The sequence below is a fragment of the Agelaius tricolor genome, unplaced genomic scaffold (genome assembly GCF_023055355.1).
Source record: "Agelaius tricolor isolate 1412-34295 unplaced genomic scaffold, bAgeTri1.0.p SCAF_3, whole genome shotgun sequence".
NCBI classification, from domain to species: Eukaryota; Metazoa; Chordata; class Aves; order Passeriformes; family Icteridae; genus Agelaius; species Agelaius tricolor.
The window spans coordinates 29,281,910-29,353,998 of record NW_027269263.1 but is presented as its reverse complement, the minus strand read 5'-3'; the positions used below and the strand labels follow the sequence as shown (position 1 = coordinate 29,353,998).

At 39.2% G+C, this 72,089-nt stretch overlaps 3 protein-coding genes across 5 annotated transcripts; 1 reads left to right on the top strand and 2 right to left on the bottom strand.

The window, feature by feature from the left end:
- Positions 1-35,178: 35,178 nt before the first annotated feature.
- RECQL (RecQ like helicase) lies at positions 35,179-49,327 on the bottom strand. 3 transcript variants are annotated; one of them, XM_071423339.1, is made up of 15 exons: positions 49,306-49,327; positions 47,926-47,998; positions 46,660-46,857; positions 44,609-44,788; positions 43,977-44,083; positions 42,852-43,050; positions 41,122-41,288; positions 40,683-40,764; positions 39,486-39,634; positions 39,276-39,393; positions 38,525-38,663; positions 37,726-37,817; positions 37,222-37,441; positions 36,013-36,142; positions 35,179-35,445 (listed from the first exon to the last, which is right to left on the bottom strand). In XM_071423339.1, the coding sequence occupies exons 2-15, from the start codon at positions 47,939-47,941 to the stop codon at positions 35,257-35,259; spliced, it is 1,986 nt and encodes a 661-aa protein (XP_071279440.1). In that variant the 5' UTR covers positions 47,942-47,998; positions 49,306-49,327; the 3' UTR covers positions 35,179-35,256. The 3 variants fall into 3 exon arrangements, with proteins under 3 accessions (XP_071279440.1, XP_071279438.1, XP_071279439.1); XM_071423337.1 differs by having other exon boundaries at positions 49,244-49,326; XM_071423338.1 differs by lacking the exon at positions 49,306-49,327 and adding an exon at positions 48,961-49,233.
- Positions 49,328-52,164: 2,837 nt separating this feature from the next.
- On the top strand, positions 52,165-55,457 carry LOC139587645 (pyridine nucleotide-disulfide oxidoreductase domain-containing protein 1-like). Its single transcript, XM_071422040.1, has 3 exons — positions 52,165-52,281; positions 53,005-53,142; positions 53,486-55,457. Exons 1-3 carry the CDS (start codon positions 52,165-52,167, stop codon positions 53,594-53,596), a joined length of 366 nt encoding a protein of 121 aa, XP_071278141.1. The 3' UTR covers positions 53,597-55,457.
- Positions 55,458-55,503: 46 nt separating this feature from the next.
- Positions 55,504-64,729, bottom strand: LOC139587644 (ATP-dependent DNA helicase Q1-like; the record flags this gene model as incomplete). The annotated part of the gene is given in 13 exon segments (XM_071422039.1): positions 55,504-55,741; positions 55,937-56,066; positions 57,098-57,317; positions 57,603-57,694; positions 58,413-58,470; positions 59,091-59,148; positions 59,150-59,178; positions 59,817-59,934; positions 60,027-60,175; positions 61,221-61,302; positions 61,665-61,831; positions 63,455-63,653; positions 64,598-64,729. Coding segments are annotated over 13 exon segments (1,623 nt in total), but the record flags the coding sequence as incomplete, so codon positions are not given.
- Positions 64,730-72,089: the final 7,360 nt, after the last annotated feature.

Sequence of the window (72,089 nt, the reverse complement as noted above, 5' to 3'; positions counted from 1 at the left end):
ATTGATCCCAACAAGTAGTGGAAAAAATTTAATTTTTTTTTCTTCAACCCCCTTGTGAAAATATCTGACATGCTTCACTTAAGCAAAATTGCATGAGCTTGGATGTTTGCCTTTCCCAGTATGTCCAATGCAAATGAGGTGAGAAGAAGAGATGAAGGAATTCCCTGGTGTGATATATATTTTATGGCGGTATTGAATTTTTTTCTTAGCATTTAAAACCTTTTGCTTAGCTTGAATAGCTTCTTCTTGGGTTAGGGAAGAGAGAAGGGGCCTAGACACACTGTACACTGATACACAGATCCTTTTAGATAAAGAAAGTTCTGTACCATATAGACTATTATTTTATTATTTGCACTGTAGTAGAGCCCAGAGGTCCAGTCAAGGATCAGAGGCCCATTTTTCTAATGAATAAAAAGACAACCAAGATTGTTTCCAAAAGCAAATAAAGACTTTTCCAGTTGTTATTTGCAAAAGTCACCTTCTGTGTTTCCAAAATAATAAAATTCAACATTACTTTGGTACATATTACCTAGATCCAAGAGGTCAATAAGATTCAGGTTACTGGAAAAAAACCCTCTTTTGGCTTAGAACTAAATAGTTTCATACTTTGTAAATTCCCATTGATGCTGCCTTTAACTTACTACCTTTTTCTGATTTTTGCTATTTGTATTTGTGACAGTAGATAGAAGATATTAAGTGCAATTTATACCAGCATTTAGGGACGGTCTCTTCTCTTACTTGAATTCTTACAGAAACTCAATATCATTAGACAATGCAACAGTGAAAATATTCCAAAATTAAATAAACATATAGCAGTTTATATCCATTTGTCACTAGAGCTTCTCTGTGAGTAGTGCGTTAATCCATTTAAAAATTATAGCAGAGTATTTTCTAACTGAAACAGAACTACTTCTCAAAGCTGATTATAGAAGACTTCATAGTGCATTGTAAGAAACTGAATTAGTTCATCCATGTGGGATTATTCTTTGTGTTCTTTGGTGTTATAACAGGCTAAGGAAAAACTTTTTGGATGCAAATAGAGCAAAACCTTGCAAAACTGAGAAAAGCCATCAAGGTATGCCTCGAATTATAGTCTAGCTCCACAACCTCATTTTGCCTCAGTCAAAATCTATCTGGACTGACTTCTGTCTTGAATTTGACACTGACAGCCCCTAATTTGAGTTAGAGGTGGTTTTTAATAAGAAAATTAAACTTCCAGTATTCTTAATTTGCAGGAATTTTCTGCTGTACACAATTGTTTTTCAGAATTTATGTCTCCCCAGGGGAATGAAATAGAGAAATTCACATTCATCATATATATATGCTCCTAAGATCACCTAATAGTTATCTAAGACATTTCCCCACAAAATACATTACCTCAACAGTATTCTGCTTCTGAGGCACTGTCATTTAAACTTGACCTTGTTGCTGATTTATGTATTGTACTTGTAAACTGAGGAGAGAAAATGCTTCAAATATTAATCTTAGAGAACAAATGAACTTTTAAACATATGCCAAGCACTCTCCTATTTCTTTGGAAGCTTATACCACTTTTCTATACTGCACATATGGCTTAATTTCTTGCTAGTCCATGGCATGCTAGTAGAGTATCAATCTGATTACAGAACCCTTTGAACTATCATTGGTGAACATATTGGAATGTCTTCACATTTCTTCTTAGAGAGTGAATTAAATTGCTATTATAAAATCAATGTAATATTTTGCAAATCTTTTATTTATAATGCAGTCATCTCTGCACTACTTGTGGGTTTATTAGCATTTCATAAGGATCACAGAAGACATGTAACTTCAGCTATTCATTTTTTTGGAGGTCACTGCACCAGTACTCGATTTCCAGAGGAAAATTTAGAGCTGCTGAAAAGCTCCTGTGCTCATACATTCTTAAGTCAATGTAATACAGAATTGATTAACACATGAAAAATCAAGTCAAGGAAACAAAGACTGCATCAGAATACTCTGAAGCAGTTCTCTGTGGTGTTTTCCACAATTTATGAGAGTTCAGGCAGAAGTCAGGTATTTGTGAAAATGTTCATGAACTTTCAGATGTATGCCAAGACTTATGCTGCCATAAATGTATGCAAACATCTTTCCATTTGTACATTATTTTAAGTTATTGGTGATGCAATTCAGGCAGACACAACTACTCAGGTGACTTAGAAAACCTGCTGTACTAGAGAGCCCGTGAACAGCAAGTGGAGAGCTAATGTAAGCATTTATTAAGCATCAATTAGTCAATTTGCATCCATTTTGCATCTTGAAAATTGTAAGTTCATACCTTTCAGTGAATAGCAGGCATGATGCAAGGAATTGAGTTTATGTTTTGAGTATCTTGCAAATACATATAACAAGAAATGCTGCCCATAATACTTTCGTCAATTGATTCTGAGAGATTGTTTTCTAATAAATTATTATGTATTTTCAACATAGTAGTCACACAGGACTCTACTGGATATGGAATTTCGGTGGAACAAATTAATCTTGGCACGCTTATGCTTGATATGAAATTGATGCAAATAAATTAATCTGTTTCATTCTCAGTAGAAAATCACACTAAATTTATGATGCTCCCATATAAGTCTTGGAAATAAACACAACAAAATAAAATGTCTGTTTTGACTGTAATTTGTGTCTGACAACTTTCCTGCTGGTTGTGATTAAAGTATTTTCCCAGGGGACCTAACTCACCAGTTCCCTGAGCAGCCTGAAATCTGCTCTCCCCATGTCCAGGGTTGAAGTTTCACTGGCACTTTTCATCCTGTCAATAAAGATTTTAAACTTGATCTCTTTGTAGTCACTGTGGCCAAGACAGCCACCAATCTCCACTTTGGTCAGGAGATCCACTCTGTTGGCACAGCGGATCAAGCAGCAGATCAAGAAGGTCATCTTTCCAAGTCAGCTTCCTTACTACCTGTACCATGAAATTGTCATCCAGGTGCTTTAAGAATCTTCTGGGCCTTGGCCAGCTGTGTGGTGTTCCCAGTTAACACCTGGCAAGTTGAAGTCCCCCATAAGTACAAGGGTAGTTGATTTGGGCGTGCCCAATAGCTCCTCAAAGAGTAATTCACTGGCACCTAGGTAGCCTATTGTAGGCTCCCACAATGGCATTTGCATGATTTGTTTGTCCCTTAATCCTTACTCAGATGAATGTCATGGCATTTCCAACTGTAAACTCCCTATATTCCAGACCCTCCATTACATATAATGCCAGAGAATGTCGTGATGCAAGGGGAAGGTTCTACTACTCTAGCTGACCTCTCTATCCCAGAGGGACCTTTGCCCACTTCATCAGTTGATTTTACTTCTAGATCCAGGGCTGTATGCCTCTTGTAAAATATGGTAGTTCTATTTGTTACCTTCAAATTTATAGGAGAAGGAGACTGTCTCCTAGTATGCACAGTGACCAGACTGCAGACCTCATGCTGAACAGACCTTTCGCTAACCCCTTGACAGTGTTCTGAGGCCCCCTGCATCCCCACTTCTATGGAGGTTTGAGGCTTCTGAGACTTCAGCATCATCAATCTCTTACTCTGTGCATCCTGTTCACTTCCCCACATGGTTCCTTCACTGGTTGACACAGCTCATTGACAACAGCACACCTTCTGCAAAAGGAATGATTGCTGGCCCATTCTGCTAGAGGATCCTGTGATTCTGCGAAGCCTGAAGAAACAATGTGTTACTCATGAAGATGATGAAAGAATGGTGCTGTTTAAGATGGTCCTGGCACAGACCGTGTTCACCTTAGACTTATTGTTTATCAGAAATAGACATAAAAAAGGGATTGCAGAGGGACTCTAGGTCTAAATCTGCTACTAAAGCTGTAGAGGCTATTGTCTCTGCCACAAGAATGCAGCTGATACAAGAGTTAGTGGATGTTCTAGTCCAATACTCTTTTGTATTTTCGAAGTTCCCTGCTCTTGAATCCTGCACTGTAACTTTAGATGATAACTTCTCTTTGATTTCAAGATTTTCCAAGAGAAAATAACCATTACAAATTTCAGCAAACTCAAAGACTCTAAAGCATCTAGAATAGGAGCTATGAATTTGCCTTCAGGATGCTCCGTTTGCTAAATCTTATTGAATTAGAATCAAGAAAAAAAAATAGGGGGAAAAAAAGCTGTAGGGATGAATTGATTTTAAACTGTACTGTCAGCATGGCTTGTTTATAGGCCATTAGCAAGAAATTGCAACACGAAGAACATAGCTGATTTGGTTAACAATTAGCCTCACAAAGTTATCAACTTTCTGGCTTCATAACATGAAACTGAGCTCATTAAATGGACTCTCAATCAACAATTATTCATACTGTCAGTTGATGGTGTTAAACTATGGCAAGAGAGATTGAATAATTACCTCGTTTTAAAGGAAAAATAGAGAAAGAATTCTTTGTCTGTCTAATTTATAGCACAGCTAGACACAGAAAAGAAGCTGAACCAAGTGAATTGCTGAGATAAGGAAGTCATACAGGACCACAGCATCAAAAAGCACAGGAAAACTTTGCATACAGGAGGAAGAAAGAAGTTAATTTCCATGGGCTTGAAGTTACACTTAAATTTAGTTCTTAAATCTGCTAGCAACTTAGTTCATTAGATCCAGTGGGATTTTGCAACTGAATTTAGAGTTTCTTGGATCAGATCCTAGTTGCAGGTTTTCTTCTGTCTTTTCCATACTCTCAAAAGCAAACAGTAACATAGATACAAAATGTCAAATGGGCTTCCCCTTGACATTTTGTATCTATGTTACTGTTTGCTTACCTCAATCAGCCTCTAACAGAAGAGCTTGAAAATGTCTTTATCTGGTTGCTACATATATTTTCCTAACTGTTCAGCTTAAGCATTTATTTAGTTCTATTTTGTTAAATGGTTCTCAAGTACACCAATTCCCTTTGCTACTTCAGACCCATAGAATAGACAGATTACTGGTCTATATTCTCACCTTTCCAACTTCTAAAAAGGGTATGTGCTAAAAATAGTCTGAACATGCAGTTATAATTTATCATTACCAAATCTATCAAAAATTCAAGTGGCAACAACTTTAATCTTTAGTGAAACTTTTAAAGTAATGTTTTGCTAAGAGTTTTCTTTGAATACATTCCTTGCTACAGATATCTGATGAATGAATTAGAGCTTAAATAAGAAGACCTACTTGTTACCCTACACTATAGTGCTGTCCTGCCCTATGTAGGCAGCTCTAACAGATCTTTCCTGAGGAGTGTTGAGGCTTGGTGTCCGAGACTATTGCTCCTCGTCAACATCAAAGCTGGGATTCCAAGGCCCTATGTTGTCTCCAAACATCCTAGCAGCTGCTGCATTGTGCCAGGAGCATGGAGAAGCAAAATCTCTCTTGATAATTGTGGTGATGACATCCTATTGCTCCTGCCACTTTCTGTTTGCCTGAGCTTTATCTGATGGGCACAGTTCCAGGGTTTCAGCTCACACATCCATTCAGCCCTGCACTATGTGAGCTGTCTGTGACAGGCAGAGCCTGTGACAGTGGGAGAAATGAGGGGAAGAAAAAGGTGTCAGAATACTCTACCTAAGCAAAATGTCACATCACCATGGATCAGTGTCAGTGAAGTCACCAGGTTCATCACCTTTGGTGAACTTTGTCAGCCATATATGGACTGAGCAGCAGTGAATGTCATTTAGAGCAGACAAACAGTATTGTAACACTCAGGAGCATAAATAAATCAGAGCTGCAGATGCATATAGCACATACCTCCTCCAGTGAAAATCCCTCAGACTCACAATGTTATTGCAGAGAGTGAGGCTAGCAATCACTTGGGTAAATTCAGTAGACAAACATCAGTTCTCCTCCATGTGTATGATGCTTACCTCCTTTGAAACTGTCAGCCTGTTGGTTACATGAATATATTTTTCCCACTTCTGCATTAATTTCTCATAATTTATTTCTGTCATAACTATTCCTACTTTCAGTCAACTGTTCCATTCAGGTCCTGCTGTTACACTGTGAGTAGCCGTACTTAGAAAACTCATAGGAAATTCAACCTCACCAAAACTAAGGAAATTTGCATGTCTGCCATTAAAAGAGATTTTTTGCAGGCAAATTTGAAGGGCCTGTGGGACATGTTATGCCTTACAGACCCAACCACCATTCAGTGTGGATAAAGATAAGTCAGAATACAATGATATTTGATGGACTTGGACTAGGACAGCTATTGGAAACCACTTACAGAAACACCAGCCTGGCCTGTCACAGCCGCAGAAAAAGGGAGGCCACTTCCTTAGTTGCAATAAACACACTAATCAGTTTAAAACTCACAAGCATAAGGTAAAATCCCTTCTAGAAAAGAACAGGGTACAGGGAACATCTGTTAATTAACTGCCCCACAGATTTCATTAACAAGATCAGTGAACGCATTGTATCCAGGTGTGGAGTCAGATGTTTATTCTACAGAAGGTAGAGTTTTAGAGAAAATCCTGTATCTGTAAGCAGAGAAAGACAGAGGAGGAGAGGGACAAAGAGAAGCATGGGCAAGGGCAACACTAATTTCTATCAGTTTTACTGACTACCTAGTGAAATTTATGAATTTGCTAAGATTTTTGTTTTGCTTATTTTGTTACCTTTTCTTAATTAACTGTGTTAGCTTGATGAATGCAAGAGGCAAATTCCACACTATTTTTTTACAAATAGTCACTTTCCTCACAACTCAAAAGATAATTTAAATCCAGAATTAAATTAAGAAAGCCATAATTGGAGAAGGTCACCGATTCTGCAATAGATAACATATACTCTGCAATAATCAGAAATGTCTGCCTATTTGGGCTGGTGAACTTAGGTCAAGGAAACAGGAGCACATTTACTTATGATACATGGCACTTAAAACTACACAGAGAAATAAAAGCAAAGAGAATACCACTTATTTCAACAAAAGAAAAAATACAGAAAATTTACAATAGATTTACACTTATATTAGAACTGTTCTTCTGGCACTCATGGAGAAGACATAAAGATGCATTTTATTCACTACAGATTCATATGTGAAATATCCAGTGTTTAAAAAAAGAAAGATAATACTGACAGGTAAGACTTCTACATTATGGGAATCACAGAAAATGAAACTAAAGACTATTTCCAATCATTATTGCAGTATTCCTAGAGGAGTCAGTATCGTGATATTTGCCCAAGACATCTGTAATGAAGTAGATTGCCAGAAGTTGTACATAACCTGCAGGCAGCATTCACACAGTTTCCAGCTAATTATACCACCATTCCCTCCCACACTCTGTCCTGTAAGTTCAAAGCAATTAATGTAGTTGGGTAGAAAGAAGTGATTTGCAAAAGATTTGTTTCACTCTTTATATAGGGATAGAGCTGAAAAAAATTAATCTCCAGAAAAAAAGATTGACAGCAATTATGTGAAAATCTCAGGCAGCCAAAAAATTATAGGACTGATTTAGACAAAGAGTGCTCTATCATAGGTGAAAATATATTGTCAAGTTGCCTATACCACTATATAATGGTATAATGAGCTAGGAAAAAGGAGAAAATCTGAAATATATGAAAAAAGAAACATTCAGGTTCAAAATATTTAATAACTAGACATTAAAAATCTCTGAGGACCACTTTGAAGCTTTAATTAAGATTCTCATTAATCTTTAAACATGAGTCATTCTAAAACAATAAAAAATAATGAAAAAAAAACCCCACAACCATAGATCCAAGACAAAAACTTCTCCTGTCAGAAATCGATAGCCCAGTTCAAGAACTTTCCTTTACCCAGGGAGAGATCCCACATCCAAAATGCTAGTAGGTAACCCATCACAGATAAAACCCAACTGTCAGAAACAGAGCAGTGAAGGGCTCAATGCACTCAATCAATGAATTGTGGAGCCTCTGTAATTCTTCAAATCATTTGCCAAGTCCCCAGAAAGCATCTTGTAATCAGAACAGAAGAGAAAGTTGAATTCAGTGCCACAAGCCACAAAGGCCTCTTTTCATGACCAGGAGGGTACTGTCCTCTGGCAGCCAAGAAACGATTCCCTGTCACGCACACACACTACTATTAAATTAAAAAATGAAAGAAATCCCATGAATGTTTACTCATATAGGAGAGAGATAATCAATTTAAAGTTTGTCTTTAGTGGGCACAGATGCAGTGTTCTGTTATTGTCCTGTGACAACAATGTTATCTAGTCCACTGCAGTTTTGTGTAACATGTCTAAAACTTAGATGATGACCTCTGCCTCAGCTAAAGCCCATCTATCTGCAGAGGCCATATGCAGATGACAGATGGCAAGGTAAGGTGACATATCTGTATTTTAGGTAACTATAGTATAAAAAATATTCATACCAGCTGTTCTCCACAGTTGGCTAGCTCCACAGTTGGCTAGCTCCACAGTTACCTAGTGATCTGCAAAACCTAGTGATGGACATATCCTGTTCAGTTGTTTTAGCCAGAGGTTTTTTTCACTCCACTTATCCTTATGTCTAAACTCCATCAAGGTTCTCAGTAAACACAGGGACGCTTAAAATCCATCTATTTTTTCCCTGTGGTGAGTCATCTGATAAGAGTGCTAGCATACATACCATGTATGTACACATGCATACATATAAAATGCATGTATATGTATATGTACACGTATTTTATGGGTATTGAAGAATTAAACAATATGATATAATTTGAAAGAAAGATGAATGAACAGTGTATTATTCGTTGCTGCAGTAGAGTTTATATGTATTTGAAAATGCAGTGGTCTCAAAGGTTCTGCTATTGTGAAGAAAGGTTATGTAAGGAGGAATATTCTGTGTGGACCCGTTTGTGAAACAGAACTTAAATATAGACTGAAATCCTGTATTTGAAGGAAGACCAGAACAGAGCAGTTCAGCATACTCGTCACAATGAGGTAAACTTCTCAAAACTGAGTAATACATCAGATAGTGTCAACTAAAGGGAAATGAAAGTGCTCAGCAAAAATGAGTCCTTTTGTGTTTTGCATCACTGAAATAAACAAATGCTGGTTATCTAGACTACCTTTTTGTCCAGGATCTGCAACATACAAAGATGTTGGGGGATCTCAAAGCATGCCATTATTGTGTGTAAGCTGTGAACCTGGAATTCCTTTTCCTCAAAAGGATGGTGTGGGAAGTGGTGTTGACCCTTAGCTCTGCTCTGCCTGGTCTGGAACAAGGACAGTAGCACATCTCATTCCTTACAGATAGGAATTATCCCGCAAGTGACAATAATTACGTTGTATTTTTTACCACCAAAGGGCAACTGAGATTTTCTTCAATCTTACTTGTGTTCTAAAAAATTTCTACATTATTCCCTCTTAATAAAACCATGACTTGCTGTTTTTCTTCATATTCACTTTCCACAATTGGTAAAGGAATTATACAGGACATGGACTGAAAAGTCAGGGATTTTCACATTCTGAACAGAAACTGAAAATTCCATTAAGACATCCGTGACCTTGAGTAAGTTTCAGTTACCTTTATCTACTTTTAATCCACAAGATTATTGGCTATAATCAGGTTTCCGAGATACTGAGTTAAACACATAAAAAGTTAGCAGGAAGAATATAAATATAATTAATATAATATAATATAATATAATATAATATAATATAATATAATATTATAATATAAAATACCTGAAGCTAAAGAAGCCCATGAAAATTGCACCTTAAAAATTGAATGCAGATTATTGGAGAGAGCATAACACGTAATCAACATTCTAAACCTGCATATATTTTGACTCACAGTCACAGCAAATTCAAATACATTGCTGCTTTCTTGTTGAAAAAAATAACTTAGTGTGAAAAGAAATAAAAAAAGAAAGAAACTATACTTCTTCCTCAGTTTTCACAGGTGGAATTAATTATTTGAGTTTGTGTTTTGGATATACAAGTCTTTTTTATGTTTGATCAACAAAGCATGAAATTTGGCTTTAAACCCTGGAGTTTATTTTAATAATATTTGTCCAACTTCAGCTTTTTTAAAATATGCTATTCTTACTCCAAAGTCTTGAAACACAATCTTTCTTGAATGAAATTATCTAACCAGCTGAAGATTTTATTTCTGGTATTCATATTGATAAAATATATGAGAAAATGAATATCCAATAATATAAATATAAAATTCAGCTCATAAATATAACAATATTCTAATCATATTCTTGAGAGCCTTTTAACATATAACAAGAAGAGATAAGTAAATAATTGCAAAGTTTTCTGAGGATTACAGTGGGTCAGGTGTCAATCTTGACGGATTTCTGCAGAACACACAAAAATGTAAATAAAGAGATTTCCTTTCTCGGTTGCTTTAACAAATATAAGGCTTTTCTTTTCCTACAACAAACATTAATATGTTTCTTTAGCATTTGGAACAGGACTTCAAGTCTGGACATGGTTTATGTGGCAGAAATAGGGGAGAGGTACAAGTGTATGATAGCTAAAACATCATATGCAAGTACTCTGATGTTTTTCTCTATTTTCTCTGAAACTATAAAGTGAATAAATACATAGTTTAAATTTTTTACAAGAGTAATCATGTTATGAAATAAAGCAGTGATAGTTCTTGCCATTGATCAAGACTTACTGCACTTTTTATAGAAATCTCCAGAATTTACTTTGTTTGACTCGGTGACAAACAAGTGCAGAGTCACCAACTGATAGTCCTGTAAGTCCCATGTATTAGGTGCCAGAGAAAATATTTTTTAGGAATATTTTTGTCAGTAGCTCTAGTTGTTTTTGAGAATTCAAATAGGTTCCTATGCAACCAATTAAACTGAGAAGGAACAGCTCGGTTGGTCTCCCACCTTATATCGTATTCTGCTCAAAATGAACATCTTTTAATTTTTGCACATTATGAGAGAGAAACAAAAACAAAATGATATATTACTTAGATAAGTTCCATTTTTGCTTCCCTTTGGTCTGCAGCTGGGCAGTTCTTAAGCTCCCTGATACTCTGGTTCTGCTGCAGTTAGATGTTCTCTTTTGATTCAGGAAGACACATGCTTGGTTGAAATTATTCATGCATTGCAGAGTTTCCATTCAGACTATATATTTTTGTAACTCTGTATTTTTATATATACACTGCAGCCCTACCAAATAGCAGCCTGATACTATGTTTTTCAAGTATTGCAACATACACAGAGGCCATAAAATTGTCTCCTTCCATGAGAAAACTATCACTCTGTGATTCATTGCAAAATCAGAAGGGAAGGATTAACATGTGGGAATACAGGAAGAGTGCAACCCACAGCCTTTTCAGATCCCATCATAAAATTTACTTCTGAGGGATGTTATACGTCAGAGAATTTAGTATACTATATATTATATATATATAAAAAATATATATATATAAAAGTGACACTTGAAAGAAGAAATCAGATGTTAAACCATAAAATAGGTCTGAAAATATTTGTGCTTATGGATCACCATTTTATAAAGGAAAGGGATGTACAGAGAACTTGGTACATCGTGTTATCTTCCTTGCTCAGCACCAGATTCTTAAAGAAGCAGTAAGCTGCATTCATTTTCCCCATTTCAGACATCTGAAAATCATACAGCTGAGGTGAATATCTCTTTTAATCTTTAGTGGAGAGAGAAATTTTAAGATTAATTGCTTCCCTTTAGTGTCTGCATCTCATTAATAATAATAGAGGAATCAGAAAAGGAATTATTTAGATTTATACTTTCAGACAATTAAGTTACTGCTAGTGTATCCCACAGAGTGACAATTTAGGGCTCTGCTTTGCCAGGCTGACAATCAGCTGATCAAGGGCACTTATCAGCATTAGACTTAACATTTATTTCTTCTTACATACCAGTTTTACTAACCAGCAGAGGAAAAGATAACCATACTTTCATTCCCATCTGAATAGTCCTTAAATGAATAGCATTATTCCAAAGGGAATGTAAACCTTAAAAGACATGTTATTATTGCAAAATATCAAACCCAGAACATGCAACTGGATTTTTAAATGTACTGCAAGCACCTTGTAATGCCTAATCTATTTCTTGACAAGACTAGCTACAGACTAAAGTAATACAAGCATATTGAACAGGAAATAGGTGATCTGAAATAATTTCCCAGCAAATCAAATCAATATAAATTTCCCTTGTAAATTAAAGTGATATTGTGATGTCAGGTCCAATGAAAACAGAAGAGAAAGTGGAAGAGAAAGAAGGGTGAAAAGAAGAATAAGGACTTGTGGGAAAGCTGAGCTCTTCCTGCTACTTAAAATTCACACTTCTGTTTGCCTTTACTACTATCTTGCAATACACATTGAAAACCATTGCAATAGTATGTTATTGAATAAAGCCATTTCTTGTTAAATAAAGGGTAAACACAGATTATGCCTACAGTTTTAGTTGGTGAGAGAACTGGTGTTTTCTGAATAATTATTACAAAAACCCTTGGAATTGTTTTTTCTGGGGGGAAAAAACTATGACTATGCATTCACTAAAGGTAATCAGTTTATTAGGATCATTGAAAATCTTAGAGGAAAGGAACAAATTAATTCTTTCCTTGGATTCCATGTCAGAGTAGAATCCTCAAAATTATTTGGAACACTCTAATTTCTATTTAAACAAATATTCTAAATGAAGCTTTAACAAAATCAGCAGGATGAAGCACTAATAAACTTGGGAAAATTATTTGAATACGCAGATTATTAAATTCTGAGGCATTACATCTGTCAGCTGGATCCAATTTGATCCTAGAAACATCCTTCTAGGTCTGTGAAATTTCAATTTGATCTGTGATCTTGGGTTTTTTTTCAAGTTTGCTTAGCACGTTTGCATGACCACAACTTCCTTCCCTTTTTTCATGACTATAAAATAGTGAGACCACTTCCATTTCATTCTTCAACAGCTATCTACATTATTTCACATTAAAAAAGACCATTAATTTTGAAAAGTTACATCCTGCTTAGGATATAAATTAAAGACTGCAAAGACTGTAAAGTTCATTTTCATGTCATTCTAGTGCAGATCAAGTCAGCAATTCTCAAGACTACAGAAAATATTGATTCTGCAACCCAAAACATTTTCAAAGAAAATTAGCATCTTTAGGGATGACATACAAACTTCTCCAAAAGTAACATTATTGTCCTGAGTGGGAATGAAATAATGTATTTGTACATTACAATGTACAAATGTACAAACATTTAAAGTTTGTGAAAAGTTTTGAGATCAAGCCTTGCAAAATATAGGAAATTCCTTCCAATGACATGCATGTCTAACTTTTGCTGTAGACACAATAGTTTGCAGTAACTAGCCATTTTCTAAGAGAACTGACTGCTTCTCTGTTATTGAAAATGGTGGTACTTTTGAACTCTCAATAACTCATGAATATAATATTTTTGTCATACATATGTGAGAGAGTAGCCTTTCCTTCTACCTGCATACATGCCTGAATTTTGTAAGTCACTTATTTTTCTCAAAAATTATTAATCAAACTAATTTGAAAACATGCCTGAGAAGTTTTATTCTTAATTATATATATTATGGATATACTTGGTTTTATAACAATTTAGGATGGGAAATTTTATGTCAGATTTTTTCCTATATCTTAACTACTTTGGCTCTTTGACCTTATATCAGATATTTCTCACTGAAATCCTTTAATTGTACTAAAGAACCCCAGGCACCCCAGTACAAGGCTGGGGGCCGACCTGCAGGAAAACTGCTTTGCAGAGAAGGACCTGGAGGTCTTGGTGGACAACAAGTGTCCTTGAGCCAGCAGTCTATGCCTTCAAGGACTCTGTTAAGGCAAATCACAGTCAACAAATGTTTCTAAAGGACTTTTAAATGAAGACTACCTAGTGAGGTGGGTGGCTTAGCTATCAAGGCTTGATTGTTCCTAAATTCCAAACAGGCACCTATATAACTAAAATGTAATTTTCCTTCCTGAGAAATTAAGGGGTTCTCCATACCTCTGATATAGTCAAAATGTTTCTTTTATGACAATAAACCTTGGTGTTCTTCTCTTAGGGCTGGGTTATACCTGGACTGCAGGACACCTCTGCAGTACCTCCAGCCCCACCTGCAGCCTGCCTGCACGTTAAGATAAGAGCTGGATGGCAGCCATGAAAGGAGGGAGCTGCACTGTGGAAACCAGGGTCATACAAAGCTGAGACAAAACACTCATAGGTATTTCCAAGGTGATTTAAGAAATAGCTTAAATATTCATGGCATGTGATTGTAGTAATGGGCTCTACATCCACAGAAAGGAAAAGTAACCCAAGGGTATTGAAGATGTGACAAAAAATTTACAAACAAAAATTACAACAAGGAATTAAAAATTACAACTATAGGTTTTCCTAAGGTGACAAAGCATATTTGGGGTTTTTATTTACTTATTAAAAAATATTGATAATGAGGAATTTCTGATTCTTACAGAATACATTTAGAAAGATGACTTAAATTAGCTACAAAAAAGCCTCTTACAGATGCAGTTCTGAACATAGAAAATAAACCTTTACCTAAACAAGTTCTGACATTTTCCAACTCTACTATAATAAATTCAGTAAGGGAAAGCATATACTTTCTTAAGAAAACATAAGCCCATTGTTATTTCTTAATCATACCTGACATCCTCCCCACCAAGATATATTTTTCTACTACAGTGCAAATATCCCATCCAACAGAGATCAATTTTTGCCAAGTTAATTGCATGATGGGTAGAAAAATAAAAATATACATTTTTGAATAATAAGCCAGGCATATGCAAAAAGAATGCAATTTTTGTCTTTAAAATTAGCATTGGCTAACTTGAGTATTTTCTCCCTCAATGTACGTCACCATTCCCATTTTTTTTCCAAACATGGACTCTTTTTCTGTCTTGTTACTTCAATATATTTAATTATAAGTAATTTTCATGTGGTGAACTGAACTATTATTGCTCAAGCTTTTAAATATCACTTTGAGTTGCATTTCAGTGCGTAGGAACTTGGACAAAAACTCAGATTCTATTTTGTGCTAAAACATACCACAACTTCATGGATCAGACTGACTTGTTCAAAGATCATATTTTATTCTCACAAAATCATGGAAGGTGCAGCAAAAAGGACCAAAACTTGCCAAAATTATTCCTGTTGAAATCCCAAAATCAGGGAAGAGACAGGAAGCAAAGAGACAGGAGAAGAGATGGAAGAAATGAAATGCTAAAAAAAAAAGAGAAACTTCTGACAGCAGGTGAAAATAATAAAAGCCAATGGGATAACACGAAGTGCAGGAAAACGGACTGATGCTTGCCAAATCAATCCTCATGGAAATCATAAGATTTTATTCTCTTTCCTGAAAGAAAAAATTGAATTTATTCTAAATCTATTTTAGATTATCTACATGCAGATCACTTTTTTCCACCCTCTCTTTATATTAATTTAATTTTCCACTTTAACTTAATGGAAAAGGAAACTTTTGCACATAATGGCACAGTCAACCTCTGCTGGAAGGTTACCTTGTACTGCTCTATTCCCCAAATACTCATTTACCATGTCAAGTTTTCTGCCAGCTAAAGTAAATATACTCCAATTTATTTGTACTTGACAGTATGCTTCACACTGATAGACAGCTAGTTAAGAAGCATAAAAGTGTTGTGAACAAAAAGTTGAGAACTGTGGAAGGGGCTAACAGCAGGCCTGTTAGCTAAAGGAGCGAGAAGAAGCTGAGAAGTAAGAAGAAGCTGATAAGGAGCTCTCTCCAAGGCTGTAACCAAGGAGACCAAGAGAAGAAAGATAAAAGAACTTTGCAGCTGGACGAAGCATTTTTAGAAAGTTAGTTAAGTCACTATAACTTCTCACCAATAGTATTATGTTGATTTATTGTGGCCAATAGTAAAGATAGAAGAAGCATAAACAATTGGAAAGTGTATAAAAGTCAGCCATGTTCAATAATAAAATGTTGCCAACTGAGACTGCTTGTGGCCTCTGCTTTATGTCGTGACCGCCTCGACAGCGACAGAGAACGCTTTTTCTATTGGTCAGGGTGTTAAAAATGATACATCCATAAATAAATAACAATTTTGCCTTTTAGTTTAGTAAGCTGACGTGGTTTATAACTCATTTGATTTGCAATATAAATTTCCAGATTACAGGAACAAGTCTTAAATATCTAAAAAGATTGCTGTGATTGCAGAAAGGCTTCAGGAAGACAGAAAGAATATAAATTTTTCCTCTCCCTGTGAAACATGGAGGACTGGAAAGGCTTGAAACAAAACAACCAAATGTCAAGCTTTCAGGTTCTGACTTCTTATGTTACATTCCAGAGTTAAAAACATCCCACAAACCAACAAACAAAAAACATGCCCTGTTAAAGGAAACCTTAAATCATGTCTTAATTTTTTTTTCCCTTTATATGCATAAAGAGCTTTGTCTGGAAACTGTTAAAGATCTTCCATAACTATTCACATATTTTATCCAATATATTTACTTGGATCCAAGATGAAGAGGATTCATTTTTTAAAAGTTGAATATGGGGCTTTATTGTAAATCAGACTATTTATTTGATACTTGGAAATATTTTTCATGTTGGTATGATTATCTGTATGTGTTGTGGTGGCATATTTATCTCTACTGCCTTATAAAACACTTATTTGATATAAGCTTCAAATATATAATATATTATGAATATTCTTTCTACTACAATAGAACTGTGTAATTTTATCTTGCAGAAGAAATCTTTGTTATTAGAGGCATGACTTTTTTTATAGTACCAAAATTATTTTGAATTCATCACTGTTGAACCATGCAATTTATAATTATCTCCCTAATTAATTGCAAAAGCAATTAGATTGAATAGAATTGAATTTATCCCTCTGTATATAAAAAAAACCAGGCAAGTTTGAATTACTTATTTATTTGGGAGAAGAAAACAGCTGGGAAGTATATAAAGCAACATGAAATCCTTTTACTTATTGGCTCTCTTGGTGGAGTCTGCCATTTTAGAATATATTTATCAGGTATTGGTATATGTGCTGATCCTATAAACACTGATCTGAATAAAGAATTCCATATCCTGGCTGATAAGGGTAAAAGTTGAGATAGGGCAAACAAGAAAACCAACAATTCTAGAGACTCATAACCAGAAAGATGTACTTGTGTGATTCAGTTATACTGAAGTTATACTAGTTATACTAGTGTGATTCAGCTTACAACTTTTATAAAGTATCTAAAAGGTATGCTAACATAGAAAAGTATGTGGGTTGATTTATAAGAGCAGCTCAAGTGATGTTTCTTAGTATAGCACTAAGGACAACATAGAAATAAATTCAGGATAGTCTGAAAATGTACAAATATACAGCTGAAGAAGGTCAGTAGACGCAAACAGAGATGTGGGCCATTTCCCTGCTCGACGGTGAAGGCAGGCATTTTACGTTTGTCCATAAAATGAGGACAAATGGGTAAAAAAAGTTTGCTATGATAGAAAGACAGAAATGTAACATCTCCCATACCACTTCTGCAAAGCAATCAGTCCACTGGAGAGAGTCAATGCATAGAAGTTCATGGTGTAGATATAAATTTCTTCTATCATGTGCAAGAAGAAAGAGGTATCTCAGCACAAATATCAAACATCCACAAAACTCAAAAAGGGCTCTCCTATAAGCAGCACAGACTTAAATTATTTGGAGAAGATGGAGAGAATGGTGAACCATCAATCCAGGTTTTTGAAATAGCACCTTCAGACAGATCCTAGAACTTCTGGAAGTTCTCCATTATAGGAGATGAATTTAAGTACTTCTCTAAGTAATAGTTGGGTCATTACCGACTCATCTGGAAAGTGGGGATGGAGGTCCCTCCTCTTACAGTATGTGGAAGTGCATCTAACTCAGTTTTTTAAGTAACAGAAGAGTTGGCCCAGAGGCCTACCAGCTTCATCCATCTCCAACCCAGCTAAACCATAAAGGCAGATATCCACATAAGAACTTCCCCCTACTTCTCAAATATGGAATTCATATGAAAGCAGGAGGCAGTGAAACTTTGGTGCCTTGTTTCCTTTTCTGCAGCAGAGTCTTCCTCCCTTTTGTTATTCTTCAAGCTGGAGCACGAGAAGACTTTGAACAAATTTGGAAGTGGGGCCAGACCATAAAAAGGGTAAACAACTCTTTATTCTTCCCCTGCTTGGTCAGCCAGTGTTTGTCTTGATGTCATGTCTGGCAGATGCAAGAAAAGCCAGCAGCTTGGCAATGGAGATACTAAGGACCAATTCAAGATGTTTTCTGATAGTATCCTGGACTTTATTAAGCTAGATATCCATTACCAGTGAGAACTTGAAGCATATTTCAGGAAATGCTTGGAGCACTAGGAGTGTTCCAGGAAAATGTTAGCTGAGATGCCATTACCTAACCTGGACCCAGACTGACCATGACTGCCAACAAGCTGAGCTATGATGTGAAGCTCCAAAGGATCACACTATAGATTTTTGGCAGTTAAACTTTGCTTTCAAAAAAAATTGGACTGTTTTGTTAAACTTAATTTGTAAGAAGTACTGGTTCTATTCCCTTGGGAGTAGGTTAGCAATTTACGCTGGAATCCACCACAGGAGGTATCATTTACCTACCTAACTAAAGAGGTCTGTAAAGTGCAGGGGGTTACAGTGTTTCCTTCTTCCCTAAGCCATTCAGAACCTTAACACTTATGGGAAGACTTTAGACCACACTGATGTAAAGTTCAAAATAGGTAACTTGACAGCTTTGGGGGTAGGGGATAGGAAGGTATTTTTTTTCCATTCAAGAAGTGTGGGGCAGAAGTCTTGGCTTTTGTGGCTGAGAAACATGTTTGCATTATCAAAAACCTGCAGTCATTCATATAAATGTCTATTAATATAAAATTCTATCCCTAGGTTATATCTCCTTTCAGTCTAACTCAGACTTCTTTGGGCTATCAGATGCATCTCACTAGAGGAAGCAGAAATTTCAAAACAGTAATCCAGTCTCCAGAGATGCACAGACCTCATAAACATTCTTCAACCTGGCTGCAGACAGGCAATCCAAACGTGGAACAGGGTCTTCCAGAGAATGTCAATATGACAGGGCGGGATCATGGCACAACAGATGCTCTAATAATTACTAAGACAGTTTTGTTTAGTCAATATCACACCAGGAAGAGTTTAAGGGAATGCTTTGAAAGAGGCATGAACATTTCTAAATATTTTTTTTCCTTTTCATATAAGAAAATGTCATGGCAAATCTGCAAATGATCTTCAACCTTGCTTAGGAAGCAAAAACTGAAGCATGTAATTGACTATTTCAGCCATCCCCTAGTAGTTTAACTCTTCTTTAATTACACCAGCTGGTTTACTTCAAAAATTCCTAACCTGGGGTTAAGCCCAAAATAAATCATCATGTATGAAAATCAAAGGTTTAAAAGTATGACTAGAACAGATGGGACTGAAGGCATCATGGTTTGAAAACAGCCAAAGAGTTATTCGTTTAATAAAAATGAGCACTGAATAACACTCAGAAAATTTTACAAGAACTTCAATGAACAGAATTAAGGATATTATTGCGAGTCAACTAAAAGTAAAAAAGTACTTGTGACTTAGAACAAGTGAAGGAAGAAATTTAAAAATAAAGACAAGGCTTAATTTTTGTGCTTTCTTGTTTTTCATCTTGGCAGGTACCTGTTGTGGATTGACACTGGCCAAATGCCAGGTCCCCATGAAGGACACTCACTCACCCTCCCCTGCCACAGCTGGGCAGAGGGGAGAAAAAAGATTAACAAACGATTCATTAGCTGAGATATGGACTGGGAGAAAGCACTCCAAGGGCAAAACTTAAAGGTAAAAAGTAAATTCATTACTGACAGCATCAGAGGAGGATAATGTGAAGTAAAACAAGCCCTTAAAACACCTTTTTTTCCCCCAGCCCCTCCCTCCTTCCCACTGACAGCACAGGGATACAGGGAGTGGGGGTTTTGGTCAGTTTGTCACCTGAAGATTTTCCTCCACTTCTTACAGAGAGGAGTCTTTCCCCTGCTGCACTGTGGAGTCCCTTCCCACAGAAGACAGTTCTCCATGAACTTCTCCAACATGGATCCACTCTCACAAGCAGCAGTCCTGCCAGAACTGCTGCAATGTAATTCCCTCCCACAGGCACACATTCCTCGGAAAACTCTATCGATGTGGGTCTCTCTTTCCACAGAGTGCAGTCCTCCAAGGACAGGCTGCTCCAGCCTGGAAGCAGGGCCCTCTCTCTACACTGAGCTTCCCACTGGATCACAGCCTCCTCCAGACATCCACCCACTCTAGCATGGGCAACTCCCCTACAGGCTGTGGGTGGATCTCTGCATTCCCCATGGATCCCCAAGGGCTGCAGGGGCACAGCTGCTTCACCATGGTCTCACCATGGCCTGCAGGGGAATCTGGGCTCTGGCCCCTGAAGCAGCTCCTCCCCTCCTAACCCGCTGAATGTGGTGTCACCATGTTGCTTCCCCTCACATGTTCTCACCTCCTCCTCTTCTCTGACTAGAAGAAAAAGCCTGTGCACTTTGTTTTGATTTTCTTCTTAAATATGTTATCAGAGAGGTGTTACCAATCTCCCTAATTGGCCCAGCTTTGGCCAGCAGTATGTCCATCTTCAGAGCCATCAGGGATTGGCTCTGCCAGACATGTTGGAAACTTCTAGCAGCTTCTCACAGAAGCCATCTCTGTGGCTCCCCACTACCAAAAAACAGTGCAAAACTGACACAATACCTTATAAAAATTCTAAATGAAATTCATACTGCAGTTTGCATGATGTTTCGTTTTGCCAGCAATGTTGTGATTCCATATGTGTTGGCAGCTGTACATTTGTCTTTGCCTAGTCCCCTGCCCAACTGTCTCCCTCCTCCTCCCTCCACCCCAAAAATAACAAATCATTCAGTACTGAAGGTTTTCTTCTATATAGGGTAATGTAATACAATATGTTCATTGTATTTCAGTCAAATATAACAACCACATTTTCTCCATCCCTGAGGAGCCTTCCTGTCACATGCCATAATTTCAGTCCTGTTATCTCTTCCAATAAAGTTCCCTGGGACTTCTGCATGCAGAAACTTGTATCATCATGCATGAAGGACTTCAGGCTGAAACAACCTCCAAATAGAGTATTGTGTCAACATTCATAGTACTGTTCCAGGCATAACTGCATCGCTGCAATCTGCTGTTAAGGTTCAACAGAGGGTTTCCTGTGGGCTGAAATTTGGCATGCCATTCCCCAGTTTATGAGCACATTTTATAAGTGTGAGTATTCGCAGAATCATTTGGGTTGCCAAGAGTTAACCATATTAACATATCAGTTTTATGGATGATACTTAAAAAAACTCAGTCGATGAACCAAAATGTTAGCAGAGTAGATGTTTAGTATTTCCAAAAATAAAAACAAAAAATAATGAAGTATATAAAGAAATCTTCCATGTCCTTTAGTTTTTCAAAATCCTAGCTTGGATTTGAAGAACTCAGTTCTAGTTTGTTCCTCTTGCCAGAGAAAATCCATGAGGAAGCAAAGTATATGTCAAAACTTGTACCTGTTTTGTTCTAAAAAAGGTAGTTCTTACAGAATTTCTGAATTCCCCTCTTCCATACCCTCTTTTTTAGGTGTCTTTCACTTAAAATACTGTGCATAGTGACTTCTAATCCTTACCTCTGTCAAAGTGTTTCTGAAGTCATTATACAAGATTAGGATTAAGTAGATTAGATGCTTTGGAACAGAGCACATGGGGTAGATGGAGGAATATATTTGCAACATCTTGAGCTAAGCAGCTCTCCTGTAACAGGTAAGTTTCATTTTATTCTCAAAGTAGAAACTGAAAATTGTTCAGTAATAATTCTCACATAGCAAGATACTCTTACTACAAACTATGCCTAACAGGCATAATGCAGAAATTACTATGAGAAGAAGCCAGAGTGTTTCCTTTCTTTTCAAATTTGGATATAGTATGGTAGTTAGTTTGGCAGGTTTTACCAATCACATTTAAGTCAAAACAATCAATAAGTATGTGACAGGTTTTGTCAGTCATGCTTGCCCATCCTGAGCCCCAGATTATTCAGATCAGAGAAGTTGTTGAAGCAGGGCATGTGTGATTTCTGGTGTGCACAGCTTGATTTTCCTCCCATGGAAACTCAGATATGATAAAGAAGGGAAGGCTCATGCACCTCAATCATAACTTCTAAAGCAATTAGGTCACAGATAAGACATATGCCCATTTCAGGAACTGAGAGGAACACCTGAGGTCCCACAGTACGTGGGGACTAATGAATTGGTCGACAGATTGATCAGATTTATTTCTTCATTGACATTCTTATTTCTTTATTTCAGCTTTTGTCATAAGCATACACTCCAAGGATGCAGGCATTTTGATGTCACAGTTTGTAACACAGTTAAAAGCAAAGAAAAAAAAATTAAATGCCAGAAACTGAAATTTTATTGCTTATCCTGACATTTAACTTCTAAATGTATGTACTTAACCACAAATTTATTTTTTGCTATTAATCTTGGCCAGTTTTTCATTTGAAAAATAGAACATATGGTTTGACACATATGGTTATTCCTATGTTAATGAAATCAGATACCATGGTAAGTGAGATGTGGAAAGGAAAAGAAAGCTGTGTAATGGTGGGGGTGTTAAAGGGAAGCCTTCTTTTTGCCCTAGTAACTACTAGTCTATCATATGTCAGTCACTTCTACTTACATCCGCTCAAGGAAAGGTGCAGCACTTCATTATTAAAGCATATGTTCCAAGACCACTACATGCAAAATGTTTTCTTGAGTGACTCAATCCAGGTGGGAAAAACTCATCTTTTTATACTGAATTACAAAATAATCAGCTGAAGATCTGTTCTACGGACAGAAGTAGCTGTTTATAATATATCATGATAGACACAATCAGAAATATTTCAAATTTTTCTCGTACGAATAATTTAATTTTCATCATTTTGTAAATATAATATGTTTTGGATTTTTTTATTTCAGTTATACATATTTCAAAAAATGAAGGCTTTTTATGTAGGTCTAAAATTAATTTAAAATCATAAAAATTGAATTAAAAGTTTCAATATGACCAAAATGCATTCATTTTACGGACCTGGACATTTTTGGGTTTTAACTTGCTTTGGAGGACTTCTAAAAATGTTTCTAGTTTGATTTGAAACAAGAAAAGACATTAAAAACATGGAAAATTTTGTGAAATGGATGATCTGGTTCTTGCCCAGTCTACTCTAATTCCTGTTCATCTGAATCCTTTTGGTTTTCAAAATGCAAATTAATTAAGTTTCTTTGTCCTATAAGTGTCTACAATGACTTCATATTTTTCTTTAGAATATACTCGATCTCTGCAACAGCTATCCAGTGCTAACTTTGGGTTTTATTGAGGCTTTCAGCCTCTTCAGAAGTTACACAAGTGAAGCTGTCTCTGTTTGCCAGATGGGGTTATTGCACCAGGAAAAAGAAAAAGCAGAATAAGAGGAATCTGACTCCCACCCACTTTTTCTACAGTCTCAACTACTGAAACAACTTCATCTTGCAGTGACGAGGCAAAGAAGAAAATGACTGCCTCACTGCATTTCTCTATTTGTAAGAGGCTTGCAATGATGTTTTGGAAGAGAAGAAAGAAAAAGTATTTCACTGGAGAAAGAAAAAGAACACTTAGAAGGAAAGGAAGAAAGGAAGGAAAATGGAGGAAGAATACACTCTAAGAGAGAAAAGGCTTATGCTAATGTAGCTATCATGAAAAAATAATGGTTTAAGGTCATAATAGTTTGTATACGTGCCGTGGTTTAGAAGTGGCAGTCCCTAATTTAGTTCTCCCACTAAAAGGAAAACCACGAGTTCCTGCTGTCCCCCAGCCCCTTCAGTGAGAGACAAAAAAGGCAAGAGATCCCAAGCTGAGATACAAACAATTTAGTGAAAACGGCAATGAGGTAAAAAACCAAACAGTAACAGCAACAATATTGACAATAAAAGCGCAAAAGAAGGTGATTTACTTCCAAACAATACTCACCAACAGACCTACCCAGTGCCACCTGATCCGTGAGACAAAGAAAATGGCAGCAGACACTCCCTGTGCCACCCTTTTCTTCCTGATGGTAATCCACTCCTTTCTCGCTTCTTGGAAGCGAGAATCCCTTACTCCTGTCACTGGTACCAAACCAGACATATTCACATGGCTTCAGGCTCCACACCCTCAGCTACTGGGAAAACCTGTACAAGTCTGATTATTTTAATGTGAACAAAAAGAAACAGCAATCTTTAAACTCTGACTTGAAACTATACTCACAACTTGTTATTCTCTACTCAGTAAAAGTGCTGTGTCATGTTGAATCCTATGGTCATCATTTACAGGTAAACTGAACACCCTTCACCACAGAAATTAACTGGAGTATGGAAATCAACAGATCATTCATTAGACAAAGTGTGAAAAATTAAACAGATACTATGAGATTCTATGTTTCTGAAAAAGTGTCTTATCTAAATCAAAACATATTTTAATATAATTTTGAAATATGTGTATTTTAAAACTTTCTGGTTTATTAAAGTATTTTTTATCCTAAAGCCTGGTTCAGTTTTGAAACAAATCCCCAAGTAATAATTACAGTCATTTCAGGTTTTTATAACAGATTGAAATGTACAGACCTTAGTAAACTTACTTAAAAATGTGTAGGAAATGGAGTGTGAGATTATAGTTGGTTATTTAGGGGGCTTTTTGCACGGGTAGAACATGTCTGTAAAACAACAGAAAGCCCCAAATCTAGTGCTGCAGCATGTTGTTAAAAATGTGGGTTTGCTTGCCTTGTTTACATTTGGTAAGTTCTTCTGTCTGCTAAATGAGAAACGGATGAAATAATTTTCAGTGTTTACTATGGCAAGAAAGAGCAGAAATTAGACCTGTTGGATTGTCTACTGCGTGCCTATCAATCCAGTGGCGCCATTCCTAAGGAGCTGGCTTTAGCCAAGGAAAGGTTTTGTAATGTTTGTGTCTGCAGTTTGTATCCTGAGGTTTACCACATACTGCAGTGTCATCCTTTACAGACTGAACTGTGCTGAAGTGACAAGAACACGTTCATGACTATGCACATTCAGAAGTGCTACGTAACTTAGAGAGGGTAACTTATTTAGCTGGGGCTTTTTGCTGTTCTTCTGCTATCTAAGAGTAAGCAAAGGTTTTTTCCTATAGCTTTTTAAATTTGAATATCTGCATAACTCATTGAATTTCTGTTTTCATCAGGACATGATTAACTCTCAAAATAAAAGTACTTCAAAAGGAGAGAAAATCCTGTGGTCAGTCATCATTACAAGAAAATCTAAATCAAAGTACTGAAGTGCTTACAGAACAATCCAATCAGGAATGCTAACACTTGGCATTTCAGAACACGTCAGTAAGATATTCAGACAAACCTAAAAGAATTGAGAATAGAAAAATGCAGGAGATATTTGGCATGACCCCTTTCATGTACAAAGCACAGTTTGTCTTGCAAACACCTGTGCTGACAGGCAATATGAATTACACATACTTTTGTTTACTTATGTTTAGCTACCTTTCTTAGAACTACCCCTTACATTTCTAAGGAAAATAGTGACCATGAAGGCATGTAGCCATCCCGAGGGTTTGCTCAAAATGTGATGGAATTTTTTTTAGTTTTATATAGTCTGCTATAACATTTACAATATATTAAATACATTACACACATATATATATATTTAATCTATTAAATAAATTCAATCATATTTACTTTTTATTTGAAGGTTACCACCAATACAATTCCAGCCAAAGATTAGCATCTTCATAGTTTTCTTTAGCCTTTGCCTTTCTTTTCCAAATCCCCATTTTATTTTTAGTTATTTATGTATTTAGAAGTATATTTTTATTCTTGGGAGAAGAAGAGTAACAAAAGGACAAAGTTCCATGCATAAAAATCTTAAACTTTCATGCATTCTCTACTGCCTAAATTGCATAATGCACTATGTTCAGATGAAAAGGCAAATTTTTTATGTCTCTTTGGTTATATATCAAATACTGCATGATAGTACAAATGCCACCTTCAATTTTTTTTTCTTTAAAGACGTAGTAGACCACAGTGCACATTCTAGACCTTCTGCAGGGAATTGAAATCTTAATTTTACAACAGTTGATATTAGAACTGCCTGAATCAAACACAAATGCTATAGCACAGAAAAAGAGAAATACTTATAAATCACTGAGAGGGAGGTAGAGGGCAAGCCAGTTATTCCAGGAAAAGGAATCCACAGAGCAGAGTAAGAAAGAATTTACAAATTAAAAACAACCCAAGAATCAAAAGCTAACTCTTCAGGAGGCTGGAAAAATGCAAGGAGCTGCCTGATATTGTATGAAGGTTTAAGTATGCTCAGGATGGCTGTAAAGCTTTCAGAATACTTGGCAGATTCAGGAAAAAAAAAAAAAAAGAACCCAACAAAAAACCCCAACAAATGCAATAGTTTTTTTTCAGTCCAGCTAAGGAAGTATTGCTTGAGGTCAGTGGATATGTAATTGTTTTGGGATTTTTCTAGAGGGTAATTTTGAATTTTCTCTTACATAGCAGTTATAGGTATTTAGTACATCTTAACTTAAAGTTGTACCTTTGTTTCTTCTTATTAATATTGATTAACAAAACTTTTGATTAATAAAACCTTTGTTTCCCAGTCCCTCAGAGCTAAATCTATGTTTTTACATGCCAGATCCATAAACAAGTCGATGATCTCTTATGACATCATGAATGTATTTTCAAAATGAAATAAAAAGCAATTAATGCAGAAGATCAGCTTTTCTGTTTATATACTGCGTTTACTATTTGATCTGTTGTTTAAATGCTTCCTTTCCAGTTTGTTCACATCAGTCTTTACTCATCTTCATGTTAGGCCCAATTACTGACTTATCTGTCCACTTTTTTAAATTTCTAATTCTTTCTCTGGTTGGTGCTTCCTCAACTCTGTTAATTAGTAGCCTTCCCATGACTGCCTCACATACTGCTGCTCTCTTAAAACACAGGCAATTAACTTTCACAAAAGCTGCAAACTTTCCACTTTCTCTGTGATCCATACTTCTCCTTTACTGCTCTTGTGTCACCTCCATTGACACTATGGGATGTTTGGGAAATATTATAATCCACTGTAACTTCATGTAATTTACAGAGTGGGAAGAAGAACAAAGGCACATTTTTGGCTGAATTATGAAAAATCCTGGATATAAAATTATATTTTAAAAAGATTAAAAGAGAAAAAAATAGGAAGTTGTCCTTAGATGCTCTCATATTGGGTAAAACATCACATAACTAAGCTATCATTAATAAATAAGCAGCTTTTATTTGCAAGTTTCACAATACCGTAAGGCAATCTGTTAAATCCAATTTCAAGTAGTAGAGTCATGACTATTTCAAATGCTACACAAAAATAAATATTATTCTAATAAGTTTCTTTCATTACGATTGTCTGTAAAAATATTATATATTTTCTTTGGCTACTCGTAAAATTATACAAGACTGTCTGCAACTACTGTCACTAGAGTAATTAGTTCAAATGTAAGCAACTACAGTGACTATCTTCTGTGATAAAACTGTTCATTAACAGAAGATGGTAGACAAATTTCAACTTTCCATACAGAATACTGCAAAATATATTAAATAGCAGCTTCTAAAGAAAAATGCTTTATCCTGCAATGTCGTTTGGGATGTATTGCTCTTCACAATGAATAAAAACCAAAGGTTTTGATAAATCTTTAATGTGCTAAGAAGTAAAGGTCATCTAAAGAAATATAGTTACCTTTTAACCTTTTAGTAAGAATTTGTGCTTTTTTTGGTAAGAATGCAGTGTTCACTACCAGTGGAAAAAAAATATTTTGATAAAATATTTAGCAAAAATAGCCAATGACTAGAAAAAGCAACATCTTCTTTTAATATTTAGTGTTAAAAGGCTCTTTACAGATACAGAGGTAGAACTTTTAATAACATTTAACACTTCAAATCCTTTCAGCATCCAGAAAAGAAATGTAAACTGTAATACTAGACATTAACTGGAGGATTCCCTCTATGGAGTTTCATGGTAAAACTGCTCTGTGACTGAAAAATAGCTTAGAAAATACCTTCAAAGCCTAAATAGCATGAACAGTATGTAAGAAACTATGCACTCCCTTTCTCTTCACACCTCCATCTCTGCCTGAATGAACATTTTCCTGATGGCATCACCACAGTTCCTCTGTTCTTCATTTACCCCAGAGTCGTTGCTCAGTGTCCCCTTCTCACCGCTAATGCTTCATCCCCCCCCCCGACTTACCAGCACTCAGTATTTCAAGGACACAGCAGTTTTTAGAGATTATTCTTGAGAAAAGTGCTCCTTTAATGAGATTTTCTTTTAACTCAGAAAAGACATTAACGGAGAAGGTCACAGGTGCTGTATATGAATGCTTGGATGTCAGATCTTTGTGGCCCACAGTCAATCACATTCAGCAGGGAGACAGGAGTGTAACTTTTTAAGTGCTTTTGCATGTGACATTCTGGGCAGCCATTCTTTAATATTTCATAACTTGATATCCAACCCCACTTTTTCCTAACTTTAATAATTTCTTAATATTTAAATTTCAAACTTTTATACAAAACAGAAAGTGTCACTTTTTAACTGTCCAAGGCATTAATACAGTCTGAACTTATCACAATTATCCAAACACTTCTCATATAATGTCTTCTGATTAATTTTTTTCCCTGGATCCATCATGGTCTGCTGACAAAGGATTCTGCAACTCAGTGGGCTCTGGGCTCTTTTTCAAGACCTAATGTGGTCTTCTACAGAACTAGAAGAAAACCACATATAATTCCATTCCTGGCTGGTCCAAAACTTGAGCAACCTGAAATAAATTACCCTTGCCTTGAGCAAGAGGTAGGACCAGATAACTCCCAGAGGTCCCTACCAACCTGTATGAATTTATACAGTCTATACAGGTTGTTAGACACATATGCTATTTGTCTATATGTTCTCTATGTTATGTCTATAAATAATGCATGTTTCAAGCACAGAAGAGACATAGTTAAGCCACTGATGGGCAAAATTGCTACATAAAAATACAATTCCTTTTTAGATTAAATTTGTCTGAGAAACCCACAGCAAGGGGTGCATCAGCAGCCAGAAATGAAAGACATAAGAAAAAGAAACTTTATTCCAGTCATCCAGCAGCTGGTTTAAACTGCTGCTAATTTCATGGTTAACAATGAAGAGATGTACTTTAAAAATAGTTTTACAACAAAACATTTTTTAACCACAGGGTTCGGAGAAATGAACAAAATTGAATTAGTGAGTTTTGGGATATATTTTGTTAGCCCAGCTAGGGATAAATCCTGCCCCTTCTCACAGTTAAAATTCATCAGGTTGTGCTGAAGGCTAGCAACATAGAAGAAAGACTTAATAGGACAGTATGTATCTAAGATGGATGCACTGTTAGATTGCATCTCGCTCAATGCAAATATTCTGTTAAATACATCACCAAGAAGGTGTTGTAAAAGTCAGGGGTAAGGTTTAATGATTGTCTTTTATACAGAGGATTTTATATTTTGGGTGGGTGGGGATTTGTCTCAAAAGAGAGGCAGAGCTAGCAGTAGGCTTTTACTCTCTTACACTTGGGTGTGTACATTTTTTGTTAAAACACTAATGTTTTGAGTTGTTTTCATGCACACCCATTTAAATTGGAGCTCAGCTCCATTTTTTTAAAATATTATCTTTATGTTTTCTTCTGAATTTTCAGGGATGCAAACTCCTCAGACAACACTAGTTCTATAAATTGCTCCTGCTCTGTACCTGATACAGGGTTAAAACAGTGAAGAAAAATTTGAATTTTTGACAACTGCCTGCTGATCTTGGCTAAAACTGCTGGAAAATTCCAAAGGCTCACCACCAGCAGAGAATACATCTTGCCAGGACAAGATTTCAAATCCTGTGATAATTGGATCTAATGATTCCATATGCAATGAGATAGATTACAATCAGATGTAGGGTTTCCCTTCTCACAGGAATCCAAAATGCAGGGCTTTACAGATGAACCTACTTCACAGCATTGCTAGTTTGTTTATTTAAAGTTGAATTAGTCAACACCTATATTTTTGTCACTTTCCAATACCAGGCATTTGATTTACTCTTTGTGGGCATAGATAGCTATTTCCTTGGGAAGATGTTTCCCCAAGTATTAATTAGAATGTCTATGAGCAGATAGGTTTTTCTGCTTATTTATAAAGAGTATTTTCTTCTATAAAACAGTATTTAATTTGATTTCAGTCTGATGAATGCACTTTTTTTCTGCATAGTGACATGATTTTCCTGTTGATGTCACTGCTCATAATATTTTTGGGCTGTCATCCCCATCTCCTTTTTCAGTGTTGTTCAGTGAGGAAAGGAGTATACTCATCTCACTGGTATATCTCCAGCTCTATGCTTCTACTTACCTTGGGCTTCTGGCAATCAACACACAAAGTATATGAATCTAAACATCAGTGTTTCAATTTGACATCTACTCACCTCTGTGGCAAAAATTGTTTCCTCTAGCTGAGAATCTGAGGGTTCTTTTATCAAGCTATTATTTTCCTGATAGTATTTATGAGGTAATTTAACTTTTCTACTAAAACCTGTATAAACCACTTTTATTGGAGCATCCTCTATTCTTTCTTACCTATCACTCACTTCATTTTGGTATTTGTTTTTTGAGTAAGTGACTTCTTTGCTTTATATACAGTCACACATTCAGTGGTTTTCTGCTGAAGTATTCTGGGAGAAAAGGCATGTCAGAGTCTGTCCAAAAATGTGATTTTGCAATCTGTGTCTCTGCCTTTTAGGCTGAGACTTCACACAAACATCTTTCTGGGTGTGAGAAAAGAGCCCTCTCTAAAATTCACAAGGCGATACAGGAATTACATTTTATTTTTAGTTTTTGCTCAAACTGAACCCAAAGGCATTTTCAGTCACAAACGCAGCAAGATGAAAGCAAAACAAAAATCAAAACAGACCGCAGAGACAGTCAACATTTCACCACTTGTTTTCTTTTCACGCTTCTTAACACCAAGGAAAGGGACTACACATCAGTACCCATCAACACATATCAGAGCCAGGATTTTTTGTCCATAAGCATGTTTTTAATTTTCTAGTGGTCTGCTTCATTATCAGCAGTCAACCTGTCTAACAAATCCAGGGTATAGCTGAACAATCCCCATTTTGTTCTGGTTGGGTGACCTAGGATTTAATGGTTAATTTCTTCCCTTTTCCGTACAATTTTTACCACTATTTAATCTACTGATATCTGCTCCTTAGTACAGGGGGATTTAATGGCAGTGTGCTGCAATGTAAACATGTAATTACCATGAACATTTCCGAACAGAAATGTGTCATCAGTCTGATGCAGCCTTTTAAGTCCCATTGCACAAAACAACTTCTTCCTTTGTAAGGAAGGAAATGATAATGAATTTGAAATGTCATTCTATGCCTATTTTTCTGCTGAGTTAACAGTTTCATAAGAAACAGGTTTTCAGATATGTTTTCCCAGGAGCCAAAAGGTATTTTAAAAAATGTAACTGTGGTGAAGGACCATAGAGTTCATATTGTTTTATTCTCCTAACCTCATTATTACAGTTCTTAACACCAGAGGAATAATATCATCTGCATAACACAGAAAACATATTTTTAACCTAATTCTGAGTTCAGGCATTCTCTCAGAAAACAGATGGAATGGGTGCACTCACAAATGCAGTCAAGAATGAAGTATGAGCATGAATGCAGGAACTAGATAAGAACTCAGGATGTCTTGCCATCACAACTCAAGGTTAGAAATTAATGTATCCTATCCTTGAACATTATGCTTTCTATTCTAAAATTCTAAAATTATCCTTCTTGAGTATTCTCAGAGTATGGTTTCCCCTAATCATCAAACTGAGTAGTGAAAGAATAGGCATAAAAAAAATATTTCATAAAACTGCTGAGGTGGATTAACTCTGTCCACTAGGGATGCTGTGATTTGAAACTTACGACAACTTTACACAATTTTTCTTAAAGACAATAAGTGGTGCATAATTAATTGGAAACTTATTCAAAATTATGAGGGGATTTCTTTTCCCCTCATAATTTTGAATAAGTTTCCAATTAACAGATTGTTGCGTGAAAAATGGACAGAAGTAAAAAAACTGAAGAATTTCTACCTCAGTTCCAGTCAAAAGCACATATTTTGTTCAGACAGCAAAACACTTCAATATTCTTTGTACTTTTTGTACATTTCTGTTCAGAATTCAATTGAGACAGAAATATGTTGGGAATCACTATGAAATATTACTGATCTTCTTTGATGGAAAATAGGAATTAGCCTCAATTTTCACCTCTTCATTCCATCTACTTTATGTAAGAAGGTAGTTTGCGATGAATGAAGCGAGGTACACCAGCTGTTCTTCGGTTACATTCTGCAAGTCTTCTGCAAAAAAACACAGAAAGCAGCATATATATATATATATATATATTTATAGCATTGAATTCTGATGAGAAATAATTTAATGCAACCACAAGCTTTTGTTCTCAAATAAATATTCACATAGTGTAACAAATTAGAAATTCCATGACTATATGGAGAGAGGGATTATTCACTTCCTGTCAGATATCTTGTCTCTATCAAATGGCTTCAAGCTAATGATTTCAGTCCTATGAATTCTGGAAAAATTAGTAAACTCCTTCCTAAATGTTTTGCTTTTTGGAAAATAGAAATACTTTTAACTCTTTAGCAATGTTAAAAAATATCACTTCAGTTTTCAGTTATTTATCAGATAGCTTTGTAGCTGCTTCTTACAAAACACCATTCTCTCTTCTGAAAACAAAATTCATGCTGATTGCAGTTGCAGAGAACATAATTAGAGAACTGTCCACAAGTTCAAAATGCAACTCACATTATATTCCATTTGAAATACTATTACTTCAGAGCTGATTACAGGGCTCAGTACGTGAATACAGGAATTTGAAATCTGACCACAAGTGTTCTGAGCTGATGCATTCTTTTCAGCAGAGTTTGTGAAAACAGCCATGTGGTTGGACATTAATTACATATATCTCTTTTAAAATCTTCTTTCTGCCATAAATAGGAGAACCTAGATAGTGCATTACCATTTGTTTTTTATTAGAACATTTTGGTTTTACCATTCAGCTGCTGTGACAATCCAAGAAGCTGACAGAAGTTGCAGTTACACATTGTTTATTTTGGGTAGAACTAGTCAAAATAATTCATATAATTATTATTTATGTTACTGAACAGCTAGAAAGCTCAGATCTTGGGCGAGGATCCTCCAATGTGGAGGAGAGGAGAGGAGAGGAGGCTGGAGGCTGTGCTCCGTAGTGCTTGTTGGGGGGCGATGGGCAGCAAGGGGCAGCCCCATAAGTGGGGTTCTGTGCATCCCCTGGCCTCAGTGGGCGGTTGGAGGGACCCCCTGTAATCAGGCAGGTGTCCCTGGCCCCGGTCTTTCAGAGGCGTGGGGCCAGGAGTCATGGGGCCGGGCGTGTGCCCTCCCTGTCCTCAGGGCTGGGCTCGCGGCCCCTCGGGCCCCTCAGCTCTAGGCCGTGAACTCGAGTGCCTGACTGTAGAGTCAGGTTTCTGTTGCCTTGGGGGAAGGCCGAGCTCTGTGGCTCCCTGGGTGTGGACCGGCCTCTAAGCAGGCTGCGGGTCTGGGAGCCTTTGTGCTCCCTTCAGCTGGCAGCCTGTGTGAGGTGCCCACCCCGTTAGTGGAGAGAAGGAGCCTCCATAGGCCTTAGGGACCAAAGGCCCCTGCAAGTGGGGGCCAGTGCTCTGGAGTCCCGGGCACTTTGCAGTCCAGGCAGCGGCCTGAGCCCCTTGTAAGCAGGGGTGCAGCCTCTTGGCCGCTGCTTTGCGTGCCCAGCTTTATTTGCCCAGAGGGCCCAGCTCCCAGCACGGCGTGGGACTGCGACGGAGGTTGCGAAGTTGAGTCAAGCTGAAGGTGGAGACTTTTGGGCAGCTGAGGGCTGCATGGGTGGTGGTATGAGGATGTCGCTGTGGGGCTGTTGGGTGGCAGTTCCCTTTGGCAGCTGGAGCTCCTCAGGCCTGACAGTGTCCTTGTTTTGCAGAAGCCACGGGACAGCGAGGTAAGAGGGAGCCACAGGAGTGGCCTCTTCGAGCTCAAGTGTGGAACCGCGAGGCAAAAACGAGCTTGGAGCTGAAGAGGGACACAAGGGGCCCTCTGGGCAGAGGGCTTTTCCAGGCCAGGGCACCTTCAGGGTGCCGCGGCTGGCTTTGTGCTGGGCGATCTCCCTGTGTGCAGGGCTGGTCTTTGCTGTGCTTGGCCTTTTGCCGTTGTGCTCCTTTGGGTGCCCAGAGAGGCAACCCTGTAAAGGAGGGCAAGAGCCCCTGTCTCTGCACCGGAGGGGGGAAACGGAGCTCTCCTGGCCCCCAGCCCAGCTACCCTGTAAGCAGGGCAGGGCTTTTCCCCATCCCCAGCAGCTTTCTGCCTGCTGCTGGCCCCTGGCCAGTGTGACCCCCTGTACTTGGGGTGTGTCACAGCCTGTGGCCCTGTGCCAGGCCTGAAGTACTTCAGCACATCAAGGCCCCTGTGGCCTCCCCTCAGTGCATGGACACATCTGATGCTTTCCTCTGCCGCTCAGCATTAGGAATGGCTCCCTGGAGTAGGTTGGCTGCACAGAACTTGCTCCCTCTTCTGGAACTGTGTCCCCCTCCCCTGTCTCCCGTGCCTTCCCCTTAGTTGGTGTGAGTGAGGAAGTGTGTTTGTGCTTTAGCCCCCCCCTCCCTTTAGAAACAGAGCAGTGTAGCTTAGACGTCCCAGGAGGGAAAGAGGAGATCTGTGCAGCCACAGGCAGGTGCCCAAAATGCACAGGTGGAGAAAGTGTCCGGCCTTGCCCCTGCTTTCTGAGGATGGCCTAAAGCCGCTTAGCAGCAGCATGGGCACCATAACCTGCCCGTAGCCAGGGTCAGGGCATGCGCCTATGCTGCCAGCGTGTGAGCCCTGTACTTGGGGCACATGTCAGGACCTTGGCAGCACCCTTTGACCCCAGGAGCAGCCCTGCCCAGGTCCTGTAAGTAGGGCTGGGGAGGCTCCTTTAGCCAGGCAACAGGAACGAGCACTCAGGGGCCCTTGCCAGGGGGCAGCTTGCACAAGTGCTGTGCCGCAGGGCACAGTGCGGCCTTTGGCACTGCTTCGCCTCTTAGAGTCCAGACCACAAACACAACTGAGCTCCAACAGAGTATAAAAATATATTGCACTGTCCAGGGAGCAGTAACCATGATTAGATCCTAAATGTAGTCTGTGATGCTCAGTCAATAACTACTGGTTGGTCATGTGCACCTTCCTGAAGCTTAGGCTTCTTTGCTTTTAATTTAGGACTACAGCTGGGCCGTTTATGTTCCTGTGATTTCTTCACCCCTGAATCTTGGACAGACTTTGATCCAGCCGGGGCATTTTCTCTGCTTCCTTTTGAATTTGAAGATTGAGATGGTTTGACCTGAAAGATTTAAGGAGAGTTCAATTAAAATTCTAACATGGCTTTCCTTTTTTTATCATGTTCCCACACAAGAGAGAAGATATTTATGAGGTTATGATATTTATGATGTACATGCATACACGTATACACACATGCACATATACATGTGCTCCATCACATTCCAAACACTACTGGATGTTGAATCTTGAAATTCTGTGGTACGAGACTGGCAAGTGCCTACAATTAGAATATTGTTGATATTCTCACATTTCACTGACCATAAAAGCAAAGAGCACTGTTTCCAATGCCTTTAAAAATGAAATAATAATGTCAAAATATTGCCAGGAACTTATAGAAATGAAAAGTGTGTGTTAGGTTAAGCATAGAGACTAGACTGGGGTTTTTTCTGCATTTTTGCTTCTGACATTGTTTGGGAAGTGTGTTGTTTACACTACTAACTAAAATGCAATTTGAGGAGGATAGAATGACTGCATTACTACAAAACATGTTTTGAGCAGATGCCAAATGATTAAATTAAGCTCTAATGGAGAAGATACCCATATGGCAAATCAGAACAGATGTAAATACCTTGGAAACACTTTTGCTGTTTGTTATCACCTCCATGCTGATGACGTGTCCCTCGTTTTTCAGCAGCCGGGCTTTGGGTCCCACCTTCAGGTAGGATATTGTGGCAAAGGCTGTGAAGCTGAAATCCTCCCTGCATGAATGAAGTCACTGTTACAGGGGAAGGTTGGAGATGGAAGCCAGAGTATGCAGGGGGAAAAAAATCATAGAATCATTAAGGTGAGAAAAGATCTCCAAGATCATCAAGTCCAACCAGCAAGCCAGCACTGCAACTAAACCATGACCTCAGGTGCCACATCTGCATGTTGTGTGAACAGACCCAGGAATGGTGACTCCACCACTGCCCTGGAATGGTGACTCCACCACTGCCCTCCTCAACAGCTCTTTCCATAAGGACAGAGACACATTAACCCTTCTGATGGAGGTTCCAGAGAGCAGCCTCATTCTGCTTTATCTATTCAAGTAGACAGTAACTTAGAGCTACTGCAATATACTCAACATTTACTTAACATAATTCAGTGTGTGGACCTTGACACACACAAAAACAGTCAGATGCACAATTGTCAATCTCCTAAAACACATGTAAGAAAATGAGATTTAGCAAAAAAGATCTAAGTCATCAGCTCAACCTCTTAATATTAGAAAACCTGTACAGAGAGATGCAAAGGAAAGTTAAGTCAAAATAAATTGAATTAGATATTTGTAGATATTCTTAAACATAGAAATTATATGAGAAGACAAAACACATAGCACATGGACAGCTTACAGAGGCAGCAGTGGTATTAGTTCCACTATGCTTTCTTAAAATTTCTGAGTACCACTTTCCACATTAGCCAGTCTCCTGACTTAGACATGGTGTGCACAACCCCATTTGCACTCCTTATCCATGGAATCTGAAGGAGATCTGTATGAACTGCAGACTTCTCCAAAGTAATCCTGCTGCAGATTTAAACATTCTACCTGAATACAGAAGACCCCCAGCTTTTTTAATTTGCACGAGATGCAGCATTGCAACTGTTCCTCTGACTTTAGGAATGGAAATATAGCAATGCTTGAAGGGTTTTTAAGAATACATTAAATGCATCTGAAATGAAAACAGGACTACAGAATGTATCCATTCATGTTATACCAAAGTAACAAGAGAGCAAAGAAAGATGACTACTAAATATTACAAAACCAAAACAAAGAAAACAAAATCGCTATCTTACATACTTCAGATACTGCTGCAGCAGTAAATGAGCAATAATTCTCTCCAGCTCCTCTCGAGGGTGCTTGGGTGGAGTAACTTCAGGCACCCTGAATTTGGACACACCTTTCCCAGACCAGGCATCGATTAATTTCAGTGGGGTGAGTTTCTCACTCATGCTGTCAGCTTGCTCAAGGATCTTTATTAGGTCCCTGCAGTACCCTGTTACATCCAGCTTCTCACATGCTGCAAGTAAAAGTGAAGGAACATTTAAACAGAAATGTAGTTAGACATATTGTTATGTGTAGCTATAAATACATCTCTTTGTGCTATATAACAGCAAGGCTTTTTTTGTTTTGCTTTTAAACTAACATGGCAAAAGTAGGCCACCAAAAACTGATATTCATAACAAAATCTGCACCTTGAAAACAGTCAGTAATACAAGCACAGGACACAACATTTGTTCAGAGGTTTCTACACCAGGTATTTCTTTAAATCACCTTTTCCCACGTTCCCTGTCCTTTACCTACCATTCTCTCTACAGCAGTTATCACACATTCTGTTGCAGTTGGCAGAATCCCACACTTCATCAAAGTGGTGAGCTATGAGCACCCGGCGACACCTGAGGAGCAGAGAGCAGAGGGGGGCTATGGATCCCAGGTGGGTTTGTCACACCTGCCTTATGCAGCATGAAATGGCAAAAGAGTCCTAGGGACAGTTCAGATCTCAGAACAAGCACAAAGAATTATCAGAGGAAAAATCAGAGAACAGAGGCAGCAACACCAGCATTCCCTATCAGCTATGCCAATCCTGGTGTAGGAACAGCTTGGTTGAAGCACAAGAGTACCATCTGCAGTTCCCAGAGAATGAAAAATGGTAAGAATATGAACTCATGGTTACACTGAGGCCACAAAAGGCTTTACTGGGTTGCAGCAGTTTTGTCCACGGATACACATTTTCCATTAATATTCCAAATATCACAGTGAAGCAGGTGAAGCAGCAAACACACCTGGATTCCTATGTTGCCATTAAACACTGTAGCTCAGAGCCAAACCCACAGAACTCCAGTATTTCCTCTGACTGGGATCTGAAATCCAAACAGTGTTTGTTGACAGATACTTCACCTCAATACAACCACTTCTAGAATTGTGTCCTGAAGCTGGCAAGCTTGCTCCTGTTTTTCTGGGTGGTTTTGTTTGGTGATGGGTTCATTTTGGTTTTGTCACAGGTTTTTTCTTTTCTTTCATTTTTTTTCCAAACACCACTTAAAACCCCCCGAAAAATTAGCCCATTTAAAAACTAAGCAACCAAGCCACCACAGTAACTTACTTGCTCATATTTTGGCAATAAGATACCATATCGTACAGCTTCTCTTGGCCAACATTTTCCATCACCACCATTGAGCTGATTCTGAATATATCTCCAAACCCATAATACAAAATGCAGTCAGCTTTTTGGTCATCTCTACCTGCAATGCATTAAAATGAACAGATAATGACAATCTCAACCAATTGCCCCTCAAGTTCTTTGATAAACTCTTTTCCACATAGTCTCAAATCTGCCTTTAAAAAAGTAATGAGATTAATAAGATCAAAAAATCCCAAAACACTGCAAAAAGTTTTTGGGATGGAGTTTGGCCATAACAGGTATTTAATGCTGCTAAACATTGATCAATCCTTAAAATTCCTTGCTCCAGACTCCCCATCCTGCTTGTACTTCTGAAATTCATACAACGAGTAAACATCATCTAGAGGCAATCTGACCAAATCACACAGCCCAAGTGCTGTACAAAATAAAAAAAAAAAATTGTATATCAAATCTGTGTCATGTTATTCTGGTAAGCCACAGATTTGATAGAAAATCAAGTATTTCAAAAGATGCCAGATAACCAGTTATTCTTTGTTACACTGCAGTAGAGGCCTGGTCATGAATTCAGTTTATATTTAAAGCCTCTTGACAGAGGCAGTTCATTACACCCTTTGAAAAGTGTCTCAAAGGCAAGGCCTGGAAAACTCAAGGACAGTTTTGCTGCTGTCATGGATGTCAATGGCAACTTGGCCAAAGCCACTTCCTGCAATACCTGCACGTCCACTCTCCTGGTAGTAGTTTTCCATGGACTTGCTCATAGAGTGATGAATTACAAACCTCACATCAGGTTTATCAATTCCCATGCCAAAAGCAACAGTTGCCACTACCACCTGTGGAAAAGAAAAGGATTGAGAAATCATCAAGCTACCAAATCACAATTTCTTTAAACAAGACATAAGTCCATGTAAAGTATTTACTTAACCTGGATTTGATTTGTTGCCCATCCTTTATGAACTTTGGTTTTATATTTAGCATCCATGTTTGCATGGTAAGTCCCTGCCTTGATTCCCAGTTTCTGCAAACTCACAGTAACTTGCTCAGAATCCTTCTGAGAAAAGCAGTAAACAATTCCTGCACAAAAGTGAAAGAGGCCTCATTGTAATGCCTTAAAAAGGCCAAACAATCCCCAAGAGTTAAAAAACAATAGTGGAAGTTTTATTAGCTTATGAAATAAATACTTAAAAAGCATTATACAGTTTATGTGCCTATTTAGTCCACAGTATTGGTATTTATGAAGGAAAATTCAGTAATCAGCTTGGACCTGAAGGCTAGAGAGGAAATACAGGTGCCAATCCATAGAACCATGGTGGCATTCTGTAAATGCTCAAGAAGGACAATGCTTATTAAAGCTTTTTAAAGGGGTGCTATGCCTTATGACATCTATGGCATCTCACCTGTGGTTTAGTTAAATCTGCCTTTGTCATTGGTCAGGCTGGGCTAAGCCAGGGATTACACACAAAGCCAGGTGATTTTGAACCATCTTAGCACAGTTTGTGCTCAGGGAGCTGCTCCTCACAGCCACAGAGCTCCAAGCAGAGACAGGGACAGACTGCTGCTCCAGAACCTGGGTTCTGCTGCCTTGGCAAGATGTCTCTCCTCTTTATTTCCACTACAGAGTTTACTGACTGCACCAGGTCAACTTTTACAGTTCTGCTTTTATCTGCAATTCACCCCATAACACCCATTCTGGGCACTGAGTAATAGATGACTCTTCTGATCAAATATGAAAAAACACATTAAAGACTGCAAGTATCCTGACACATGGATAGCAAACAATGGGTGATTTAAGAACATAGAGATCACCTTTTCTAAGCCTTGCATTTACAATCTTAAACCTTCCTATGATTACCTATGTAACCTTTGTTTTATAGACATCAACATTCCAGTTCAATTCTTCAGAAGATACAAGTAGACTGTAAAGATATTTAAACACTAATAAAGGAAGAGAGAAATTATTCAAGGTATGGTTCTTACTAAATACTATTTATTCTAATGCTGGATGTTTAATGTATGATGAAGGCAGAATTCCTCTTCATGCTTCAAGATCATTTGAAAACATCCCTACATCCTTGCAATGATGAAGATTAAGATAATAGGTGACTTTTGAGACACTTTTTACCTGACAGTCCTTTGTATCTTCCATTAATAGTCTTAACTATGTCCTCAATGAAATCTTCGTTATTTGAAGGCTTATGCCGAACCTCAAAAACACATTAAGCACACGTCAGAGTTCAAGTGGGCAGTCTGCCAAACAACCTTGTTTTACTGTTTCCAGTATAATAAACACAACTATTCTGCCATTTAAAAAGAATTACTATATTCTTTTTATGAACAGTCAGATTACAACTCAAAAAGTCCATTGAAAAATAAACCCAAGACAAAGCCGCAAGCTTTCCCCACCAAGAAGAATAAACAAACCTGTGGCCAAAGTGAAAATACAGCACAACAGAATAATTCATAAGAATTTTTTCCAACAGGTTGAAGCAGTCTGAGCCTGTTGCCTGCCCCTCTCCCTGCAGCAGACAGCACAACAGCACAAACCAGGTAGCAAGACCTACCTCATAGTAAAGGTTGGGCCTGTTGAAGGAAGCAGTAAAGGTAATGCACTTCTGAACGTGCAAAATGCTCTGAGCATCCTTTAAAACATGATTGGTAGCTGTTGCTGTCAATCCAATCAAGGGAGTATTGGGAAACTGTCTTTTCAGGATACCAAGAGACTTGTAGTCTAAGCAAGAAAAGAAAAATGGAAAAGAAAAAAATTTCTCCTACCACAAAGGCAAACTTAAAAAAGGCATTAGTGTAGACAGTATTTAATGGGGTAATTCTACAATAAATGTTATCACTGCTAATCTACTACAGAACTAATTTATACATCCAACAGAAGTAACAAGCAGCTGCACTTAGCAAAAGAGATGTCTTCTACTTGAGTTTTAAAGACTCTATCACAGAATCATTGGGGTTGGAAGACATCTCAAAGGCCATCTTGTTCCAACCCCCTGCCATGAGAAGGGAGATCTTCCACTACCCCAGGGTGCTCAGAGCCCCATCCAACCGGGCCTTGGACACCTCCAGGGATGAGGCATCCATAACTTCTCTGGGCAGCCTGTGCCAGTGCCTCACCACCCTCACAGATCTTCCTAAAACCCAATCTCATCCCACCCTCAGTTTGAAGCCATTCCCCCTTGGCCTGTCACTCCAAGCTCTTGTAAAAAGGCCCTCCCCAGTTTCCTTTTAGGCTCCCGGCAGGTACTGAAAGGCTGCAATTATCAGCCACAATTCAGAAGGCAAAAATGAATGGAAGTAGAAACTCTTCAAAAGTAGGGAAAAATATGTGTGGCACTGTATTAACCAACATTCAGGTTATTTTGCAGGTCTGTTGTTACAAAGAGCTTTTGATTAAACAGAGCTTTTCTAATAAACAAGCAATGTGGAATTTGGATACATAGACCAGGCTGTAAAAATAAAAACCTCTAAAGGTTCAGTACTGACAATCACCTGCTGCCTTTGAATGAAGTGCAGCCAGAGGTACACATCCAAATTCCACACTGCCTGTTGAACCAGCCTGGCTCTTGGCTCAGGCACCACTTCTAAGCAAAACTGCTAAAAGTGACTTTACATTTAACATTGCTTCAAATTAGGTTTTCTTTCAAAGACAAAGAAACAGCAACCAAGATTATTCTGCAGTCTCCAAGACAGGAAAAAGAGTGAAGCGAAATTTCTTTCCCTGTAAGCGAAGGGAATTTGCTTCCAATTGCTTTAGAGGTGATTAAAATATATCTCATAATTTACAAAATGCTGTACCCCTTTCATCAGAAGGGCCAGGGAGTGGTGTACAGAATGCCACTTTCAGATAGCAGATTAAAGGTAAATATCATCTGTATTAAAGATGCCATAAAAAAGCTTTGATTTTATAACGCTCCAATTAAAGTAAACAGAATAAGTAATTTTTCAGAATACTGACAGCAAAATCTATGTTGAAATCATCATTTGCATGACCTTAGCTCCTGCATGACTTGTAAATTAAAGTCCTTGAGCTAACACAGGTGTGTGTCATACATTAAGAATGCACTTCACCCAGAAAGGAAGGAGCTGGCACATGACTGACTGACTGCTGCCTGAGCAGCCCTCAGAGGGATTTCTGAGGCCTTATTTCAGGCCCAACTCATGACTGACTGCCTGCTGCCTGAGCAGCCCTGCAGAGGGGTTTCTGAGGCCTTATTTCAGGCCCAACTCATGACTGACTGCCTGCTGCCTGAGCAGCCCTCAGAGGGGTTTCTGAGCAGCATACCAGGCCTGAAGTCGTGGCCCCACTGACTGCAGCAGTGCACCTCATCCACGGCAATGCGAGCCAGGCACCCAGCCTGGTAAGCCTTCTCCAGCTTGGACATGAACATTTTGCTCTTTGCAATCTTCTCTGGGGTCACATAAATGAGCTTCAGCTGGGAATTCCTCTTCAGCATTTCTGTGTGCACCCATTTCACGTGTTCCTGCTCAAAAAAAACAGACAGCAGGGGCTGACAAACTGGGACAACAGACTGGAGTGCTTCACGCTAAGGCTCTTAGGAGGTGATGAGCAACTCCTAAGGTGTAATTAACAGAGACTGATAAAGTGTTCCACAGCACTGACCACTATAAGCCTTTGTAGAAGATCACTGTATATGAAATGGTCATTTTAGTACTTAGAAAATCTGTGCTGGAACTTTGAAGAAGCAAAGTGTTGAATATGTCTTTGCTCCATTGGGTGGTATCAATATTTCCCCAATAAACTGTGATGTAACAAACATCCCTAAAAGTGTAAACTAAAATGTAAAAGAATTCCTTGCACACTACAGTACTTTTTATTACTGAGTTTTCAGAGCTCTCTGCATCAAAGCAGGCTTCAAGTTTGGCACATTGCATCAAGGCAGAGAGTTATCAAATCCAGTGTCATGTGCAAGTTAATGATCACAGCCTCCTGCTAGTCAGGAAAATAGCTGTTAAAAAGCAACTGTCTAGTAAGAGACTGGGAAATGAGTTGCTTCTGGGCCTCTGGATCAAACAGCTCACCACCCTAGAGGAAGAGATAAATAATTATATGTAAAAGACTGCACTGCTCAACATGGTAAAAGCAGACAAAAATCACCTACTCCAAGTCTAGAAACTGAGTAAAAATCTACAACCCACATCAGCCAAAGGCACTTCACATCCTCTAAGCAGCCCCAAGAAATCTATTTATTCCACATATGGTGTTGGTTCCCATGTGTTGTTGTCACTAAAACATGAACACAAGACACTTAACCACCTTTCCCACATCACAGCACCCTCCTGGCCAGATACTGTTGCTAGAACAGCCTTAGCTGATAAATCTGCCTCATCCATTCAATATTCACAAGTAACTACACAGAGCAGAGACACCAGCACATTGAGCACACACCTTGCTGCTTGAGGCATTTAACAAAGCTGCAGAGATACCAAGCTGTTCCAAAACCATCAGCTGATCTTCCATGAGAGAAATCAAAGGACATATCACCAGTGTGAAACCTGTAACAATCAACCATTGTGCAGTTCAGATGTCACAAATATCTCCTCTAATTCTTTATACTGATGCATCAGCCCTGCTCTGAAGAAACTGCCAAATGTAAGCTCAAGCTTCATGCACAGCAGGGGATTCCCCTCCTAGACAGCTGACAAGTGAGTGCCAGATCACACAGGGATAATTCTTATTAAATGCCCACAACACACACCTCCTCTTGGGGTCTAGACCACAAACAAAACTGAGCTCTAACAGCTAAGAGTATGAAAATATACAAAACAAAAGCTGGATATCTTTTTCATGAGGTGCTGATTTGCCACAGAACTGAGCAGTGACAGGGAGTGGTAAATTTGGCCTTTGTAAATAAGTCAACTTCCAATGCAACTGGATGAGTTATTAAAAATAAACCAACCAAACAAAACCAAATCGATCAAACAAAACCCACACCAAATAATGTTCATTCTCCAAATGACTAAAAAAGGGAGAAAATAAATCTATTTCTTTATATCATGTCCTTTTTTTTCCTTACATACCATCAGAACAGACAGCTGGTAACTGGTAACAAAGGCTCTTCCCACCACCTGTGGGCATGACAAGAAATATATCCTTCCCTGCCATTGCTGCATTTACTGTTTCAAGCTGCAGTGATCTAAACTTCTGGAGTTTAAATTTGCTCTGCAGTGCAGTTTTTATCTTCTCATACCATGGAAAATCTGTTAAGGGGAAAAAAAAAAAACCTCAACAAACACATTTCATAAGCAAATTAAAATATAAGAAGAAGGGGTAATTTATGTATTGAATAACTGAATCTAGCAGTGACACATTTTAGATCTGGGAAAGTGTTTAAGGATTCATAATGGCACAGAAAAGCTCCACACAACCTGAGTCTGTATACACCATATTCTAGGGTGGACCTTTGAAAACTCAATTTGTAAACACAATTCACCTCCAGGCAAAAGCTCTCATTGGACATGGATGTGAACTAATGTGAAAAACTGAAAACAGATGAACTTCAGAGTGCTAATGAGCATATTAACTTATTAGTCCAAAATAACTAGAAATTAGAATTTCACCCTGAAAATAAATAAAACCAGACACTGAGCCTTACAGTAGTTACTCAAATGCTTCCCTCATACAAATGCAGCAATTACAAATAGCATAAAGAAGGAGGGATACAATTTTCCATATATTCCATCCATAATAAGCATTTATTAAAAAAATAAAGAGGGGAAAAGTTGTTTAATCTTCCCCAAAATCACCACTCCAACATGCTTATAATAGGTTTTTCTTTTCTTCAATAAAGACCTAAAGGCTGCATTTCAAAAAGATGTAATCCTGTAAAAACTTAAATTATGCTTCCTGATATATAATTTTGGTACTATTAAAACTAAAATGCAGAAGAACTGTGAGAGCTCCAGGTTACACCACGTGCAAGGCAAGAATTAATTCTGGGACTCGAGGTGACATTGCAGAGAAATCTACAAAGAGCACAGTTAAAATCCAAGGTTCTGTGAAGCCAAGAGAAGTCTCCCACTGGCCTCCATGAGCTTTAAACTGGGAACAAATTTAGTTGCTGCTCTTAATACACACACAGCATCTGACTGCAAAGACATTAATTTTCAAAGCATAGGAGGTGAGAATCAGGCATAGAACTACACAAACCAAATGATTTCTTCAACAGCATAATTTCCAATGATAAAGTATCAATATTCTTACTATTCTTATATATGCATAACACTTCTCAAATACAGATAAATATGGATTCAGCAACAAGATTAATTTCGTTTTTTAAAAAGCCAAAAAAAGCTTATATATATGATAGATATAGGCTTTTACAAATTGAAAATTAAATTAAAAAGGAGAAAAAAAATCAAAATATCTAAGTCATATGTGGCAAGGCATAACATGGCCAAGAAGCAACAACCATTCAGGACTTCAGGTAATGTCTACCTTGGAACACAGCAGCCCTCCCAACACCACAAGGCACTTGCCACTTGCACTAATTCTACAATAATAATGTATTCTAGGTTATTTTTGGCAGTCAGCACCTATCTAATTTGCATTAATTTGGTAAGACAGTGAGGCTACATAACCCATCACAAACACTACCAATGTCCTACCCACTCAAGCAAGAGGAAACACAAAACTAGCAAAAACCAATTCTAAGTCCAAATTTGTCCTTATCAAACCCTGACAAATTCCAAAGCAATTTGTTTTAGAACAGACACAAGGAGAAGTATTGCAGTATAAGCATTTAGTATACAAGTATTGCAATAAAAATTTACTCTGGGATTCTAAGAGCAAATCAGATCAAATTGTGACTTTAAAACAAGCAAAGAATTAAAGCAGTTATAAGAGGCCATTCTGATAGAACAGATAATTCTGCCCAGAACAACTCGATTAGTGTTTAGGAATGCCCAGTGAGACAAGTACAAACATTACCCCACTACCCTGGCGTGACAGCCAGCTGATTAAAATTAAATAGGACAACATCATTATCCAAACAAAATGCTTCATAAGTGCATTTTCCCCCACTGGATTAGTTCACCTTTCTGTTAAAATATTAGACTTTGACTCTGCAAACCTTTTTTGTTCCATTCCTCTGCTGAGGTTTCAGTGTCTTTACTTCCACCTGCCTCCAAGTCTCCTGAGGACTGTTTTATCAGATTCTTTACTCTCATCTTCTTTTGCAGGAGCTCCTGCTGCTTATCCACGAGCTCCTGGATCTGCATCTCCACTGCTTGCAGCTCATTCTCAATGGACACCAGCACCTCCTCTAGCACTGCAGGGAGAGGCAAGGAGAAGGCACAATAGAGACCACAGCCATGTGCTGATGCCACTTTTAATTGTGTTATTTGTACTCCAACCAGTGATCAAGCTGTTAAGAAAGGCTTTATTTACATGTGAGAAGCAACATTAACCCCAGCAAATTAAACTCCTCTGGAGTTGTAGACAGGGCCATTAGCAACAAGCCATGTTCATGCACCAAGATCTCCCTCCTCCACAGGACAAGAGGATGTGCTGAGCAACAGGGTTTGGGTGTAGGGGGAAAATGTTTTATCCACCCTTCACACGAGAAAGAAGTGAAGCAAATGCTCCCCAAAAGCTTGGGTCACACAAGTGACTCTTTGGCAGGAATTGCCTCCTTCCATCCCAATATGTGTGAATTGCAGATGGTGTTCTAAAATCCAGTCCCTGGAGTCTAAAAGAATAATTAACACATACACCTGCATGCCAAGCATGTACTCCAGAGCCAGGTCAGAAAAACATCAGAAGGAATTACTTCCTCCCCCATACCCAGAAAACCCAAGAGATTTTGGCCCATCCAGAGCAGATATGGTAGTATGGTTATGGAAACAAAAATGCATGATATGGAAAAAATATCTTCATTTCAAATAGCACAAAATGGTGACAAGTGTCTTCCTAAATGCCCACTGCTACTCAGCAGAAAACAGTTAAGAGTATCTTAAAATATGAAGCACATTTTAAAAATATTGAAAACCAAGTAATTTCATTGACAAACTTGATTTTCATCCTACAATAGCTTGGGTTGGAAGGGACCTTAAAGCTCATCTCATGCCAACTCCCCTGCCACTGGACCAGGTTGCTCAGATCCCCATCCAACCATGCCTTGAACACTTCCAGGGATGGGGCATTTTGGTTTAGTTTCACCTAAGATATAAAAAGCTATCCAGTAAAAGAATTTTTTCTTCAAATCTTAAGTATAGTAGCAGAGATCCCACAAGCTCTTTTATGCATACATTAATTTAATGTAAATAACATCAGGTGATTGTGTCTTGTTAGCTAAGAGAGAGCAAAATGAACATAGGGACTATAAATCATGGATTACCTGCAACAGCTGTCATCTTTGGAGATTAAAGAATGTTATCTTTAGGAGATCTTATTTAACCAAGCAACTGTCACTGAAAAGAAAATGAAATAAATACATTTTAAAATATACAATATAAGTAAACCTTCTCAACTTAGAACAAATTTTCTGCAGGGGATTCTTCATTACCAGAGCTGTTGATGTAACAGTTTAAGCACTGGTTAATTTAATTTGCTCACTAGATGACAACTGCTTTTTCCCTCCTGCAAAATGGATAAACACAAACGCACAACTAATTCCCAAGGCCACAGCTCACCAGGCTTCTGAATGAATCCAAGTGAAGTTTAACCAAGTAATACATTTCCTGCAAGAGGAATCCTCTAAGGCAGACCACTCACTCACCAAGTGCTCATTGCCATTTTTGATCTCTTCAAAGCTTATTTTACAGAAAAGTCTGGACACGTAATATTGTGCCCCTTAGAAAGGCAGCCACCATAACACCTAGAGGATCTGTTAGGAGGAAGTGAAAATACTGTTTGGTTTACAGAAGGGGATCGATTTTGAATAATCATCAGTGAAATGAACACAGAATTGAATTTATCGGGTCATTATCTGAACAACAGTTTTTGTCACATTGTACCTTAATAATACCAAACTCAAGAAATTGATATTTTCTGTTATTGCATCCTGAGCTATTTATTACATAGATGGAAGCAAAGTCCGATGAAAGATGAAAGGGAATAAACTCAACATTACAATAAATACTGGGGGGAAAAGATTCCTCACTACCAGCTAATTCCACCACAACAAGGATCTTCCCACTCCTATAAATGGAAAGGGAAATAGATATTAATAATGATGTGTGAATAAAACACTTCCGCATCACCGAGGGCCAAGGCCAGACCCAGACGCCTCTTAATCACCTCCAGGGGCGGCGACTCCACCACCTCCTGGGCAACCTGTTCCAGTGTGGGAATATTCAGAGGCGTACAGTGTGAACATTATACAAATACATCTAGCGAGCATATACAGAGCAATATTCCCTGCATCCCTCACCCTCACGCCAGCCGCGGGCACAGCGCTTGCCAGGCCTGAAGCACCTGCTCGGTGGGACTGCGGGACGGGGCAGGACAGCCGGATGGACAGGCAGGGAAGGCCCCGCTCAGCAGGTGCAGGACGGGGCAGGATGGATGGAGGAAGGGAGTAGGGCCGCCAAGGCGAGCAGGAGCAGCGCCTCGCAGCCGTGTCCTCCCGTACGATGGGCTCAGCCGTGGGTCTAGCCCCCAGCTCCCACAGCTGCCCCGAGGGCTAGTACCAGCCGCACTCCCGCATGCCTTACCTTTTATCCCTCATCCCTGATCCCTCACCCCACTCGGCTCCCGCCCCGCGGCCCGCTCCCACCTGCGCCGAGCGCGCCGGGCCCCGCCCCTTCCGCCGCCCGCCCTCAGCCACTGGCGCGCGGGGCCCGGCGCGAGCGCCGCCGCTCCGCCAATCAGCGCCGGTCGCGGGCCGTGGGCGGGGCGGCGCTCCCGCGCGGCCGTACAAGGCGGCTGCTGATTGGCGGTCGGCGCGACCAATGGGTGGGCGGCCTCATGCGGCGGAGTGCGTGCTTCCGGAAGGCGTGGCCGCCGCCGCCGGTGCTGCCTGCGCCGCTCCCCGCAGGGCAGGAATTGTCCGCAGGGATGTGGGAAGCTCCCCCAGCCCGGGGAGCCCCGGTGTGCCCGGCCCTTGGCGGCCAGGAGCTGCCGCTTGCCTGGTGAGAGCGGCTGGCGCTGACTTAGAGAAATAAACTCCCGCAGGGCATAGCCATGGAAACAGATCTGCTCTGTAATTGCACAAGTTTTCGCGTGTGTACGGTAGTTCCGTACTCTGTCCTACACACCCCTAATCCCCCTTTCTTAAAAATAATATTAATAATTTTTTTGGCTGTCCCTGGAGAAAACACGAACCAAGCTCAGCCCCAGGGCAGCAGTGCTGCAATATAAGTATGTTTATCTGTGTGCAAGTACGTTTCCAGAGGTTCAGAGCTGATAAGGTTATTTTGAAGCAGTTTATGAAACGCTTTGTAAAGAGAGTGAGTTACTCATAACTGCAGAGGGCTGGCTCTCTGTGCCCTGGCCCAGAGGTCAGGAATTCAGGATCCCTGCAGGAATTATTCTAAAAGACTGTGCTGCAGCCCAGCTGGAGGCTACTGGGATGTGCTCCTTCTTGTTAGTCCTGCTCAGTTTTTATAAGCTCCTTGTTTTAGAGTGCTGATAAGACCTTGAAGATAAGTCTGTGCTGGAGCATGTTTGCTGTTTGAAAAATATATCTTTTATCTCTATAATTTGAGGTCTAGCAGTTTACAGTAATCAAATTTATGGGCTTAAATTAAATTATAAAATCATATGGGTCAGACACTTTTTTTCCAGAAAGTAACCAAAATCATGTGTGCAGAATATTCCATCCTAACACAATCCATTGAATATTTTAATGGTGAAGTTAAAACAGGAGGAAAAAACCTACCAACATTTTGTATCAAAACTGAAGTAAACCTTCCAAGTAGAGGAAAATATCCCTTTTTAAAAAATGAGTAATTATGCCTATAATTTCCACCTAATTAAAATGAAAATTTTAAATACTATTTTAGTAATCAGTTACTTTCACCACAAGTCAAATCTGTGCTGTTCTTTTTATTTTTGAGGCACTTTACTTTTGAGGCACTTCTGTGTATCTGTAAATTTCTACATAAAAGAATATTTGCCAAGTGCATAGTTGATAGAGCATTCCACAAGACACAAAGGGCTTTAATTTAGGAAAATTCTGAAGAAAGGTATTAGTAGGAGTTGGAGCTGAGATTCAAAATCATTTTTTTCTCTAGTTCTGAGCAATGGTAAGAAAAGTTATAGCTAATCTCTGATAATTTTTTCCTTTTTATTTTTAATTTTAACCATTCTTTACCTATTCACCTCAAAGGTTTTGTGGGTTTTTTTTTTTTCATATCTTATAATAAGACATAATTAATAAAATAACTTCTGTTGGTTACATTCTCGGAGCAAAATTTTCTCCTTTTTCAGTGCTGTGGCCTGTATATGTGGAATTAACTAATGGAAAAATTTATGGATGCAATTTCATTGTCAGTGCAACTGGAGTTGTGCCAAATGTGAACCATTTCTTGATGGCAGTAAAGTAAGTATACTGATTTCTTTTGGAGCTTTTCAAGTAAGGAAAAGAAACCTTTTCAGCTGGTTTATGCTTCTGTTCTGACATGGATTGCTAAAGATTTAAATACTGTGCACCATCTCAAAATAAGGCAGGGCATGTTGATACTGAGATATCCAACATGATAGAAGTGTATTTGATTTGTGGACTTGGTTTATTATGTTATTCCCCAGTTGTTTATAAACACTACATATGCAGTATTAAGCCTAATCAAAGAGAGCAAATCATCTGTATAATTGGCTAATGTGGCAAAAATATAGAATAATTTCCATGTTAGTTCTGTACCATAATCTTACCTTATTAATCTTGACATTTGCTCCTGGAAAGGAAGCAACTATTTCCAGTACTTCCATCTGGGACACTGAGCTGTCACAGTGCTCATGTTCATTGAGGGAAGTCAGCACCCAAATGTGGATGGTGATTCCAGAGTTCATAACTGCCATGTGCATTTCCAACCTCAGGATCATTTTGTTGCTGTGTTCAATGGCTGCTCAGCAACAACTAAAACATCCCTGGGTTATTAACACTGTTTTCATCACAAATCCAACAAATAGCCCCATACAAGCCACTACTAAAAAATGATCCCAAACAAAACCAGTATGTTGTGGTATTTGGGTTAAGTGGTGCCATCTGATTAGGAAGTAAAAGGCTGTGCTCTGGTTAAAGAAGGAAATGCTGAACATAGGTCTAATGTTGAGCCATGACATATTTCCAGGCCTATGCTATAAGCTTAGATCAGGAATTAAGTTTTTGCAATGCTTTTTTCTTGCCTTGGCAAAAATACAAACCGATCTCTTAAGACTGGGTGTCCCTGTAACACACAGTGTGATTTGGAATTTGGCAAGCCCTGTGACTTCCCTGCCTATGTATCAGTAATAATCCTTTAAAAACCTGTGCTGTGCTCTAGAAATAATAATAACAGTAATGCCTTGTACCTTCCATGGAGCTCTTGCCACTCAGCATAATCTCATGGTAAATAATACAGGAACAGCTGATTGTTAAGGGGGAGGGAGTTGGATGCTGGTTTCATTGCTGATGTGTGAACCCCTTCAGTTTGCTATGGGAGAGGATGGAGGACTGAAGGTGGACAAGCACATGCACACGTCACTGCCAGATGTGTTTGCAGCTGGAGATATCTGCACAGCAGCATGGGAGCCCAGCTCTGTGTGGCACCAGGTATGTCCTGGCACGTGTGACCCACAGGAGTTACAACCAGTGCTCACACCAAGGAGGGGAAGGTTAACAGAGGATTGTCACTGACAGATTTTCTGAAAAACCCTTTTGCTAGGATTTTGCTCCTGAGAAGCCTCAGAAAAGAAGAGTAAATAATAATTGTCTGATGGCTGTGGAATGTGGTCTGGAGATGGTTTACCAACAGGTGCATCTTTGATTGGTTGCATGTGAATTGTTTTTAATTAATGGCCAATGACAGCCAGCTGTGTCAGACACTAAGTCTGTCCCAAGATTTTATTATTCATTCCTTTCTAGCTTTCTGATGTCTCCTTTCTTCTATTCTTTAGTATAGTTTTAGTATATCATTTTCTTTTAATACAATATATATCATAAAATAATAAATCAGCCTTCTGAAACATGGAGTCAAGATTCTTATCTCTTCCCTCATCTTGGGGACCCTCAAACACCACCACGTTTGGTGACCCTGAGTGAGTGACACCCCACAGTGGATAATCCTGGGGGGATTGGTGACTGACTTTTGTGGAGGAAAATGAGCTGGTCATTTTGACCAGCTGGAATGAATGGAATGGAATGGAATGACTGGAAATGAGCTGGTCAGCCCAAGTATTAACAGCACAAAGTATGCAATGAATACTCACTGCAGTGAGTGTGCTCATGGCACAGGAATGGTCTCATGACTTCAGTCTTCCCAATTTTCTCTTGCAGATGAGGCTGTGGTCCCAGGCTCGGCAGATGGGATGGTATGCAGCAAAGTGCATGGCAGCAGAAGCTGTAGGGGAGTCTATTGATATGGATTTCAGCTTTGAACTATTTGCTCACATTACAAAATTTTTCAATTACAAGGTCAGTACAGTCTGATAGTTGTCAACCACTGCGTAACACATACTGCTTGCTTATATTCACATGCTGACAGTGAGCAGATGCTTTAATATTGAGGAAGCAGGTTTCTTTATATAGTAATTAATCCTAGCTTAGATTTTTCTCGATTCATACTAATGTGTATGATATTTCAAGGGGAAGATTTTTGAGTCCATTTTGTGTTTGCAAGCCAGTGATGGGGGGAGGGACCCTAGGGATGAATATTTCCCTGTTTGCATCCCTTTTGAGGCCGAGAACTGCTAGCAGCAGAAATGCTAAAAGCCAGTGCAATGTTGTTATGAGAGCTTTTCCCTTTTCCTTCTGCTAGGTGGTGGTTTTGGGGAAGTACAATGCTCAGGGCCTGGGCTCAGAGCACGAGCTGATGCTGAGGTGTACCAAGGGCCACGAGTACATCAAAGTGGTGATGCAGAACGGCTGAATGATGGGAGCTGTGCTCATCGGTGAAACGGACTTGGAAGAAACCTTTGAAAACTTAATTTTAAATCAAATGGATCTTTCAGCCTATGGTGAAGTTCTCCTAAATCCAGATATTGACATAGAAGATAATTTTGATCAAACAATACCCCATTCCCATTTTGTATGAAGCTTTGATAGCAAGTCATACATCTTAGAAAACTGTTTTCTCAGGATTGGGGTTAATGCAATCCTCTATTGAGATTTTGGGTTGATCTTGCCAAAATACTGACTGGTTACTGCCACAGGTACCACCTAATGGTGCAATCTCTGTTGAGCAGGCTCAAATGAACAGAGAACAGTTTCAGGGCACAGGGTGCTCAGAGCTCTTGCTGCCTGGAATGTAGGTTGCAAATACATGGCCTTACTCCTTTTTTTTTTTTTCTCCTTCTGAAATAAATGTATTTTCTACTCAGTTAAGTACAGAACACAAACTTTGCACAATGAAAGCCCGGAGGAGATGTCAGTTGAGAGCAGCTTTTGAACTGCTTGTCCCTTCAGCTGTCCAGGTGTTGGGGTAGAGCTGCACTCTACTGGATAGTGCCAGCCCTGGACAGCAGTTGTTTCATCCTGGCTTTTGATTTTGTTCTACAATTGCGGCCTGAGACTTCCTATTTATTTTGGAAAAATAATAAATTTGGAACAATTTATTGTACTCAATACAAAGCTGGCAGTACATATTGAGACTTGTCCCAGACAAATCACTTAATGTTTTTTAGGAGAATGACTGTTTTCAATTAAATTTTCAATTTTTGGCAAAGGTCTCAGCTAAAGCATGGGTGAAAGACTATAGGCTTTATTCACTGTCACAATTTTACCAGAAAAATAAAAGTGAAGAGCATGTTCTTAATGATATTAGTTTTATATTTGTTATACATGTAAGTGTAAGGGAGAAGAACTAAAATGCAACCACCCAGAACTTGCATTTATTAATGAAACTGAACATGCCTTTCTGATCTTTGGCTGCTAAGATGTTAAAAGTAAGAAAACAAAACTGAATCTAGTAGTCAGCATATGTGCCTGAGAATGCTTGCAGGCAGCAGTAGCTGTTTCCTAGGCTGGCAGGTTGTCTTGTTTGTAAACTTAAATTGAGGTACTTCTGCCAAGTACAGAAGTCATAGCATTCTATTTGAATAGCAACCTAGAAAAGTCCAATTTGAAGAGCAACAGACATATTTCAAAGGGATAAATACACATAATCACTCATAAATACATACAGTATCTCACTCCAACATGCCACAGTGGGTGTAGGGACACATGTCCCTACTCAGAACTGCAGAGGTGGCAGTGCCCACGTGGGCTGGAACAACCAGCCCTGGCACAGCAGCAGCTCTGAGCCAGCCAGGGCTCCAGAGGAAGGGTGCTGGACCATCCCAGTCTCCAGCTGTCTGATGTCACTCCCTGGGCCTGGTGACAGCAGCTGCCCTGGCTGCAGTGGGGTCACTGGTGAAGAGGAGAGTCACCTACACAGCAGGCAGAAGAACAGGAGCTGACAAGGCTTCGTGCAGAGCTAAGAACCACCAAGTCCTGTGCTGCAAAAGAGAGAAACCTCAAGAGGACTCTCAGGGGAGCAGTGGGTGGAAGGTCCCACAGGAAGGAAGCCTAGAAACCTCTGTACCTCTGTCAGTCCTTTCCAGACTGCGTGAACCTGCCACAGTGTCTACACTTCCAAAAAAAGGCGACATGGTCATTATATAGGTTTTGTAATCATTGCTATATCCTAAGATATGCACCAATTATTTTGATATGAAACACTTTTTCCTCCTCTATTTGCCTTCTAGATTTGACAGTTTTTTAAGATATTTGTTCCCTGTTCAGTGTTCATTAAAAAATACCATTACTAAAGCACAAATTGAACTTACACACTGCATTGTCCAGGGAGCAGTAACCATGATTAGCTCCTAAATGTAGTCTGTGATGCTCAGTCAATAACTACTGGTTGGTCATGTGCACCTTCCTGAAGCTTAGGCTTCTTTGCTTTTAATTTAGGACTACAGCTGGGCCGTTTATGTTCCTGTGATTTCTTCACCCCTGAATCTTGGAAAGTCTTTGATCCAGCCGGGGCATTTTCTCTGCTTCGTTTTGAATTTGAAGATTGAGACGGTTTGACCTGAAAGATTTAAGGAGAGTTCAATTAAAATTCTAGCATTGATTTCCTTTTTTTTCCATGTTCCCACACAAGAGAGAAGATATTTATGAGGTTGACTCCATTATTACAAAACATGTTTTGAGCAGATGCCAAATGATTAAATTAAGCTCTAATGGAGAAGATACCTATATGGCAAATCAGAACAGATGTAAATACCTTGGAAACACTTTTGCTGTTTGTTATCACCTCCATGCTGATGACGTGTCCCTCGTTTTTCAGCAGCCGGGCTTTGGGTCCCACCTTCAGGTAGGATATTGTGGCAAAGGCTGTGAAGCTGAAATCCTCCCTGCATGAATGAAATCACTGTTACAGGGGAAGGTTGGAGATGGAAGCCAGAGTATGCAGGGGGAAAAAAAACATAGAATCATTAGGGTGAGAAAAGATCTCCAAGATCCTCAAGTCCAACCAGCAAGCCAGCACTGCCACTAAACCATGACCTCAGGTGCCACATCTGCATGTTGTGTGAACAGACCCAGGAATGGTGACTCCACCACTGCCCTCCTCAACAGCTCTTTCCATAAGGACAGAGACACATTAACCCTTCTGATGGATGTTCCAGAGAGCAGCCTACATTCTGCTTTATCTATTCAAGTAGACAGTCAGGTGACTTAGAGCTGCTCTGATCAACACTTAACATAATTCAGTGTGTCAACCTTGACACACACAAAAACAGTCAGATACACACCACTTGAAACACATGCAGGAAAATGAGGAAAAAAGATGTAATAAGTGAAAAGAGTTCCTCAACCTCTTAATAATATTAAAAAAGCTGTATGGAGAGATGCAAAGAAAAATTAAGTCAAAATAAAGGGAACTTGAACTTAACAATTATATGAGAAGAAAAAACACATAGCACATGGACAGCTTAAAGAGGCAGCACTGGTATTAGTTCCACTATGCTTTCTTAAAATTTCTGAGTACCACTTTCCACATTAGCCAGACCTTCCTGACTTAGACATGGTGTGCACAACCCCATTTGCTCTCCTTGTCCATGGAATGTGAAGGAGATCTGTATGAACTGCAGACTTCTCCAGAGTAATCCTGCTGCAGATTTAAACATTCTACCTGAATACAGAAGACCCCCAGCTTTTTTAATTTGCACGAGATGCAGCATTGCAACTGTTCCTCTGACTTTAGGAATGGAAATATAGCAATGCTTGAAGGGTTTTTAAGAATACATTAAATGCATCTGAAATGAAAACAGGACTACAGAATGTATCCATTCATGTTATACCAAAGTAACAAGAGAGCAAAGAAAAATGACTACTAAATGTTACAAAACCAAACCAAAGAAAACAAAATCGTTATCTTACATACTTCAGATACTGCTGCAGCAGTAAATGAGCAGTAATTCTCTCCAGCTCCTCTCGAGGGTGCTTGGGTGGAGCAACTTCAGGCACCCTGAATTTGGACACACCTTTCCCAGACCAGGCATCGATTAATTTCAGTGGGGTGAGTTTCTCACTCATGCTGTCAGCTTGCTCAAGGATCTTTATTAGGTCCCTGCAGTACCCTGTTACATCCAGCTTCTCACATGCTGCAAGTAAAAGTGAAGGAACATTTGAACAGAAATGTAGTTAGACATATTGTTATATGTAGCTATAAATACATCTCTTTGTGCTATATAACAGCAAGGCTTTTTTTGTTTTGCTTTTAAACTAACTAGGCAAAAGTAGGCCACCAAAAACTGATATTCATAACAAAATCTGCACCTTGAAAACAGTCAGTAATACAAGCACAGGTCACAAAATTTGTTCAGAGTTTTTCTACACCAGGTATTTCTTTAAATCACCTTTTCCCACGTTCCCTGTCCTTTACCTACCATTCTCTCTACAGCAGTTATCACACATTCTGTTGCAGTTGGCAGAATCCCACACTTCATCAAAGTGGTGAGCTATGAGCACCCGGCGACACCTGAGGAGCAGAGAGCAGAGGGGGGGCTATGGATCCCAGGTGGGTTTGTCACACCTGCCTTATGCAGCATGAAATGGCAAAAGAGTCCTAGGGACAGTTCAGATCTCAGAACAAGCACAAAGAATTATCAGAGGAAAAATCAGAGAACAGAGGCAGCAACACCAGCATTCCCTATCAGCTATGCCAATCCTGGTGTAGGAACAGCTTGGTTGAAGCACAAGAGTACCATCTGCAGTTCCCAGAGAATGAAAAATGGTAAGAATATGAACTCATGGTTACACTGAGGCCACAAAAGGCTTTACTGGGTTGCAGCAGTTTTGTCCACGGATACACATTTTCCATTAATATTCCAAATATCACAGTGAAGCAAGTGAAGCAGGTGAAGCAGCAAACACACCTGGATTCCTATGTTGCCATTAAACACTGTAGCTCAGAGCCAAAACCACAGAACTCCAGTATTTCCTCTGGCTGGGATCTGAAATCCAAACAGTGTTTGTTGACAAATACTTCACCTCAACAAAACCACTTCCAGAATTGTGTCCTGAAGCTAGCAAGCTAGCTCCTGTTTTTACGGGTGGTTTTGTTTGGTGATGGGTTCATTTTGGTTTTGTTACAGGTTTTTTCTTTTCTTTTCTTTTTTTTCCAAAGACCCCCTTAAAACCCCCGCAAAAATTAGCCCATTTAAAAACTAAGCAACCAAGCCAGCACAGTAACTTACTTGCTCATATTTTGGCAATAAGATACCATATCGTACAGCTTCTCTTGGCCAACATTTTCTGTCCGGTTTGGCTGTCTGTCTCTGCCCCGACACGGGTAGGGTGGTTCTTGGGTGGCACACGATTCAAAGGATGAGTCTGGACTCTTCAGCTTTTCGATCTTCAGGTTGTTTATTATTTCTTATCTACAAAATTTTCTGTCTGCCCAACAGAGGTCTGATCTGCAAGCAGTCACAGGCACTCTCTGACCACCCACGGGGCGGTCATGTCTTTTTATACTAAAATCTACGTACACAATATTTACCTTTATTTCCCAATGCTTTTCACCCATGTTAACAAGTGCACCTTCACCATAAACAAATCCCCAAGTGCCAACATCATCACAGGAGATGGAGGACAAGAAGAAGAAAGAAGAAGGACGAGACACGCCCTGATCCCTCCATCTTGTCTCCATAACCCCCCTGTACTAAAAACCTTAAAGTTTATATCTCACCCTCTAAATGTGTCTGTTTTACACCTTTTACTCTAAAGTGATTCTCATGTCCTCAAACTCTTGTTACTTCTGTGGATGGATCAAAATCAAGCCACTAAGCACTCTTGGCAACATTCCAGGATTTCCGAGACCCCCAAGGGTTCTCCTGGCATCTCTGGACATCGGGAACGATGTGCTGAGATCCCACAATTTTCCATCACCACCATTGAGCTGATTCTGAATATATCTCCAAACCCATAATAAAAAAATGCAGTCAGCTTTTTGGTCATCTTTACCTGCAATGTATTAAAATGAACAGATAATGACAATCTCAACCAATTGACCAATAGCTCCTCAAGCTCCTTGACAAGCTTTTGTCCACATAGTCTCAAATCTGCCTTTAAAAACGTAATGAGATTAACAAGATCAAAAAATCCCAAAACACTGCAGAACGTTTTTGGGGGTGGAGTTTGGCCATAACAGGTATTTAATGCTGCTAAACATTGATCAATCCTTAAAATTCCCTGCTCCAGACTCCCCATCCTACTTGTATTTCTGAAATTCAAACAATGAGTAAACATCATCTAGAGGCAATCTGAGTAAATCACACATCCCAGGTGCTGTACAAAATAAAAAAAAAAAAAATTGTATATCAAATCTGTGTCATGTTATTCTGGTAAGCCACAGATTTGATAGAAAATCAAGTATTTCAAAAGATGCCAGATAACCAGTTATTCTTTGTTACACTGCAGTAGAGGCCTGGTCATGAATTCAATTTATATTTAAAGCCTCTTTACAGAGGCAGTTCATTACACCCTTTGAAAAGTGTCTCAAAGGCAAGAGACTTTGCACAACTGCCTGGAAAACTCAAGGACAGTTTTGCTGGTGTCATGGATGTCAATGGCAACTTGGCCAAAGCCACTTCCTGCAATACCTGCACGTCCACTCTCCTGGTAGTAGTTTTCCATGGACTTGCTCATAGAGTGATGAATTACAAACCTCACATCAGGTTTATCAATTCCCATGCCAAAAGCAACAGTTGCCACTACCACCTGTGAAAAAGAAAAGGATTGAGAAATCATCAAGCTACCAAATCACAATTTCTTTAAACAAGACATAAGTCCATGTAAAGTATTTACTTAACCTGGATTTGATTTGTTGCCCATCCTTTATGAACTTTGGTTTTATATTTAGCATCCATGTTTGCATGGTAAGTCCCTGCCTTGATTCCCAGTTTCTGCAAACTCACAGTAACTTGCTCAGAATCCTTCTGAGAAAAGCAGTAAACAATTCCTGCACAAAAGTGAAAGAGGCCTCATTGTAATGCCTTAAAAAGGCCAGACAATCCCCAAGAGTTAAAAAACAATAGTGGAAGTTTTATTAGCTTATCAAATAAATACTTAAAAAGCATTATACAGTTTATGTGCCTATTTAGTCCACAGTATTGGTATTTATGAAGGAAAATTCAGTAATCAGCTTGGACCTGAAGGCTAGAGAGGAAATACAGGTGCCAATCCATAGAACCATGGAGGCATTCTGTAAATGCTCAAGGAGGACAATGCTTATTAAAGCTTTTTAAAGGGGTGCTATGCCTTATGACATCTATGGCATCTCACCTGTGGTTTAGTTAAATCTGCCTTTGTCATTGGTCAGGCTGGGCTAAGCCAGGGATTACACACAAAGCCAGGTGATTTTGAACCATCTTAGCACAGTTTGTGCTCAGGGAGCTGCTCCTCACAGCCACAGAGCTCCAAGCAGAGACAGGGACAGACTGCTGCTCCAGAACCTGGGTTCTGCTGCCTTGGCAAGATGTCTCTCCTCTTTATTTCCACTACAGAGTTTACTGACTGCACAAGGTCAACTTTTACAGTTCTGCTTTTATCTGCAATTCACCCCATAAGACCCATTCTGGGCACTGAGGAACAGATGACTCTTCTGATCAAATATGAAAAAACACATTAAAGATTGCAAGTATCCTGACACATGGATAGCAAACAATGGGTGATTTAAGAACATAGAGATCACCTTTTCTTGCATTTACAATCTTAAACCTTCCTATGATTACCTATGTAACCTTTGTTTTATAGACATCAACATTCCAGTTCAATACTTCAGAAGATACAAGTAAATTGTAAAGATATTTAAACACTAATGAAGGAAGAGAGAAATTATTCAAGGTATGTTTCTTACTAAATTCTATTTATTCTAATTCTGCCTTCATCATACATTAAACATCCAGAATTCCTCTACATGCTTCAAGATCATTTGAAAACATCCCAACATCCTTGCAATGATGAAGATTAAGAAGATAATAAGTGTCTTTTGAGACACTTTTTACCTGACAGTCCTTTGTATCTTCCATTAATAGTCTTAACTATGTCCTCAATGAAATCTTCGTTATTTGAAGGCTTATGCCGAACCTCAAAAACACATTAAGCACACGTCAGAGTTCAAGTGGGCAAACAGTCTGCCAAACAACCTTGTTTTACTTTTTCCAGTATAATAAACACAACTATTCTGCCATTTAAAAAGAATTACCATATTCTTTTTATGAACAGTCAGATTACAACTCAAAAAGTCCATTGAAAAATAAACCCAGAACAAAGCTGCAAGCTTTCCCCACCAAGAAGAATAAACAAACCTGTGGTCAAAGTGAAAATACAGCACAACAGAATAATTCATAAGAATTTTTTTCCAACAGGTTGAAGCAGTCTGAGCCTGCTGCCTGCCCCTCTCCCTGCAGCAGACAGCACAACAGCACAAACCAGGTAGCAAGACCTACCTCATAGTAAAGGTTGGGCCTGTTGAAGGAAGCAGTAAAGGTAATGCACTTCTGAACGTGCAAAATGCTCTGAGCATCCTTTAAAACGTGATTGGTAGCTGTTGCTGTCAATCCAATCAAGGGAGTATTGGGAAACTGTCTTTTCAGGATACCAAGAGACTTGTAGTCTAAGCAAGAAAAGAAAAAGGGGAACGAAAAAGAATTCTCCTACCACAAAGGCAAACATAAAAAAGGCATTCATGTAGAGAGTATTTAATGGGGTAATGCTGCAATAAATGTTATCACTGCTAATCTACTACAGAACTAATTTATTCATCCAACAGAAGTAACAAGCAGTTGCACTTAGCAAAAGAGATGTCTTCTACTTGAGTTTTAAAGACTCTATCACAGAATCATTTGGGTTGGAGGTAATCTCAAAGGCCATCTTGTTCCAACCCCCTGCCATGAGAAGGGAGATCTTCCACTATCCCAGGGTGCTCAGAGCCTCATCCTACCTGGCCTTGGACACCTCCAGGGATGAGGCATCCATAACTTCTCTGGGCAGCCTGTGCCAGTGCCTCACCGCCCTCACAGTTCTTCCTAAAACCCAATCTCATCCCACCCTCAGTTTGAAGCCATTCCCCCTTGGCCTGTCACTCCAAGCTCTTGTAAAAAGGCCCTCCCCAGTTTCCTTTTAGGCTGCCTCCAGGTATAGAAAGGCTGCAATTATCAGCCACAATTCAGAAGGCAAAAATGAATGGAAGTAGAAATTCTTCAAAAGTTAGAAAAATATGTGTGGCATTGTATTAACCAACATTCAGGTTATTTTGCAGGTCTGTTGTTACAGCTTTTGATTAAACAGAGCTTTTCTAATAAACAAGCAATGTGGAATTTGGATACATAGACCAGGCTGTAAAAATAAAAACCTCTAAAGGTTCAGTACTGACAATCACCTGCTGCCTTTGAATGGAAGTGCAGCCAGAGGTACACATCCAAATTCCACACTGCCTGTTGAACCAGCCTGGCTCTTGGCTCAGGCACCACTTCTAAGCAAAATTGCTAAGAGTGACTTTACATTTAATATTGCTTCAAATCAGGTTTTCTTTCAAAGACAAAGAAACAGCAACCAACATTATTCTGCAGTCTCCAAGACAGGAAAAAGAGTGAAGTGAACTTTCTTTCCCTGTAAGCGAAGGGAATTTGCTTCCAATTACTTTAGAGGTGATTAAAATATATCTCATAATTTACAAATTGCTGTACCTATTTCATCAGAAGGGCCAGGGAGTGGTGTATAGAATGACACTTTCATACAGCAGATTAAAGGTAAATATCATCTGTATTAAAGATGCCATAAAAAAGCTTTGATTTTATAAAGCTCCAATTAAAGTAAGCAGAAGAAGTAATTTTTGAGAATACTGACAGCAAAATCTATGTTGAAATCATCATTTGCATGACCTTAGCTCCTGCATGACTTGTAAATTAAAGTCCTTGAGCTAACACAGGTGTGTGTCATACATTAAGAATGCACTTCACCCGGAAAGGAAGCAGCTGGCACATTGACTGACTGCTGCCTGAGCAGCCCTCAGAGGGATTTCTGAGGCCTTATTTCAGGCCCAACTCATGACTGACTGACTGCTGCCTGAGCAGCCCTCAGAGGAGTTTCTGAGGCCTTATTTCAGGCCCAACTCATGACTGACTGACTGCTGCCTGAGCAGCCCTCAGAGGAGTTTCTGAGGCCTTATTTCAGGCCCAACTCATGACTGACTGCCTGCTGCCTGAGCAGCCCTCAGAGGGGTTTCTGAGCAGCATACCAGGCCTGAAGTCATGGCCCCACTGACTGCAGCAGTGCACCTCATCCACGGCAATGCGAGCCAGGCACCCAGCCTGGTAAGCCTTCTCCAGCTTGGACATGAACATTTTGCTCTTTGCAATCTTCTCTGGGGTCACATAAATGAGCTTCAGCTGGGAATTCCTCTTCAGCATTTCTGTGTGCACCCATTTCACGTGTTCCTGTTCAAAAAAAACAGACAGCAGGGGCTGACAAACTGGGACAACACACTGCAGTGCTTCATGCTAAGGCTCTTAGGAGGTGATGAGCAACTCCTAAGGTGTAATTAACAGAGACTGATAAAGTGTTCCACAGCACTGACCACTATAAGCCTTTGTAGAAGATCACTGTATATGAAAGGGTCATTTTAGTACTTAGAAAATCTGTGCTGGAACTTTGAAGAAGCAAAGTGTTGAATTTGTCTTTGCTCCATTGGGTGGTATCAATATTTCCCCAATAAACTGTGATGTAACAAACATCCCTAAAAGTGTAAAAGAATTCCTTGCACACTACAGTACTTTTTATTAGTGAGTTTTCAGAGCTCTCTGCATCAAAGCAGGCTTCAAGTTTGGCACATTGCATCAAGGCAGAGAGTTATCAAATCCAGTGTCATGTGCAAGTTAATGATCACAGCCTCCTGCTAGTCAGGAAAATAGCTGTTAAAAAGCAACTGTCTAGTAAGAGACTGGGAAATGAGTTGCTTCTGGGCCTCTGGATCAAACAGCTCACCACCCTAGAGGAAGAGATAAACAGTTACATGTAAAAGACTGCACTGCTCAACATGGTAAAAGCAGACAAAAATCACCTACTCCAAGTCTAGAAACTGAGTAAAAATCTACAACCCATATCAGCCAAAGGCACTTCACACCCTCTAAGCAGCCCCAAGAAATCTATTTATTCCACAAGAAATCTATTTATTCCATAAATCTATTTATTAAGATATCTATTTATTCTGTTGCTGTCCCTAAAACATGAACACAAGACACTTAACCACCTTTCCCACACCACAGCACCCTCCTGGCCAGATACTGTTGCTAGAACAGCCTTAGCTGATAAATCTGCCTCATCCATTCAATATTCACAAGTAACTACACAGAGCAGAGACACCAGCACATTGAGCACACACCTTGCTGCTTGAGGCATTTAACAAAGCTGCAGAGATACCAAGCTGTTCCAAAACCATCAGCTGATCCTCCATGAGAGATATCAAAGGACATATCACCAGTGTGAAACCTGTAACAATCAACCATTGTGCAGTTCAGATGTCACAAATATCTCCTCTAATTCTTTATACTGATGCATCAGCCCTGCTCTGAAGAAACTGCCAAATGTAAGCTCAAGCTTCATGCACAGCAGGGGATTCCCCTCCTAGACAGCTGACAAGTGAGTGCCAGATCACACAGGGATAATTCTTATTAAATGCCCACAACATACACCCTATCTCTACCTATATGACCATGGTTGTGTGGCTTCTGGTAGTGATAAGCCACAAGAAAAGGGGATGTTTCCCACAGTCCTCTCATTTGAAGCTGTTGAGAGTAATCTGACTGGATCTGTAATTTTTTTGCAGATAACAATAGCAAAGCAACTGGTAAAGACAAGGTCATTTGACCCTAAAATTCATAATGTGAACTCTGCCTCAAAATTTTTAGGATGGAGTTTTCATAAAATACTTTCCTACTTTTAGAGAAGTGGAGATCAAACAAAGCACAACTTGACTTTTAGGTAAAAAACCCCAATCAGTTTTAACATTAAACTGAAACCCCAGATTGTACCAAAGTATAGTAGAGCTCCCAGTGAAGTAATTCACTGATAAATGGGAGTAAAGTTCTAATTTGGGACCTTGGATTCTTTAAATTGCTAATATATGCTCCTAGATACAACATCCTGAGACACTGGTTGATGAGCATGAATTCTTTTTGTTCCTTGCACTTGATGGGATTGAAAATATGTTCCTTGCGTTTGCTGGGCCTTTGAAAAGGCCAGATAAACTCCTCAACTGAGCTGTGTATAACTGTTGTCCAAATCAGCTCCTCTGACCTCAAACAGATGAGATGTGTGGATTTTCCAAGCTCAGCTAAGCCTGTTCAATAACTGCTGCCACAAGCTGCTACTCCAGCGGGCTCTGGGGATGCAGGGATTGCTCCCATCTTCTGGTGGGAGGGCAAAGGCCAAAAATGACAGTGGCTCCATCCCATGAGAAAATTCAAGTCTAGATTCCTCTACACCCAGTGATGTATATAACTCCTCTGCTTACACAAAATGCCTGTGAAGATCAACAACACCTTTGCCCATCATGAAATTTATCCTGCTTTTTTTCCAAAATGTGATTATTTACCGAAGTGGGCTGTCCTCATGTTGGATTTTTTGAGCCTCTGTGCATCAAGTCCTGAAGTATGTGGAGTTTATTTTACTGAGAAGAATACTTTTGGTGTATAGTGAAAGCATTTGGCTTCTGACTGCTGGCTCTGGTTCCACCAGTTGAAACATGAGGTGGTTGAGGGTTATTTTTAGGTCTTAGATATTCTTTAGGGATGAACACAACGGCTGAAAAAAAAACCAGCTGTGGTGCTCCTGGGTAATCTATAGCAATTTTTAAGTTAGGAGAAACCTGTTATCTCATACTACAGGCTGAAAACCTGTCCATTCATTGCTGCATGGTGATGGAATTTGGTTGGGACACTGGTATGCTCGGAGGAAATGGATCCACAGCATCCAGGTAGCCCTGAGCTGGGAAAGGCTCAGTTACATGTCCTAAGGAGTTATGTAACTTTTCCTTTTCTCATCCTCTACTAGCACAGGCACAGAGTCAGAAAGAAATTTTTTAGTACACTCCACTTGTTCTTTAATTTAATTTAATTTAAAAAATTAATCCCACCAGTGTTGGAATTCATCATTTTACAGAAAGCAGAAACACTGGGTTTATTTTCAGCAAGATGTTTCTAAATTCTAAATCATATCTTTAAATGAGAAGTTGTTTTTTTTATATATACCACACTTCATTGCTTGTAATTTAAGTGCACATTTACATCAATCTGGGTGCACAATGCAATCCAGCCTGGGTGTGATGTCACTACAAGACTGAGAACCCATCACCTCTCCTGTGAAGTTGTGTCACTGCTAAGATGTTTCCTGGCCTCAGGATCATTGCTGGATTCATTACACGTGTACTAATTTTAAATAGACCTTTTCTCATATAAAACTGAGCCCTGCCACTGCAGGTGATGGAGGATGGCAGTGCACCTCTGTGAGCAGCCTGTCTGGCTCTCAGTATGAACTGCTGTGCCATGCAAGAGCCATAGATTTGCAGGGGAGGGAAAGGAAATACCTTTATGACCTCATGCTATCTATTTATATTCTGAGTCATTAAAATGATTGCTTCTTATAAAAGTTATCTTTGCTAGCAGAGGAATATGTGGGCAGAGAACGACTGAGGGAGCTGGGGTTGTTCAGCCTGGAGAAAAGGAGACTCAGAGGTGACCTTATCACTCTCTTCAGCTTCCTGAAGGGTGACTGTGGTGAGCTGGGGGTCGGTCTCTTTCTCCAGGCAACAACAGACAGAACAAGAGGACACAGTCTCAAGCTGCACCAAGGGAGACACAGGCTAGAATTAAGGAGGAAGTTCTTCACAGAAAGAGTGGTCAAATACTGGAATCATCTACCCAGGTAGGTGATGGAGTCACCATCCCTGGATGTGTTTAAAAAAAGACTGGATGTGGCACTTGGTGCCATGATCTAGCTGAGGTGTTAGAACATGGGTTGGACTCAATGATCTTAAAGGTCTCTTCCAACCTAGAAATTCTGTGATTCTGTGAATGCTCCCTGTGACAATCAGTGTGCTTTGGATCGGACTCAAAGCACACATATTATTCAAACTTAACTTTCCTTCACTCTTACTGCATGATTTGCCCCCAAAAGAAAACATCTGACTCTCCATAAAACTGCAGGTGATGGCAAAATTCCTGTCAAGCACTGGAGGTCCAGTGTGCTCCTCAGTTAATTGTAAATTACTCTGGAACCTGCTAGGCAAAAATGAGATTTTGTTCCACCTGTGGCCCACCAGTGAATATGGAACAAAAGTCTATTGTCAGTAGACCAGATTTATTGCAGAGTGTCCTTTCCATCAATGGAAAAATTTAGGGGACCTATAAATCAAAAAAATATTTGCTACACTCCACTGTGTCCAAACATTCAACTTCCAAACAAGTTGCCTTTCTGCTTGTCAGTTTTAATTATAGAATACCTTATAGCTGACTGTAAGTTATTTTCTGTAAGTGCTAAAGGACCTACTGAAGGAAAATGAAGAGCAATGGAAGGGCAGAATGAAGGACAGATGAATTTCATAAAGCTGTGGTTCAGTTCATGCACACACGTTTAGGTTTTCTTTCGATGGAAATGAAGTTACAGGAGGGGGATGATTCAGAACAGATCTCACTCTGATGTGGCACTAAGGACTGAAGGCCCTGAACAAGGAAATAGGAATTGCTCCCAGATCCTGCAGTTTAAATTAGAAGAAAATAGATCTTGCTATAGCAGTAAAGAAAGCAAACTCCACCAGTTCATCCAGTTAAATCCTCTTTTGCTCAAGCACTCTACAGGCTAATGCAATTCAGACCCTGTGTCATTTCATTTCTCAATCATTTCATTTCACTTAACCACATTTTGCTAGTCACTATTTGTTTTTGCAACCATAGTGATGGAATATATTTGTTGGTGACATAAGCAGGTGCCTGGCTTTGTCAAATTTCAATAATTCAGAACATCTCTTGTCCCTAATACTATTAATTGAAATTTAAGCAATTTTTGTTCTGGGATCAAATCCCAAACCTCTAAATTTGGGATTGGCTAAAAAGATGTGAGAGTATTTATCCACAGTTCAATATTTCTGCCCATATTTTGCTAATAGTTTTGTCTGATTTTTTAGTTTATTGTCATTTGGTAACTGTAGTTCATGTTTCCATTGAATTTTTGTCTTCTCCTGTAGGACAATTATAAATGTAATCTGTTATGATATTCTTATGACAGTGACATCTGATACTTATTGCACTAACAATTGATACTTAGAATATATTTGTTGGCTCATTTTAAGCTGTCATTTTCCTTCAGTGCTGTTGGAAATATCCTTATAACCAAAGAATTCTCAGGTTCAGAGAAAGTTGCTTTCATTACAAAATGCAATTATCCCCTACCTTTTATTACAGGAGACATCAAATCTTATTTGGCTTTTATTTTTGGGTGTCAAAATTTTTTTCATCATTCTCTGATTATATTTAATTCTCTTCACTTCTTTACAAGTAACCACAGACTCATGAAAAATCATTAAATTTTACATTTGCCTCAGCTATTTCAGTATTGCAAAATGCTGTGTAAAATATACTCTTAAAAACCCTGATAAGGAACTTTAATACTTCTAAACTGTGTTTCAGAGGAGAGAACAATTTATCCTCTGTTCTTCATACAAATTAATCACCTTTTAATCCATAACAGCATCCCACCCTATGGCTACAAATGTCTTGAACTGCCTCAAGGGATTGTGTATTAAAAAGGAAGAAGCTTTGCTGATATATTTATATATTGGTATCATTTTTATTTATTATCAGTCTCAAAATGCCACCACACAAATAACACATTTTAAAAGAGAGACGTGCTTGAACTCCATCACATCAATATGAACAGGACTGAATAATTATTTGATATGGCTGAATATTCAGCCATAGAAATGACAGTGGAAATCGAAATAGCAATAATTTGTAGGACTGTCTCATATGCCAGTGGCAAAAAGAAAATTTTTAACCAGGTTGGAGGAACTGAGAGGTAGTCTCTAGTTTTTGTCTAAATATTTTTGTAGTGGGTGCCCACAGCTGGCACTCTTGATTCTGGTCCTTCACCTTCCTCCTTCCAGCTGTTTGCTGCTGTTTTATTTATGCTTTCCTAAGGAGATATTGAAATGGAGCTAGGCTTGGAACAGGAGCTGATTACAATTTCAGCTTGGTTTCAGTTTTTGGCAGCTGAACCTGAAGACTTCTGGAAACCTTGAAAAATATATATGCAAAGGAGGCTACTAAAGCCATTAGTCAATTAGGAAACATCCCCTTTTCCCAACCACACAGAGTGGAATAACATGGACAAAACTACCAGTGATGTAAATTGTTTTCACTGCGTTGAAGTTGGTGATGAGACAATAACTCAAATTTATGATCTGAACTCTTGCTCCTCTCCATTTCCCATAAGTAGATGTATTAAAAGGACATGGAATTTAAAACAGGAATGACATGTGTCCATGGAATCAACTGAAGCATATTGAAGGAACTCCATTTGTTATTAAAATTTAATTGGAAAGATAAGATGCCAGCAAAATTACTGGGAAAATGTAATTTTCTTTCTTCCAGAAATATTATTAAATACTTACAGCATAACAATCCACGTGGTAGATTCCTAAAGGATAATTTCCTTTCTCTGCTGCTCTATAGCTCCTTCCATTCCAAGTACTGCATGTTTCTTTTATTTATTTTCCTTTTATACCATAAAACCCCCCTGTCACTCGCTATATTTTATTAGGATACAAAACTGCCCACTCAGCAATTGTTTTGCATTCACACCTTGCATTTGAAAAGAGGAAAAAAAAGCTGCAGTACAAAGTGCAGCTGAGGACAGGCAATATAATCTGTCTTACTTGTGTTTCACTCTATGGAAAATAACTGGCACTATTAATGAAGTCAACTGCACTTCATCCTAAGCAAAGATGGCAGAGCTCAAGTGCTTTTAAGGTAGAGAGAAATGAAACTGGATAGATTTAAATTGTGAACACAGGAAAAGGTTAAAGAAATTTTTTTCCCTCTAGTTTTGAAAAATGTTTAGCCTGGAAGATGCAATAGACACATGATTTCCTATCTCAGGGAGTGTCACCCTTAAGGCTTACATATCCCAGGATTATAAAGGTATCATTGTATATAAGAATATTTCAGTTCAGACATCAAAACTAAGGAGATTGGCGCCATGCCTATGTACTTTATATCTAAATTATCTCCCCTTTATCTAAAGCAAAGTCTTACACACTTTTTTCATTTTCTCTTGAGCAGTTACAAAGAAATCATATATTAGATTGATCTAAAGGAGTAATAGTGATGTTTTTATAGACAGGTTCCTACTGACTATTACTTGTTTCCTGAAACCGGTGACCTGTGCAGGTGAAAATACAAAGTGTACAAATGATGTAAGCTGATGGGGGGAAAGAGGACACTGATTATTGATGGGGGGACGTAGGACACTGACCATTGCCACCTGTGATTCCATAACTCTCAGAATAATCTCATACGTGAGATTTATGGCCAGTATTGCTATCACAGTCATGGAGATAAAAGTGAAATCTGTCTTCTGTGGATATTTAACTTGCCTCATCCATTTTACCAGCAGCTTTTATTTTTTCCCAGTATTTTTTCCCTAATATTTTATAAAATTAATTCAGTATTGACAATGAAAATCATATTGCAGTAACCAGTAGAGTCTCCACAATTAAAAATTAAATACTACATTAAAATACATACAAATAATGAATTTAATTAGGAAAGGAAAAGAGGCTTGAAATAGAGGCTGTATTTGAAATAATGTATTCTTATGTCAGCCTCAGGAAATCTGCCCAAGGTGGAAGGCCCTATGTGACCGTGTTCACAGGGGTCTGAGGATGAGGGAAGAGATGAGGATCTGACTCCATGTTTAAGAAGGCTTGGTGGCATGAGGATGTCGCTGTGGGGCTGTTGGGTGGCGGTTCCCTTTGGCAGCTGGAGCTCCTCAGGCCTGATTGTGTCCTCGTTGAGGCTTGCAGAAGCCGTGGGACAGCGAGGCAAGAGCGAGCCGCAGGAGCGGCCTCTTCGGACTCAAGTGTGGAACCGTGAGGCAAGAGCGAGCTTCAGCATTGGCAGCTTGAGCTCAGGAGTGGAGCAGCAAGGTAAGAGCAGCAGCTTGGAGCTGAAGTGTGAGGCTTTTGGGCAGCTAAAAGGATCTGTGGGTGGCTGGTTGGGGATGTCCCTGTGGGGCTGTTGGGTGGCAGTTCCCTGCAGGCACAGGGTCTGGAGCTTCTCAGGCCCAAGTGTGTCGTCATGCATTGGCAGAAGCCGTGGGCGGGCGAGGCAAGAGCGGCAGTGTCTTCGAGCTCAAGTGTGGAACGGCAAGGCAAGAGCGAGCTTGGAGCTGAAGAGGGACACAAGGGGCCCTCTGGGCAGAGGGCTTTTCCAGGCCAGGGCACCTTCAGGGTGCCACGGCTGGCTTTGTGCTGGGCGACCTCCCTGTGTGCAGGGCTGGTCTTTGCTGTGCTTGGCCTTTTGCCGTTGTGCTCCTTTGGGTGCCCAGAGAGGCAACCCTGTAAAGGAGGGTGAGAGCCCCTGTCTCCACACTAGAGGGGGGAAACAGAGCTCTCCCGGCCCCCAGCCCAGCTACCCTGTAAGCAGGGCAAGGCTTTTCCCCAGCCCCTGCTATCCGTTCCCTTAGCCAGCTGCTGTCCATCCTTAGTTAGTGATCATGCTCCCAGCCAACTATCCTATATTTTCACACTGTGTTTATATTCCCTGGAAGTCTGTAATCATCTTCTTATCTTCCCCCTAACATCTTCCTAATGCCAAGCT

Coding starts and splice junctions, on each gene's coding strand:
- RECQL (XM_071423339.1), bottom strand. Junction 43,051..43,976: donor TAAATGCCTCAAGCAGCAAG/GTGTGTGCTCAA, acceptor TTTTTTGAGCAG/GAACACGTGAAATGGGTGCA. Junction 35,446..36,012: donor ACAGCAAAAGTGTTTCCAAG/GTATTTACATCT, acceptor TAAATCTTTCAG/GTCAAACCATCTCAATCTTC.
- LOC139587645 (XM_071422040.1), top strand. CDS start 52,165: ATGGGAGAGGATGGAGGACTGAAGGTGGACAAGCACATGCACACGTCA. Junction 52,282..53,004: donor CCAGCTCTGTGTGGCACCAG/GTATGTCCTGGC, acceptor TTTCTCTTGCAG/ATGAGGCTGTGGTCCCAGGC. Junction 53,143..53,485: donor CAAAATTTTTCAATTACAAG/GTCAGTACAGTC, acceptor TCCTTCTGCTAG/GTGGTGGTTTTGGGGAAGTA.